The sequence below is a fragment of the Lissotriton vulgaris genome, chromosome 3_1 (assembly GCF_964263255.1).
Source record: "Lissotriton vulgaris chromosome 3_1, aLisVul1.2, whole genome shotgun sequence".
Taxonomy (NCBI): Eukaryota; Metazoa; Chordata; class Amphibia; order Caudata; family Salamandridae; genus Lissotriton; species Lissotriton vulgaris.
In genome coordinates this window covers 1,082,921,140-1,082,993,228 of record NC_141689.1, presented here as the reverse complement: position 1 = coordinate 1,082,993,228, position 72,089 = coordinate 1,082,921,140, and the positions used below count along the sequence as shown (strand labels likewise).

Here is a 72,089-nt window from a genome sequence, read left to right as displayed (position 1 = left end):
CTGAGGAAGCCGTTTCACGGCGAAACGCGTTTGTCTTTGATGGGGTAACGGGGGTCTGTCAATAAACCACAAAATCATCAGCTTGGAGTGCCGTCTGCTTTCTTTGGACATAAGCGAGCGTGCAGTAATATATATATATATATATATATATATATATATATATATATATATATATATATATATATATATATATATATATATATATATATATATATATATATATATATATATACGCAGAGTTCCTTCTACAAACAGACACAGAATATATATATACATTTTTAAAGAACATAGATGTGGAGTTAAGAATAGTAAATCCCTACCTCCCTCCGTGCACTTCCTGTTCAGTACTTTGTCCCTCAATATTTTCGTTACAATACTGTGACCCGTCGATATTTGGAATTCAATATTCCCTACTCCAATCATTATGGCAGGGAATTGCGATTCTCATATTAACATGAATAGAGAATCTGGATTTCATTAAAGACTCGGAAGCTGACATTATGCATTTACCTTTAATGCAGACCCCAAGCAGCCGCATACATCACAATATAAACGTTCCAAATAGAACAAAGGCAACAGCTAAAGGCCATGAGGCAACAACACACAGCCTCTTTTAAATGAACAAGGATAAGTTCATAGTAAGCTTGAGACGTCAAAATCCAAAAAACAATCTTGATAACTTGAATGGATCTTCATAACTTGAATGGAAAGAGCAGGAAGACAAAGAGATTCATGCGGGGAAATCCAATGAAGGAGAAGTCGCAATCAGGACCACAATCAGGCATTATCTGAAAAGATAATGAAATTAGTCCAAGAATCAACATATATAAAAAATTCAAACATGTCATAATAATATCAAATATTTAAATACAAAGAGTCATAAAACATGACATAAAAATCGTAAGGCATTACAATAAAACTGTGTAAGGTAACAATATTAATTGGAATGCCACCAGAGGTGGGAGGGAGGGATAATGTCAGCCTCCGAGTCTTTAATGAAATCCAGATTCTCTAGTCATGTTAATATGAGAATCTCAATTTCATTACAAGACCGGAGGCTACATTATGCATGTTGGAAGCTCCTTAAGACAGTATCAGACATGTGTTGGATAGGTTTACAATAGTGACGAGCAAAGGTACTGGCATTAGACCAGTCAGCAGCTTTCAGAATGTCATCCAACTTACCTCCAAACCAAAGGGATTTGCTGGCCATAGCACCTCTAAGGGAGTGAGCTTGAAATGTACTCAAGTCAACACCAGCTAAGCTCATAGTGGACTTAATCCATCTAGCGATAGAAGAGGAACTAATTCCTTTATGTGTTTTAACAAAGGAGATAAGCAATTGATTAACACCTAGAGGACAGAGTTCAGACATTCTAAGGTGATATTCTTTCATGCATTCGGCAACGCAAAGTTTGGGATAAAGGTCAAAACGAGGATAAAATATGGAATGAGACATAGTTTTAGTTCTTTTATGGATGTCGAATTTAACACCAAGCATATTGTAGGAACAATAGGTAATTTGCAGAGCCCTAATATCCGAAGATCTTCTGCAAGAAACCCGGCATAAGAGAGTAGCTAGCTTAATAGAAAGATCCTTCCAGTTAATGAGGGAGTTGGACGGCCAATTAATAAAAAGATCAAGAATCAGATTAACATCCCAAAGCGTTTCATGTATTGCTTTGGGAGGTCTTTTAAGACAAATACTTTTCATAACCCTACAGATGATGACATTTTTACTGATAGTCTTGCCATTGACAAGAACATGACCTGTAGAAATCTCAGATCTAAAACAGTTGATGGATCTATAACTAAGACCTCTTTCAAATTTTTCAACCAGGAAATTGGTTACGTCAACAATAGGGGCCTCCAAGGGATCCAGGTCCCTTTCCAGGCACCAACATACCCAGAGTTTCCAGATTCTGTTGTATCTGTAATGTGTGCCTGGTGCCCAATACTCCCGGAGGAGAGTTGAAGCCGTCTCCGAAAGGCCTGAGATTTCATTGGATCTCCTGACACTCTCCAGGCAAGAAGGGATAAACTCCAGTCGAGAATTAGGGCATGTATTCGGTCATCTATATCTGTGAGAAGATTGTTCATGGAAAGAATCAAGAAGGGGATACTGCAAGTCAGTTCCAGAATGGTAGGGAACCAAACCTGGGAAGGCCAGAAGGGGGTTATCAAGAGGAGGAGAAAACGATCTAGTCTCACTTTCTGAAGGACCCTCTGAATCATTGCGAAGGGGGGGAAAGCATAACCTCGGATATCTTTCCAGGATTGAAGGAAGGCGTTGAACGCCAGAGCACCCGGGTCGGGCATCCAGCTGAAATCATTTTGGAGCTGGCAGGTGAGTCTGCTCGCAAAGAGGTCCACCTTCAGAGGACCCCAAATTTCGTTCAGGGTTTTGAAAATGGAAGGGTCCAGCTTCCAATCGCTGAAATCTATGAAGAATCTCGAGTTCCAGTCGGCAGAGGTGTTCACTGCACCCGATATTCCGCTTTGAGAGCAATCTTGTGCTCCAGACAAAACATCCAGAGTTTCCTTGCTAGATCCGAGAGGTCCGCAGATTTGGTGCCTCCTAGGCGATTGATATAGGCTACCGCTGACATGTTGTCCATCTTCAAAAGGACAGACCTCCCTTGAAGGGATTGTCTGAAGCTCATGAGAGCATAGAGCCCGCCGGTCAATTCTAGATAATTTATGTGGTGGAGAGATTCTTCCAGAGACCAAAGTCCTCAAGTGTTCTGACCCAGAAGATAAGCACCCCAGCCATGTAGGCTGGTATCCAATTCTAAGACGAATTCTGGGTTTGAGGCAAAAATGGCTTTCCCATTTCATGCCTCCAGGTTTTTTAGCCACTAACTCAATTCTGAACAAGAGACTTCGTCTAGAGAGATATGATCCCCGTACCAAAGACCGGATCTCAGATCTCTTCCTTAGTTCCTCTGAAGAGCTTGATAATTGAGGGGGCCTGGAAAAATGGCTTGTATGGAAGATGAGAGGAGACCTAGGAGCCTTATAGAAAGAAAGAACACCCTGCCAGAATGGATGATTAACGGTCCTATAGAGGATCCACAATTGCTAAACGGGGAGCAATGTTAACAAAACATCAGAGCCAGAAACTAGAAACATGTGTGGGTCAGTCCATATTTTTTATAGAAAATATATATTTATTTCTTTCCATAAAGTCAGACATTTCTAAAAAACATTCAATATATACATGGATTAGTGAATAAGATCAGTGCAGTTTATCGTGCCACAAAAGGGAGAAAATTACAATAAATTCATACTGTTCAGTGTTCCACTCACTCCAGGGCAAATCAAGGGACTCAAAAAACATTCATACCTTCAGGGGGTCAATCAAACTCACATACATTCAAACACATCATTTGGATGAATCTGGCATGGCCTGCAACTAAGAAATAAAGTTATGGTTGCATGGACGGGGGTGCAGAGATAAGGAGACAGATTGGAAGAGAGACTGTTGTCCGCATGGACTCCAATACTGCCGTTCTTAAAAGTAGCGCTGACGCACGTTACGGCGTAAGGCACCTTTGTCAGGGCGAGCAGATACAGCCAAGGAGGTCCAGGGGCATTCGTTTGATCGTTTATCTGGATGATATCCTCATTATGGCGCAAGATTACTCTCATCTTATCCAAGATTTGAATTTTACGATGAATCTCCTAGAGATTCTAGGATTCATCATAAACAAGGAAAAATCATGCCTGGTTCTCTCAAGATCTCTAGAATTCCTGGGCTTCACGGTCGGCACAGTCCGTTGTCCCCTCCTTCTTCCTTCAAAGAAAATTTCAAAGATAAAAAAGCAAATAAAACACGCTCTCAATCGTCAAAGCCTCTCCCTCAGGACTTGGCAGGCTCCTAGGTCTCTACATAATAGAAGGGGGTTCCCCAGTACGATAAATGATGTAGGCAGGAAAAGAGGGGATTAGAACAATATAGAAAGAAAGAACACCCTGCCAGAATGGATGATTAACGGTCCTATAGAGGATCCACAATTGCTAAACGGAGAGCAATGTCAACAAAACATCAGAGCCAGAAACGTGAAACATGTGTGGGTCAGTCCATATTTTTTATAGTAAATATATATTTATTTATTTTCATAAAGTCAGACATTTCGAAAAAACATTCAATATATACATGGATTAGTGAATAAGATCAGTGCAGTTTATCGTGCCACAAAAGGGAGAAAATTATAATAAATTCATACTGTTCAGTGTTCCACTCTCTCCAGGGCAAATCAAGGGACTCAAAAAACATTCATACCTTCAGGGGGTCAAACCCACATACATTCAAACACATCATTTGGATGAATCTTGCATGGCCTGCAACTAAGAAATAAAGTTATGGTTGCATGGACGGGGGTGCAGAGATAAGGAGGCAAATTGGAAGAGAGACTGTTGTCCGCATGGACTCCAATACTGCAGTTCTTAAAAGTAGCATCGACGCGCGTTTCGGTGTAAGGCAACTTCGTCAGGGCGAGCAGATACAGCCAAGGAGGGGAACAAACATGCTGAAAATTGAGCACATTTCCTAATATTAGAAGACTAAAAATTTTCATACGGATAAGGTATGCCCCTCTAATACATACACTCGCTTGAGCAGTGTTTAAATATATGTATGCTCGCTTTAACTAGGGTGAGACACTCAAGACTTCCTAAGGATAATTGATGGTATACATTGGGACAACGACATGTTATTCATCACTCTAGATGTCGCTAATTTGTACACTTCCATAGGGCATCAAGATGGACTCCAAGCGATTGATTGGTTCTTGAAAAAGAAAAACATGCAATTTCACCAACATAATCGCATGTTATTGAAAATGACTGAATTCTGTCTTTATAACAATATCTTTTTATTCTCAGGCACATTGTATCGTCAAATCAGGGGGACCGCCATGGGCACGTGCTTCGCCCCCAGCTACGCAAACCTTTTCGTGGGTTGGTGGGAGAAGCACGTGGCCTGGGGGGGGACCAACGAACATTGCCTAGACCATATTATGGTCTGGACTAGATACATTGATGACCTGTTTGTCATGTGGTGGGGCGACAGGCCCTCGGCTGAGAGGTTTGTGGCAACACTAGACGACAACAGTCTCAACCTGAGATTCACCAGTGAAATAAGTGAGAAGTCAGTCCACTATCTAGATCTTGAGGTGTTTGCGGCAGGAGGTATTATCCAAACCAAACTCTACCGCAAACCGACGGCAGGAAATGCCGTCTTACACTTTGCCAGTCACCATCCCAGATCAATGGTAAAAAACATCCCTTATGGTGAACTGTTGCGCATAAAACGGAATTGCTCTGAACATAGCGATTTCCTACAGGCGCAAGAAGCAGCGGTATCCAGATTTCAAGAACGGGGCTATTCTAAAGCATCTCTATTAGAAGCCTCCAAAAAAGTGGAACTGAAAAACAGAAAAGATCTCCTGGTGAACAAAAACCAAAGCAAAGCAGTAGAGACAGAATCTGTAACAAGAATGATAACGACCTATAAAATGAGGTCAAAAGAGTTGGTTCAAATCTTCAATAACAATTGGCATATTCTGACCACAGACAACATCTTAAAGAACAGAATATCGCCCAGACCATTGATCACGTATAGGCGTTGTCAATCAATAGATGACCATCTGTACCGACCGGATTTTCCGCTTAGATGGGATCAGCCCCTAGGGGCCCCTCTGACCCAGCCGGAACGTAATCACCTCCCTCCTTAGAACGTATTTACAATGGGTATGGATATATGTATGTACATTTCGTACCTAAGGATGGGGAAATAGCAATAAACATGCATAGGTTTTCTACCATATCCTATTCATATCAGCTAGTCTCGCGGCCACTCAGACCCAGACTAATCTACCCTGGGGCAGATATGACACACAATCCGGCGTGTCTACACACATGGGTCTGCAGCCCCAGTGCTCTCATTTACACACGGTTCACAATCTGGCGAACCTCCACGCTGGTCTCCTCCCCAGCGCTCTCATTTACACACGGTTCACAATCTGGCGAACCTCCACGCTGGTCTCCTCCCCAGCGCTCTCATTAACGCCACTTACCAATGACGACCACTTTCCTATGAATACCTTCAGTTTTCTCTCTATATGTTGGGAAGTCTCTCTCCCTATTCACTAAGGGTTCGCTACTACAATAATAGAAATTGGTATAAACCTTTATCCCTTAGTTGCAGGTCTCCTATCTCCCTAATTATTCACTATTACTTACCTGATCAGGGGTAACATCTGTTCAAACAGTAACACCTGACTAGGAAATGAGATTACCTTCACTGTATGGGGACAAAAGTTATACACCACACTATTTCACTAAGAACGGGGGTATCTTTTATTATACAATATAGACACATACACAGATCTGTATTATAATGGACACATCCACATGTAACTGACAAAGACTATAGATAGAACACACCGCTGCAAGGAAAAGGATTAGCAATACAATAGCCTAGGGAATAAAGACAAGATTAAGATGTAAGTGTAAAGTAAACTAATATGACAGGACCGATATCACCTGATTAGTGTGAAGTCTTGTTCTAGCTGTCATCTGGGCTCCTCTCTCGTCTGTGTCTTGGCTCATCTCAGACTCTCTCTCTCCTGCCCTCTTGGATACACATCTGCGCTGATCACTTTGCACTGGATTTCTCTCCCCCACGGACTCTCTCCACCTTCCAACTTTAATCTAATAGTTTCTGCCGTTCTGATACTGTTCATTCCACTAGCTTGTTCATTCTGAGTACGGACTCTGTGCCAATGTCCAATTAACTCCAGCTGCTCCCACAGGTTAATCCACAATATACTTCAGTCTCTTCTAAAAGGCATTACTTCAGACTCCAGCTATTCACAACTCCTCCTGATAAGTAACTGCTTCTGACTGCTTCCTTCAGTTCCAGCTCACTGACTGTCTGTTTGTCTTCTCTCTGTTCCAAGCATTTTCTGTCTCTTCTCCTCTTGCAATTCCACTCCTCCAACTCTACCAACACTCTCTGCTCCTCCAATTCAACTAACTGCAACTTCAGCTCAGCTCTCTCTCTCTGCTCTTCCAACAACTCCTCTCTCTTCTACCACTCCAGCTCAACTCACTGACTCCGCCTCTGCACTTCACTGATATAGAATGCTGTTTCCTCATGAAAAGTTCCAGCCATCAGCCTGCCGCCCATCAGATCCCTGCACCACTCCACGTCAAGGACACACACCCAGCCGGCCGGCCTTTTGTTGTGTCTTCCACACAGAGAATAATACAGCCTACCGATAAGGGCTGGCCCAGACCGGTTCTCTCCAAGTGAACAACAGCTTTAACTATAAACTTTACCTTTACTCTGCAAGCCTCTCAGCTCCATCAAGATGGAGTCCCTCTAGTTCTGGGCCTGTACGCCTGAGAAGGATGAAATACCCCTTAGCTCTGTCAGAGTACCTACATAAACCATACCAATGTGTAATATAAAGTCAGGACCACAGGATCCAACCTCTACTATAAGCAAGAATAACAGGCCAAAGCCAATAGGCAATAGATGGCCTCTTCTAGGTCTGGAAGAAAGGGCTTAAAAGGGCCAACACAAGCTAAGAATACCTATCCTAGATGTGAGCAAGATTAAAGTCTATATCACTGCTAAATAGAGCCAAAAACCCTGTCAATACACCATCTCACTAGGAGTCACTACAGGGACCCCCCGAAACCACCCAGATCCAAACCCATACATGGTTTTTACCCCTGCATGCATTGCAAGGCATGCAAATATAGTCAGAAGAAGACCAAATATGAGGGTAGGCCAAATGATCCTCGACCAACAAGAACCATCACCAAGTTCCTGAATTGTAATTCGGAACTTGTTATCTATTGTCTTGTCTGCCCGTGCTCCAAGAGGTATGTTGATAGTACAATCAATCCAGCAAAGAAGCGCATCCTGGAGCACATGCGTGCCATCACCAACAGGGATAGAAACTACCCGGTGGCACGCCATTTCGAAACCCACCACAACAGTAACAGAGATCTACTGTCCTTTTATCTGATAGATCAATTGGAAAGGCAGGAAAGAGGTGGAGATAAGATCAGAACCCTCAGGGCAATGGAGTCAAGATATATTATCGACCTCCAAACCATGAAGCCGATAGGTCTTAACAATGACGAAGAACTCTGGGTACACCTGGATTGGGGCTAACTGTAAAAGAATAGATATGTAACATCTGAAACTAAAATAAGGTACCATCATCTGCCACACTCTCCCCCAGACGCAATATTCATAGTATTATGAAATCTGTACATCTACAATAGGGAGTCTCATGCCCATACAGGGCTAGACGTACGAAAACAAAACAAAAAATGCCCATCCAGGGCGTTATTAAATAAGTTGACTTACACAACACATATGCAAATATGATGAGAGAGGGACCAAATGTACACGGTGCATATTAATAGAATGTTGTTAACATGAAGGGTAGAATACACATCTAACTGTCGATAGTCGAATATGTAGTGCTTCATGTAAATTTTTGCAGAAGACTCGCAATGATACCAACTTGTGATATTTCAACATTTCTGTGTATTCATAGTAACATTTGCACTGCGTGTATATGTGTATATGTATGAATTCATTACGATCACATGTTTAAACTCTCTTGTCCCCGAGTAAGTCACAAAATATTCAAATAAATTGCATAGGGATTTCTTCCCTTGTTGTTTTTAACTGCACGAGCACTTTATCAATTGCCACTTTTTCCGTGTTTCATGGTGAACTAATACGCATTTGCACTTTACAATATGTCTGCCGCTATTCTACCTTATTGTTGGCTTAGTCCTCTTTTTATAACCATTAAGAGGTGGAGATAAAAGGGCAAGTTATGTTATGCACATTGACACTGAGGAAGTCGTTTCACGGCGAAACGCATTTGTCTTTGATGGGGTAACGGGGGTCTGTCAATAAACCACAAAATCATCAGCTTGGAGTGCCGTCTGCTTTCTTTGGACATAAGCGAGCGTGCAGTAATATATATATATATATATATATATATATATATATATATATATATATATATATATACACAGAGTTCCTTCTACAAACAGACACAGGATATATATATACATTTTTAAAGAACATAGATGTGAAGTTAAGAATAGTAAATCCCTACCTCCCTCCGTGCACTTCCTGTTCAGTACTTTGTCCCTCAATATTTTCGTTACAATACTGTGACCCGTCGATATTTGGAATTCAATATTCCCTACTCCAATCATTATGGCAGGGAATTGCGATTCTCATATTAACATGAATAGAGAATCTGGATTTCATTAAAGACTCGGAAGCTGACATTATGCATTTACCTTTAATGCAGACCCCAAGCAGCCGCATACATCACAATATAAACGTTCCAAATAGAACAAAGGCAACAGCTAAAGGCCATGAGGCAACAACACACAGCCTCTTTTAAATGAACAAGGATAAGTTCATAGTAAGCTTGAGACGTCAAAATCCAAAAAACAATCTTGATAACTTGAATGGATCTTCATAACTTGAATGGAAAGAGCAGGAAGACAAAGAGATTCATGCGGGGAAATCCAATGAAGGAGAAGTCGCAATCAGGACCACAATCAGGCATTATCTGAAAAGATAATGAAATTAGTCCAAGAATCAACATATATAAAAAATTCAAACATGTCATAATAATATCAAATATTTAAATACAAAGAGTCATAAAACATGACATAAAAATCGTAAGGCATTACAATAAAACTGTGTAAGGTAACAATATTAATTGGAATGCCACCAGAGGTGGGAGGGAGGGATAATGTCAGCCTCCGAGTCTTTAATGAAATCCAGATTCTCTAGTCATGTTAATATGAGAATCTCAATTTCATTACAAGACCGGAGGCTACATTATGCATGTTGGAAGCTCCCTAAGACAGTATCAGACATGTGTTGGATAGGTTTACAATAGTGACGAGCAAAGGTACTGGCATTAGACCAGTCAGCAGCTTTCAGAATGTCATCCAACTTACCTCCAAACCAAAGGGATTTGCTGGCCATAGCACCTCTAAGGGAGTGAGCTTGAAATGTACTCAAGTCAACACCAGCTAAGCTCATAGTGGACTTAATCCATCTAGCGATAGAAGAGGAACTAATTCCTTTATGTGTTTTAACAAAGGAGATAAGCAATTGATTAACACCTAGAGGACAGAGTTCAGACATTCTAAGGTGATATTCTTTCATGCATTCGGCAACGCAAAGTTTGGGATAAAGGTCAAAACGAGGATAAAATATGGAATGAGACATAGTTTTAGTTCTTTTATGGATGTCGAATTTAACACCAAGCATATTGTAGGAACAATAGGTAATTTGCAGAGCCCTAATATCCGAAGATCTTCTGCAAGAAACCCGGCATAAGAGAGTAGCTAGCTTAATAGAAAGATCCTTCCAGTTAAGGAGGGAGTTGGACGGCCAATTAATAAAAAGATCAAGAATCAGATTAACATCCCAAAGCGTTTCATGTATTGCTTTGGGAGGTCTTTTAAGACGAATACTTTTCATAACCCTACAGATGATGACATTTTTACTGATAGTCTTGCCATTGACAAGAACATGACCTGTAGAAATCTCAGATCTAAAACAGTTGATGGATCTATAACTAAGACCTCTTTCAAATTTTTCAACCAGGAAATTGGTTACATCAACAATAGGGGCCTCCAAGGGATCCAGGTCCCTTTCCAGGCACCAACATACCCAGAGTTTCCAGATTCTGTTGTATCTGTAATGTGTGCCTGGTGCCCAATACTCCCGGAGGAGAGTTGAAGCCGTCTCCGAAAGGCCTGAGATTTCATTGGATCTCCTGACACTCTCCAGGCAAGAAGGGATAAACTCCAGTCGAGAATTCGGGCATGTATTCGGTCATCTATATCTGTGAGAAGATTGTTCATGGAAAGAATCAAGAAGGGGATACTGCAAGTCAGTTCCAGAATGGTAGGGAACCAAACCTGGGAAGGCCAGAAGGGGGTTATCAAGAGGAGGAGAAAACGATCTAGTCTCACTTTCTGAAGGACCCTCTGAATCATTGCGAAGGGGGGGAAAGCATAACCTCGGATATCTTTCCAGGATTGAAGGAAGGCGTTGAACGCCAGAGCACCCGGGTCGGGCATCCAGCTGAAATCATTTTGGAGCTGGCAGGTGAGTCTGCTCGCAAAGAGGTCCACCTTCAGAGGACCCCAAATTTCGTTCAGGGTTTTGAAAATGGAAGGGTCCAGCTTCCAATCGCTGAAATCTATGAAGAATCTCGAGTTCCAGTCGGCAGAGGTGTTCACTGCACCCGATATTCCGCTTTGAGAGCAATCTTGTGCTCCAGACAAAACATCCAGAGTTTCCTTGCTAGATCCGAGAGGTCCGCAGATTTGGTGCCTCCTAGGCGATTGATATAGGCTACCGCTGACATGTTGTCCATCTTCAAAAGGACAGACCTCCCTTGAAGGGATTGTCTGAAGCTCATGAGAGCATAGAGCCCGCCGGTCAATTCTAGATAATTTATGTGGTGGAGAGATTCTTCCAGAGACCAAAGTCCTCAAGTGTTCTGACCCAGAATATAAGCACCCCAGCCATGTAGGCTGGTATCCAATTCTAAGACGAATTCTGGGTTTGAGGCAAAAATGGCTTTCCCATTTCATGCCTCCAGGTTTTTTAGCCACTAACTCAATTCTGAACAAGAGACTTCGTCTAGAGAGATATGATCCCCGTACCAAAGACCGGATCTCAGATCTCTTGCTTAGTTCCTCTGAAGAGCTTGATAATTGAGGGGGCCTGGAAAAATGGCTTGTATGGAAGATGAGAGGAGACCTAGGAGCCTTATAGAAAGAAAGAACACCCTGCCAGAATGGATGATTAACGGTCCTATAGAGGATCCACAATTGCTAAACGGGGAGCAATGTTAACAAAACATCAGAGCCAGAAACGTGAAACATGTGTGGGTCAGTCCATATTTTTTATAGAAAATATATATTTATTTCTTTTCATGAAGTCAGACATTTCAAAAAAACATTCAATATATACATGGATTAGTGAATAAGATCAGTGCAGTTTATCGTGTCACAAAAGGGAGAAAATTATAATAAATTCATACTGTTCAGTGTTCCACTCACTCCAGGGCAAATCAAGGGACTCAAAAAACATTCATACCTTCAGGGGGTCAATCAAACTCACATACATTCAAACACATCATTTGGATGAATCTGGCATGGCCTGCAACTAAGAAATAAAGTTATGGTTGCATGGACGGGGGTGCAGAGATAAGGAGACAGATTGGAAGAGAGACTGTTGTTCGCATGGACTCCAATACTGCCGTTCTTAAAAGTAGCGCTGACGCACGTTACGGCGTAAGGCACCTTTGTCAGGGCGAGCAGATACAGCCAAGGAGGTCCAGGGGCATTCGTTTGATCGTTTTTCTGGATGATATCCTCATTATGGCGCAAGATTACTCTCATCTTATCCAAGATTTGAATTTTACGATGAATCTCCTAGAGAGTCTAGGATTCATCATAAACAAGGAAAAATCATGCCTGGTTCTCTCAAGATCTCTAGAATTCCTGGGCTTCACGGTCGGCACAGTCCGTTGTCCCCTCCTTCTTCCTTTAAAGAAAATTTCAAAGATAAAAAAGCAAATAAAACACGCTCTCAATCGTCAAAGCCTCTCCCTCAGGACTTGGCAGGCTCCTAGGTCTCTACATAATAGAAGGGGGTTCCCCAGTACGATAAATGATGTAGGCAGGAAAAGAGGGGATTAGAACAATATAGAAAGAAAGAACACCCTGCCAGAATGGATGATTAACGGTCCTATAGAGGATCCACAATTGCTAAACGGAGAGCAATGTCAACAAAACATCAGAGCCAGAAACGTGAAACATGTGTGGGTCAGTCCATATTTTTTTTTTTTTTTTTTTTTTTTTTTTTTGATTTCAAGAAGATTTTATTAAGAGAGATAATGATATCAATAATAAAACCAAATACAATATAAGTGATACATTTTGACACAAGAGAAAAATACAAACATGTACTCGACCATTAGCATTCGCTAAACAAATGTATCACCTTCTGATTTAAGGATGGGGACAAGGGAGGTAGCAGAAGAAAAGAAAGAAAGGAGGAAAGAAGAGAAAGAAGCAAAAGAAAGACGAAAGGGAAGAGAGGACAGGAAAGAGGAAATAAGAAGAAGAAGAATGATTCCCACAGGACTGGCCCAGTGTAGAACAAGAAAAAATAGACAACAATTAGACAGACAAATCAAAAGGGAACTGAGGGACCAACCCTTTCGAGGACAACTCCATATAATCGTCCAAGGCTGTCCAGACCCCTTTAGAAATGGAAGGCGAAAGGTGTGCTTGATCAACCGAGGTGTGAGCACTGCGTAAAAAGGAAACCCACGCCCACCACGTATGATAAGAGACAGACGCAAAGGATTTCCATTCCATAAGAATGATTTTTACCGCTACAGTCAAGAGAAGATCTAGTAACTGTAATTCCAACGGGTCTAAAGGGAGAGGAATAGGAGCAGCCAAGGGACCTAGTAAAATTAAAGGAAAGGAAAGTTGGAGGTCAATGTTAAAAATAAGAGATAAGTGTTTCTGAATGAGGTCCCAAAAAGATTTAAGTAAGGAGCAATGATAAAACATATGAGGAAAATCACCCGCCACCAAACCGCAGCTCCAACAGAGATCATCATCTTTAAGGTTGAGCGAATGAAGACGCACAGGCGTCCAATGGAGGAGATTGATCGAGAAAAACTTAGATTGCATTAAGGAAGGAGCTATTTTATTACGGAGAGCTAATTTACCAATAGATTGCCAAGCTTCGGACGAAATTTGGTCCGTGATGTTGTGATCAAAATGGCGTGACCATTTTTGTTGCGCAACCGTCTGTGCGGGAATCGAGGCAGATGACAGAAATTTATATATTTTGGAGGCAACATGACCAGATTTGAGCCAAATGCGGAAAAGAGAGATGGTGGAGGAGGAGGGGTGAAGACGGACTTTAGAAACAGCTACTTTGATTTTAAGAAAGGTATAAAAGTCAAGATTTGTTAAAGAGTGTTTGAGAGCCAAGGAAGAGAAAGGTAATGGATCACCGGAGTCACTGTACAGATGCTGAACAAGAGAGATTCCCTTTTCCGCCCAGTATGACATGAGAGTGGGAGAAATATTAAGCTTAATTTTGGAGTTTCTCCAAATAGATGACCACCTAGTTTTATGTAGGGGAATAGCCACCTTCCTATCTAATTTCTTGATCGCAGTAATGGTATCAATAATGATAGAACGGGAAAACAGAATATGTAACGTAGATGTAGTACAGAAAGAGGCAATAGGTAGAGGAGAAGCCAATTCCTGTTCAATGAGTAGCCAAGAGGGAACATGACGAGTTGGAGGAGAAAACCAAAAAGCTCCCTGAGAGGCCAAGAAGGCAATTTGGTATTTCTCCCAATCAGGAAAGTTACACCCTCCCATATCAGGAGGTCGACGCAAGAATTTATACGCTAATCGAGCTCGTTTGTTATTCCACAGGAATTTAGAAGTCAGACCATCAATTTCTCGAAAAAAGGAATCAGATAATTTAAGCGGAAGCATGGAGGAAACAAAGTTAATAATCGGCGTGATCATCATTTTTAGAGTTTGTAAGCGACCCCACCAAGAAATATGTTTTGGAGACCACGAATCCAAAAGACGACGCACTTTGAGGAGAGTCTGAGATTCATTATAAGTGACGGTGGCATGAAGAGTAGAACAGAAATAAATTCCAAGGTACTTCAGATGATTAGACTGCCACTTAAAGCCAGCCGAGCCCATATGAGCAGGAAAACAATAGGCATTCAGAGGAAACATCTCCGTCTTATCTTTATTTAGGGTATAGCCCGAGACCGTTGAAAACAAGGAAATGGTGTCGGAAATAGCAGGGATGGCCAAGGCGATATCATCCGAGAAAATAAGAACATCGTCCGCGTATGCGGCAGTTTTGAGACAGTGAGAACCAAAAGAAAAACCTTTAATATTAGGGTGTAGGTCAATCAAACGAAGAAGAGGATCAATAGATAATAGAAATAAGAGTGGGGATAAGGGACAGCCCTGTCTCGTGCCTTGGCGAAGATCAAAAAACGAAGACGTAGCACCATTGACTCTAATGTTAGCTTTAGGTTGGGAATATAAAGACATAACCATATTAATGAAGGAGTCTCCGAGGTTATGCGCGTATAAGACAGCGCGAAGGAAAGGCCAAGAGACCTTGTCGAAGGCCTTTTCCGCATCAAGGGCCAAGGCCGCTGCAGGAAGCTGAGACCTTTTGGCAGCACCAATAATATGGCAGAATGTGCGTATATTGTCCCTTGCAAGACGTCCTTTTACAAAACCTGTTTGGGAGGGATGTACAAGATGGGGAATAAAGGATTCTAATCTTTTAGCCAGGATTTTAGCAAAAATCTTTGCTTCCATGTTAAGGAGAGAAATAGGTCGGAAGTTTTTAGGGTCCGAATGGTCTTTTCCCTCTTTCGGGAGTACAACTATGGTGGCTTCAGCAGCCGTGCCAGAGACAGATCCATCTTTAACAAAAGAATCAAAGACCGATTGTAACTTAGGGACTAGCGAAGGGAGAAAAGTTTTATAAAATAATATTGGATAGCCATCAGGGCCCGGAGCCTTCCCAGAACGAGTAGCCTTAATCGCAGACACTATTTCTTCGGGGAAAATAGGTTTATTTAGAAAGGAACGATCCTCCTCAGAGACCGATTGAATCGGAACCGATTTTAAAAAATCACGACAGTGGTCAAAAGAGGATTGGTTAGAAGGGGTATATAATTTATTATAAAAGTCACGAAACACTTCAAGTATTTCCCCTGTTTGGAATCGTTTAGAGCCGGTGTGGTCCGTAATAGAAGAGATCTGCGAAGACTTAAACGAGAAATCTTGAAATTTTAATGTAGCCGCTAGAAGTTTGCCAGCCCGATTCTTTAATAGCAACTTCTTGGACTTTTGTGCTTGGATACCAATATGAGCCCTCTTGGTGACAATGGTATTGTATTTGTATTTTAGTAGTTTAATGTGTTGTAAGCAGATCGGATCCTTAGAATGCCTGAAGGAAGCTTCCAGAGTTTTGATTTCAGTTGACAGATCTGTGAGCTCCTTCTTAATAGCTGAATTACGTCTAGACATACATTTAATGACCTGACCCCGGAAAGTACATTTAAAGGAGTCCCACAAGACGATTGGGGAAGAGACAGATCCCTCGTTTTCACGGAAAAAAGTATCTATAGCCTTAGAAAATTCAGCAACCTGAGGAGGGTCATACAAGACTTCAGTGTTCAACCTCCATGAACGCGCGCGTGATTTAGGGGCAAAGGATGAAAGCGTAAAAGTGACCGCAGCATGATCAGAGACCAAAATAGGGTGAATAAGCGGAGAGGTAGACGATGAAACAAGAGAAGAATGAACGAGGAGATAATCAATACGAGAAAAGGAGGAGTGAGGCGAAGAGAAGAAAGAAAAATCACAGCCAGTGGGATTATGGAGACGCCAGATATCGTGAAGATGAGAGATGGAACACATGTTAAGCATTTGTTTGTGGGATTTAGGAGGGCGAAACTGAAACGAGGAATTTTTGTCTAAGAGAGGGTCCATTGGTAAATTAAAATCGCCACCAACAATAAGATTACCAGCGTGTGGAGTGTCATGTAATTTTTTGGTAACGGATTTCCAAAAAGCCGGATCATCTACATTCGGGGCATAGATATTCATAACATATAAATCGTGCTGACCATCCGATAATTTAGATAACAACCACCGACCATCAGAATCATGATCGGAAGAGAGTATTGATAAGCCAGATTTTCTCGAAACTAAAGTGACAACCCCATTCCGTTTGCCAGAGGCATCAGAACAGGAAACATCCGAAACCCAATCTTTCTTCAAAAACAACGCTTCTCTATTAGCGACCTTGGACTCTTGAAAAAGAACCAAATCTGCAGAGAGAGACTTACAGTAATCCAAAATCTTCGACCTCTTCACCGGGTGATTCAAGCCCTTAACATTAAGGGATAGCACATTTAAACCCGACATGTATAAGAAGAGGGGTAAAGAGAAGACGAGACTGATAGTAGAAAAAGAACCAACGTCAGAAATACAAGGGAACAACCATTAAGGAAAAGAAACACTGGGGGAGCATCCATGTGGGAGGACCAAGAGAAAGGAAGAGAAAGAAGAGATGAAAAGAGAGGAGAAAGAGGAGAGAAAGAGAGCAGGAGGGGAGGCCTAAAAAAGACCAACATCATGCAAGGGAGAACGTGGAAGAGGCGAGCAAAGGACCCGTACTAGGAGCATAAGTGGGTAAAAACAGTAGCCCATCACTAAAATACCTTGGCCGATAGCAGGAATATCGGAACTGTTAACAAGGAACAGATAATATCGCAGAACATCATTATACTGGAAATAATAAAAACTGATAATGAAAAGAATACTACACTGTAGCATAGAATAAAACAATCTAGCGAGAGAAATATCTAAAATAAGCAACATTAGTAGAAAAAATAAGAAACCGCGTGAGTATGAGAGATAAAGTCTAAACAGTAGATAACTGCGAAGCGAATACAATACAGATTTAAAAAGCTAACAACATAATAAGGAACAAGCAATAACTGTAAATGACTATACTCTGAGGATGAATGACAGAAGCAAGAAAAGAAAAAAAAAAGTGATGTATGAGAAAAGAACTGATAGAAAATAGCAAGTTATATAGATAGAGAAAAAGAAAAGTAGAAAAGATATCATATATATCAAATATGAAAAGCAATAATGACGAGATTAGTGCACCCAAATGAACATATCAAAACCTTAGCGAGAGATATATGTATAATAAACACTATTAAGAAAATATTACTAATACACTAATTATATGAGGTAAATCCGAAACAGGAGATAAATGTAAGGTAGAAATGCATACCTAAAAAAGAATGACATACTTAAGGAACAAGCTATAACTGTATATGGCTAAAGTATGAAGCTGAGACACAAAAGAAAGAAAGTAGAGAAGGAAGGGAGAAGAATTATAGTAAAACAGGAGAGTAGGAATATAAAGAAAGAGAGAAAATGACTAGTAATATAAAGAGGAGTACAAATGTTGAAGAAATACATAGATGAACAAAGAAGGACAATAGATAAGAAAATAGATTAACGAGAATGCGGGTAAGAAACTTCAGAGAAGATGAGAGACAGGGACCCAAACAAAAAGGCATGATAAATAAAAGAAGAGAGCAAAACAAGGAAAAAAACAGGGACCGGAATAAAAAAAAGGAGAGTGAGAAGAAACTATGAAAAGAGAAAAGAAAAACAAATGTGTTTGGAAATACCTGTAGGAGGAGAACTATAGAAAGAACGAACAAGTAAAAATAGAAATGCAAGAAAGACGACTAGAACAGAGATGAATATGAAGAATAGAAAAATACCATTAACAGACTTGAAAGAGAAGAACAACCGATAAGCAGAACAAGAGAGAACAAAGCACCAGGCATACGGAAAAATATATCAATAAAGGAAAGGAGACAGTTCAAGTGCCCGAAGCACCGGTGGGCTGCGAGGTCGCTTTCTGAATCTCCATCTCTATCTCCAGTTGGTTGTCCAGGAACGTAGCTAGGTCAGCCGGCTCATCGAAAATTCTGGAACGTCCTTTATAAGTAATGCGGAACTTCGATGGACCAGAAAATGAAAAAGGAATACCCATCTCAGAAAGACGTTTCCGAAGATTTAAGAAGCCTTTCCTCCTTATAACCGTGTCTCTGGCAAAGTCCTGAGAAATTGAGATCCGGTGTCCATCCCAGATGACTTGTTTAATTTTCCGCATATGAGAGAGAATCAGTTCAGTATGTTGATGCCGCAATGGCTTAAAAATGATTGCTCTTGGCTGGGTTGCCGTCTTGGATCGAAACGTTGGAACACGGTGTGCTCTTTCTATCTCAAAGTCTCTGGTGAATGAGATTTGTAAGGTATCTGGAATCCAATGGGAAAGGAACTCTATCATAGAGGAAGATGATTTCTCTGAATCTTCCGGCAGGCCAAAAATACGTAGGTTAGATCTACGATTACGGTCCTCCTGCTCAGTGAGGTCTCTGCGCAAAGCCGCCATTGAACGCTCTAAGTGGTTGAGGGATCTGGATTGTTTTTGTATACCATCTTCAGCACCACTGATTCGTGATTCAGTAGCAGAAACACGCAGAGAGAGGGCTTTAAAGTCACTCCTGATAGCAGACATCTCCACTTGTAATAAATCCGTGTTAGTTTTCGTTGACTGCGCAATATCATGCACTTCATTGAGGCGCGCCAGAATTGTGTCCAATGTGGAAGTGGTGTCTGACTGAGAAGACTCAGGTGTAGGAGACCCTGACTTAGGTCTTTTTAGCGACGTTCCAGTATCTTTGGAGTCTTTGTTGGTCAAGGTGCGACCCATATTTGCAGCCATGAAGGAACAGTCTCCAAAAGAAAGTATATAACCACTTAAGAGGAGGGAAAGCTGCGCAGCCTGTATCAAAAAAGATATAGTAGACTGAGCTCAATGGGCGCTACTTTATTAATATCGGCGGACTAATATGCAGGGCAGGCATGTAGCAAAATATCAAATAGCTACAATAGAGCAGGGGAGCACTGTAATGAGATCGTAGAAAAAAAAAAAAGACCTACACCTACATGAGAGAACTGCACTGAAAGAAACAGCGCGTGGACAGCTTAATTCCAGCCAAGCAGCAAGAAAATAACAAAAAAAAAGTAATAACTGTTACCACTTGCAGGCATCATAGACGAAACGACCTGGAAATCCACTTCAAACTGTAAGAATGTAGCCACAGCTGCGCTTCTGAGGAGAAACTGTGACAGTGTCAAGAGCGGTAAAATGGCGGCCGTCCGTGAGGAGAGAAGGTCGTCTCAGGAGGTCGAAATATAAATGAAGCAGCCGGTGCCCAAAATAGCAGGAAACCTCCGTCAAGCAGTTCCCTGCATGTTCCGCCGCTGTGGTCTGCCTTTTCCGCCACTAGGGGCAGCTAGGAAACGGAGAAAATAGCTCACCGGGCTAAACTCGCCTCGGAGCTCAAGCGCGACCCGCCATACTGAAGCGGCGCGCAAGCCACGCCCCCGTCAGTCCATATTTTTTATAGTAAATATATATTTATTTATTTTCATAAAGTCAGACATTTCGAAAAAACATTCAATATATACATGGATTAGTGAATAAGATCAGTGCAGTTTATCGTGTCAAAAAAGGGAGAAAATTATAATAAATTCATACTGTTCAGTGTTCCACTCTCTCCAGGGCAAATCAAGGGACTCAAAAAACATTCATACCTTCAGGGGGTCAAACCCACACACATTCAAACACATCATTTGGATGAATCTTGCATGGCCTGCAACTAAGAAATAAAGTTATGGTTGCATGGACGGGGGTGCAGAGATAAGGAGGCAAATTGGAAGAGAGACTGTTGTCCGCATGGACTCCAATACTGCCGTTCTTAAAAGTAGCATCGACGCGCGTTTCGGTGTAAGGCAACTTCGTCAGGGCGAGCAGATACAGCCAAGGAGGGGAACAAACATGCTGAAAATTGAGCACATTTCCTAATATTAGAAGACTAAAAATTCTCATACGGATAAGGTATGCCCCTCTAATACATACACTCACTTGAGCAGTGTTTAAATATATGTATGCTCGCTTTAACTAGGGTGAGTAAGCCCTTTCAATACAAGAACACGCTTTGAATATTCTGAATATTTAACGCCAAAGTCAAAATTTAGTGAACGGATTGAAACCCGACTCAACTGCCACAGCGCTAAGCTCGAGCACAGCGTCGCTATGGCAACCTTCTTCCACTCTCTGTTTGCTATAGCGAGAGCCAGAGGAGGAGAGAAATGTCCCTAGCAACAGTACGAAGCGGCATCGCTGTTGCTAATGTAATTTTCTCTAACGCTTCCCCAGCCGAGAGCGCAAGGAGGAAAAGGAGCTTGAAGGGAAGGGTTTAAATCCCGAAGGTAAAAATAACGATGATTATCGACGAAAGCTACCTCGCAAAAGCGAGTACACAACGAGCCAGCTAGGGACATTATAAGTGTACAGCGCGATAAATATAAATCGGCGGGATGAGAACAAAAGTGACAGAAAAGCACTACGTGGCATCAAAACACAGTGTGAGGCACAAGAAACCAAATTCATTAGAAACATGCGTACCAGAGGGAAAATAGGGAGATAGAAAGGTAAATCTCCATAAATTGTAGATCAGTAGTGGGAGGGGGTGTGAAGGGATCAGGGTGGTAAAGCCACAGCATAAGCACACCTTAAATACAAATATAAAAATTAACTAAATACATAGTAAAACAGTCAGATAAAGGAAAGTTAAGGTTGAACTTATCTGCTTGGGAGCCACATTTAAAAGTGGCGGCTGCTTGGGGTCTGTATTAAAGGTAAATGCATAATGTAGCCTCCGGTCTTGTAATGAATCAGCACTGAATGCTTACTCCTTACTAGAGAAAAAGGTCAGGGTGGCTTGGTTGCTGCTGCTGGATTTATTGGCCCGAAAGATCGAGTGTGGTATTTCTGCAACAGAGAAAAAGCATTTGCAAAGCTCATAGGTCTCGCCTATACAAGAGCTATTGGCTTTTGCAATGTGGCTTTGCCATGTAGTACACCAGTGTGGCTGCTATTCAGCATGGTTAAACTTTAGTGGCGTGGAGTGTCCTAGAGTGGAATGGGGGGAGTAAAGTACAGTAGACTGGATTTGTTAGAGCAGAGTTGCTACCTCTTGTATTTTGTTTGCTCACGATTGTCACTTTTGCCTCATGTAATGTAACGTTTGCTTTTGTAATTTGTTCACTTGTAATGTTCTCATGTGTCAGTTCTGTTCCTATTGTGACGCGCTCTGAAACTTTTGGGTAAAGTCTGCGCTATATAAAAACACAAGTGAACCATACACAAGCTAGTTTAATGTAACTTTACTACGCACACAAACTAATGTCCTCAACGTTTATCATAGCCACACTTAAGAATACAATTGTCTTGCTGCAGACCTTTCATATTGCACTTCTGTGTTAATCTTTGAAAGCCCCATACTAAGTTTTAAGGGTATGTTTGCACCCATGCTTCTGTAGATGTAGCCCATGAACAAGGGACAGTGACAGTCATCACCAGAGTACATGACACATTTGAGGGGATGAACCAATAAAACAGCAGGTCCATTGATCAGGGAGCTGCCAGTTCATTCGTGCTGATAGTGCAGCAAGTTACAGTCGAAGACCGAACCAATCGCAGAAGCTCTGAGATGTTTCAGGTTCCCATGTGCTATGTGCAGGCTCATGGTGATAAGGCCAGTCCATGGGTTGTTTTCAACTTCGGGTGCAAGTAATTCGATCGACAAGAGAACAAAATGAGATGGTGAACTATCACATGGCCTCTGTACAATGCTTAGTTTGAGCCTGGGGTTGCAGGTGGGGCCCATCTCCACTCATTTTTGGGGAACACCATGTATTCTTCTCATTAGGTTTTCATCCAGAGCAAGAGAGTGGGAAAAACAAAAAAGGGGGAAAGAAAGATAAAGAGGAAGATGGAAAAACTGTGAAAAGGGGAAAAGCAGAGATTGAAAAGAACCTGGAAAAAGAACCTGGAACCTGGAAAAAGAACCTGGAAAAATGAGATAAGGCTGGTGGTGGCTTAAAGACTCATGAGGTGGAATCAAGACTCTCCGCCTTGGTATTTGGCAACCCAACCTTCAAAAGCGCCAGCCAGAGTCTTTGGAGCAACACTGGGGGCACTAACCCATCCCTTTTTCTATCACAAATTAAGCACTACCTCTGTCGATTGCTAATATGGCAGAATAAAGTGAATCCGTGAAGAATGTTTCTCATTGGTGGAAGGAGTATCAGAAACAAGTGGATGAATAGCGTGGTTGTTGTCATGGAGACAATACTGAGCAATGCGAAAACACCCTACTTAATTCAACACCACCTGCTCGCTGCATCTAAGAGCTTCCTGAAAGCGGTGTATGATGGTTTGAAGATCCTGTTAGTGAAAAAGTCTCACAGTAGACACATACACTAGTAAATGGTAAAATTACTTCTCAGTACCTTTATAGCGTGCCTCCACTTACGGAGACTACTCTGCAGTCATCTCGTTGGTGCAGTCGAGAGGTGACTTCTCTTATCCAGTGTCCTATAGCACCAGGGGTTTAGCCTCAGCTATAAGATGCTTTCTTTGGGTGAACATTGCACCTTTTAATCTCCAACATGTCATAACCAGCACAAAAGTCTGGGATTTATGACACAAGGAAGGGTTTGTTAGGATCCAATTTTCCTTTCCTCCCCGCATGTATTATTACTCAGCATTTATTCACAGAGCATGCTATTAATACTGAGGAAAAGTATTTTTCGATCGACAATCATTTTAACAGGACTCCATTGGTTTTTGCATTGCCATCTCGTGGTAAACACTTTCACAGGACCAACCTGGTCGTTTTTCCTGATGTACGAGGAAAATTCTATCAGCACGACAAAAATCAATTTTTGCAGGCCTGTATTTCTGCCCAGGAACTGTCACCCGCCCAACCCCCTGTTATCTGCAGTTCATCAGAAAGCCACATGGCCCTCACCCCGAGTGAATGATTCATTTTTCCTCTCCTGCTCCCAGCCTGATAAAACATCCTTCACACCATGATCAGGTTATCTGGACAATGGTCTGACTGCTGAACTTTCATCCAGACAATCGGAGAATGGCTCGTAAAGCCGGGGCTTTTGATCAAGGCAACTGGGCAAAGAAACCTGAGGAAACCAAGGCCGATCAAAGCAGAACTAACATTTGACTGTGTAATTTGCCTTGACCAGGTCACTAACTGCAAACACCACCTGGATCCGGTTAATCAACAACAAACACTGCCCTGATTGAACAATGGTCTGGCAGCCAAAAGGCTGGAATAAGAAATGTATAAAAGACTGGTTAGCTACAGATTTAAGTAGCAGCCTCCTCTGTCTTGTCTTTGACTAGCTTGGGACTCTGTTCCACAGCCCGGGCTGTTGAAATAAATCTGGGTTCCTCCTGCAGATGAAGGCTCCTGTGTCTCCTTTTACTACGTATGAAGGGTATGGAAGATTTGGGCGGTTCCCCCGCCGCCGAGACCCTGTAAGTGGGTTATTCCGGTTCTTCAATACTAACAACTTGTAAATGGGCAGAAAAGCGGTATATATGAATACATTAGTATCTATGAAATGAAGAAAACGCCATTCTTTTTCTGCATGTAGCTGTAGAATAACGAGAGTAAGCCCAGATTTGGTGCTGATTTTCGGTGATTTATTCAGTAATTCCACCAGCCATCCGCCATAACGCGTTTCACCTCCAAACGAGGCTTGATCACATGACGTTGATAGAAATCAACAAGGGTCTTAAATACACAAAAACATGGGAGCGGCTATGCGCTTAAAGTGGTATGTGCATGATAAAGTTTATCTACTACCGCTGAAAGGGTAACACGGCGGCATTTTGTACAGAATTGAGGGCAAGTGCCCAACATTTACATATTCAATTCATTCCTATGGAACGGCATAGTACAAGTTTATCAGTATTAAAGTAATACATGAAGGGAACACAATTCATTTAGAGAATAAAAATAATAAATTATCCACTTTTATCAAAAATATATCTATATACAATTGGCAATATTACACTGTATATATACAAACTATTTATACGATGGTGCTCCTAAGAAATGTAACAAAATATATATGTTTTTATCTCTTAATTCATCTATTTACACCAATTCAGTATTTACATATTTACACATTGAACAGATTTCCCCATGCGTGCAGGATCTATTGAAGCATGTGCATTTATATGTTGCTTTCAAAAATATAAATCCATAATGTTACAAATAATGCTGGATGGGAGTTGCTTCATCAATCAGAAAATAAATGCCGTTCCAATTTACAAACAAGTTTATGTCCAGAGGCATAAGCAGCTGTGAACTCAACAATATATAAGAAAGTCTATAAAAGTGCTCGTGTTGCCTAAAAATTAAAATAAAATATGGGAAAACAATAATGAGAGTAAATGTTTCACAGAAAAGAACGGAGGGATTTACAGAATACCAAGAGGGAAAGTTCAACATAATGTGAAAGGTAATACAATGTATCTGAGTGCCAATCATACAGTTACATCTAATTTAGTGTATGAAAGCCTACTGCGAATGCATAACGGGGCTACCATATGTTGTAAAAGTAGGATCAGGTCCAAAGTACATCAGATTTACATGTCAGATCACACGTAAGTGTTGAATCTCAGGGGTGAGGTAAGGGCCTTTATAAATCTTTGAGACAGGTGTAAAGATCCTCTCGATCATTCAGTCCATTAGGGCTCTTGGTGTTCATTTCGAGGATGTATCTTGTCTCAAGCAAGCGCAATCTGCCCTCCCTGTCGCCTCCTCGTTTTAGTGGCATAACAGTGTCCACTAGATAATATTGCAGATTACTAGGGTCACTGTTGTGCACAGCCTCAAAGTGGCGTGCCACCGGGTATGCCTGATCCTTACTTCCTATGGCCCTGATATGTTGGAGGATCCGCTTATGTGCTGCTGGGCGGGTACTGCCCACATAACATAAGCCGCAAGGGCATTGCAGCACATAGACGACAAACTCCATCTTGCATGTTAATCTTTTCGTAATTGGGATTGGATTTTCCCTGAAAGGACTGGTGTAATGGGTTTTGTTTATACCGATTTTGCACGCTTTGCAGAAGGCGCATTTTCTAAAACCTGTACTCAATGCTTCCCATGTTCCTGAGATTACGGGCTCTAGAGTGCTGCTGGTTAGTGCATTCTCCATTGAGGTCGATTTTCGGAAGGTGATCTCGGGTCTAAGTGAGACATCACTTCCAATTATGGGATCCCCCCTTATCAAGTTCCAATTTTTTGTAAAAATCTTTTTGATAGCAGAGTGCTGCTGGCAGTATGGAACTATGACTCTGAATTCACATGAGTATTATTTGAATTCTCAATGGGGTCTTTGCTCCTAGGTGTTAGTGCCTCCTCTCTGGATATGGAGTTAGTTTTTCTGATGGCTATTTCAAGAGTTGCCTCACTATAGCCCCTTTCAAGAAAACTCTTCCTGCACTCCTGTTGCGCTACTTTAAAGTCAGATTCCGTACTGCAAATTCTTCTCATTCTTAGCATCTCCCCGTAGGGGATGCTATTGATTAGGTGACGGGGATGCTGACTAGTGGCGTGAAGCACTGTGTTACCAGCTGTGTCCTTTCTGTGTAGCCTGGTTTGTATTTTATGGTTATCTACATAGACCTGGACATCAAGAAAATTAACCGTTGTTTCATCTGCATGGGAAGTAAAATGTAAGTTGTATGAATTAACATTCAATTGTTCTACAAATCGCTCAGCATCTGATTTGTCACCCTTCCAAACAACAAAGAGGTCGTCAATGTAACGCAAATATAATGGTACATGTGATGTCATAATGTCTCCATATGTGCCCATTAGGACCCGCTCCTCCCAGAGCCCCATATGGAGGCATGCAAAACTAGGGGAGAAGCAGGCCCCCATTGCGACCCCTCTCATCTGCTGGTATGCCTGCCCATTGAAAAGAAAATAATTATGTTCTAAACAGAGTTTCAGCATGTCCAAAAGCATGCGGTTGTGGTTGGAACAAAGATCTGAGCGTTTGGATAGATAATACTCCGCTGCCTTGATACCATCCCGGTGTTTAATGGAGGTATATAGGGCGGTGACATCCAAAGTCATTAGGATGTAGTTGTCTTCCCAAACCAGGTTATTAAGCTTGCAGATGAAGTCAGTGGTATCTTTAACATAAGATGGTAAAGTTAAAACCCATTCCTTAAGAAAGAAATCGATGTATTTGGAAATGTTCTCAGTCGCGCTGTTTATTGCCGAAAGTATTGGTCTGCCTGGTGGTGCCCATAAATTCTTATGAACTTTCGGCAATAAATACAGAGTGGGTATGACCGGACAGTCTTTTTGGAGGAATTTAAATTCATCATTGGAGATTAATCCTGCGCTTTTCCAGGCTACAAGTTTGGCATTTAGGTCAGACCAGGCCGCTTTAATTACAATGAGGTTACTTTTTCTATAGCAGTTCAGGTCATTTAGCTGTGTTTCTGCTTCTTTTATATAGTCGTCCCGATGCCATTGGACGATATTCCCCCCTTTGTCCGCCTGCTTTACAATGATGTTCTTGTCTGCCTTTAATTTCTTTACAAGGCTATTGTAACGTTGGTTTTGTCGACTCAAAATGACATGTTTTTTATTTGTAGCTGTGTATAGTTGTTTCAGGTCTTTGATGATAAGGTCTTGGTAGAGGTCAATGTTATCATGGGTCATGATAGGGAAAAAGGTTGATTTTTTCCTGAAAGGCGTAGATATTAGAGTTTCAATACCTTCCCTTCCAGTTTGCTGGGATTGTATGTTCGATACCCCCTCTTGCTGCAAATTCCATATCTCATTGAAAGATGTGTCCGCTTCAATCGAGAAGAGTGTAGGGCTGGCTGCCACCGAAATATTACGTTGTTTGTACGGATGTGTACGGTGGTATTTGCTTAGTTTAAGCTTTCTGATAAAGCGGAAAGTGTCCATTCTGGTATTTGCATAGTTCATGTTGCTAGGGGGGCAATAGGACAGCCCCAAGCTTAGAATTTGTTTTTCTTTATCGCTCAGAGTGATAGCTGTCAAATTTATGATTGTTGTGTTGACGTTGAGGGTTGGGTTTGGAACCTGTTCCAACTTCCCCCTTTTCCCCGATTGCCCCTCTTTCCTCCCGCCGAGTTTCCTCTCGTTGCATTTCCGGCGTTGGAGGCGTTTGAAGTTTGCCCTCTGGCGTTTTGTTGGGGGTTTACTTTCGATTTTGATCTGAGAGTGTCTCGACGGCTCTCGCAGAGGCAATTCACCTCTTGTGCCGGCGATAGTTTTGTAAACCCCTCTTGCAAGTTTTTTCTCCTCCTTTGCTCGTTGTCGGAGTCGCTCTCTGCCGCTGAACTCAAATCAGTGGATGAGGCAGATGCTGTTGTCTCTTGCCTTGCCTTGGGGTTGTTTTTGCCCACTTGTGCTTTTATATTATTGAAGCGGCGTGCAAAGGTGAAAATTTGGCCGTGTAGGTAGTCCAGCCTGTCCCTCTCAAATTTGAAGGCTTTCCTTTTTTTGATTACTTCCTCTTCCTTGGCCAGCCTTATCATCATTTCCTCACGTAGTTTTTTGGTTTGCTCCGTTACTCCAATTGTTAACAAATCAGCCTCCACTGTTTCAATTTCCATTTGTAGTTTTCTTCTGTCGCTGTCAGCGTATTTCGCCAATATTGCCATCAGACGTGCGGAATATTCTAAGTTTGTATCCGCCCACTCAGCCAGCATTGCTGGGTCCGGATTTTCATAGCTTGGGGCTAGGGTGCTTCTCAACCCCGATGGGACACGCTTGACATCTAAGTATTTTGTGAGGGAAGTATGCTCCCACCACTTCGACTGTTCCTTTTTCATCAGTCGCTCCAATTTACGAAAAGTTTCCTTAATGTTCGAGTTGTCGGTGCCTCCCGCGGCACCCCCAGTTGCAGTTAAAGGCGTTGTTGTGCCCTCAGGGTTCTCCACAAACATGTGGCCTGCATCCTCCTCTCTGCGTTTCAGAACGTCGGCGGGCATATTGGCTAGTTGTGGTGGGCTATTTTGTTGAGCGCCGAAAGAAACAAACGGAAAGGCGCGCTTTTAGACAGTTCTTGGCGCTCCCGTTTGGCACACTCCCCACTGCAAATTTGGACAGCTGTCCTACCTGGGCTCGGCTGCCGACGGCTCCTCCTGCGCTTCGCCAGGTGCGCCGCGACTCCTTCAGCCCGGGTACATACGTTTGCTTTCTTGCAGGGGCTCGGGCAGCTTCCTCCTACCGGAGTAGAGATTCAATTCCGGGTTACGGAATTCCAGCTTCCTGCTGCAACACGCCCAGAGAACTCGAAGAGCTCGGGGAGGGGCTTTCACTCGTACCACGAACGCTCCTTGGTACAATTAAATGAAGAAAACGCCATTCTTTTTCTGCATGTAGATGTAGAATAACGAGAGTGAGCCCAGATTTGGTGCTGATTTTCGGTGATTTATTCAGTAATTCCACCAGCCATCCGCCATAACGCGTTTCACCTCCAAACGAGGCTTGATCACATGACGTTGATAGAAATCAACAAGGGTCTTAAATACACAAAAACATGGGAGCGGCTATGACCTTAAAGTGGTATGTGCATGATAAAGTTTATCTTCTACCGCTGAAAGGGTAACACGGCGGCACTCTGTTCCATAGCCCGGGCTGTTGAAATAAATCTGGGTTCCTCCTGCAGATGAAGGCTCCTGTGTCTCCTTTTACTACGTATGAAGGGTATGGAAGATTTGGGCGGTTCCCCCGCCGCCGAGACCCTGTAAGTGGGTTAATCCGGTTCTTCAATACTAACAACTAGTAAATGGGCAGAAAAGCGCTATATATGAATAAATTAGTATCTATGCACACTTTTAAAGCATTGATTTCATGAATATGTTTCGCCAAAGGGTCAGTTCTCACTTCAATCCTTAGGAGCTCAAACTCCTTTTATGGACTGACTTTGGAAGATTTATTGTTTGTTCTGCTTTAAATACAGGTATGATTGAATGTCAACAGAAGCCATTCATATGGGGGAGACATTGTTTAGTTTGCATGTGGTACATCGCATGCCATTACAACGAGATCGTTACAGCGACTGCGTTGTTACATCTTATACAATTAAATCGCAAGTCGTTACAACACCTTCTCTGCTGTTGCACAAACTGGGGTAGGAATAGTAAATTATACAATTCCTAAGACCAGTGCACCCCCTACAGCAAGTCGTAATGACTTGCGATGTAATTTTATGCGATGTAACAACGCAGTTGTTGTAACGACCGTGTTGTAATGGCATGCGATGTATCTCATGCAAACTAATGTCACATATTCTTCATATGGTTTGACACATCAACACCCCCGCACTTCTATAATAGCTAATGCTCACAGAAGTAGTCCTTTCTCACTGTCGACAAAGCAGCAGACAAGCTTTACTTTATCTAGAGCTTTCATATGCTGCCTACTAACGTTTAATGGACGAAAATATTACAAACAAGCATTTACAATGCAACGGTTTCGCCTTTGGAAAAGTTAGAGCTATTGGCATTGTTAAATGACAAAATTTGTATTTATGAGTTGGTTTTGAAAACAGATAAATAAATGGCATTGTCATTTACATTACCAATAGCTTAATCTCTCGCAAATGTGAGACCTATTGTACCCTACGGACGAGCTCAGCAGACAGCAATTACTACCACACACACACACTCAGAGCCACACACGCACACCCAGAGCCAGCCACACACACACACCCAGAGCCAGCCACACACACACACCCAGAGCCACACACATACACACACCCAGAGCCACACACACACACACACCCAGAGCCACACACACACACACCCAGAGCCACACACCCAGAGCCACACACACACACAGAGCCACACACACACACACACACCCAGAGCCACGCACACACTCCCACCCAGAGCCACACACACACACACACACCCACCCAGAGCCACACACACCCACCCAGAGCCACACACACACACTCAGGAGAGCAAGCACAGCGAGGGGGCAGGGAAGCAAGCACAGTGAGGGGGCAGGGAAGCAAGCACAGCAAGGGGGCAGGGAAGCAAGCACAGCGAGGGGGCAGGGAAGCAAGCACAGCGAGGGGGCAGGGAAGCAAGCACAGCCAGGTGGCAGGGAAGCAAGCACAGCCAGGTGGCAGGGAAGCAAGCACAGCCAGGTGGCAGGGAAGCAAGCACAGCCAGGTTGCAGGGGAGCAAGCACAGCCAGGGGAAGGGGAACCAGGGGGCGGGGGAGCAAGCACAGCCAGAGGGCGGGGAAGCAAGCACAGCCAGGGGGCAGGGAAGCAAGCACAGGCAGGGAAGCAAGCACAGCCAGGGGGCAGGGAAGCAAGCACAGCCAGGTGGCAGGGCAGCAAGCACAGCCAAGGCGCAGGGAAGCAAGCACAGCCAGGGGGCAGGGAAGCAAGCACAGCCAGGGGGCAGGGGGCAGGGAAGCAAGCACAGCCATGTTTCCAGTGCTTGGCTATTCTGAACAAACCATTGGTGTCCGGCTTGCCACTCAAATGAAAACAACTCCCAAACGGCTGGGCCCAAGTAACAGTAACTAGCCTAGACTTAAACATTAGTGTGAGGTACCTAGAGCTCCTGAGCATGAGCATCTGATTTCAGATAAAGCTGCCAGTTTGCCATGATGTCCTGTCTCAGCAATGGGGAAGGGTCCTCCACTCAAACTTCCGCACACTACGCCTACAAGAGTGGAGATTGAGAAATGGCAATTAACTCCATTTGACTTGCATATCTGAAGTGGTGGGTGTCATACTTGGAGCCAAACTCCCTTCCACGAAATTAATCAACGTCCCGGACATTGACCCTTTTCAAGTGAAGCTGTCAGACGTCCTTTTGTTTGCTTTGATTTTAGCCCAGCAAGGCTTTGCAGTATTGACTGGAAAAGGTTATGTGTCAGTCATTTTGGCCTTTCTACGTTTGCCAGGCCAACTGTTTTTGTACAAATCATTAGTTGTGATGTGTTTTATTAAAAGGTTTGACACACATATTCCCCACCACACTGTTTGTGATACCCCAGTGGGACCTTCACTTGGTGTTGACATTCCTCAAACCCATTCATATTTGCTTGCTATGCTTTTTTGACTCTGAAAACTGTTTTCCTCATTATGTTTATGCCAGCTCCTTCCATGAATGAACTGTCGGTGCTTTCAGTGCAGCCACTAACTTCCTTGAAACGCTTGTCTACAGTTATCAGTGACTACCAGGTTTTTTGCTAATTTAGACTTTAACAAACATTGCTAAAAACCCAAAACAGGTAGCTGATGGGGGGCTGTCATTGCACCTAAGGTCTAGTCTGCAGCATCCCTTATGTCTCGAGGCCCCACAGAGATCTGTCAGTATACCTACTTGATGCCTGATGCAGCCGCTGGTGTCCCAGTATTGGCCATCTACAGCTCTATCAATGCACCTCAGTCCTGACCTGGAGCATCCTAGGGTGTCCCCTCAGAGCTCCTTCAATGTACCTCACGTCTAATCTGCAGCATCCTCTGGTGTCCAATATTAGGCTCCTTAGAGATCTGCAAATGTAACTCACAGCTGACGTATAACATACCCAGATATCGCAATTACCACAGACTTATATCAATGCACCTCACTCCCAACAGGCAAAATCCCTGAACTTACGAACTACTTCAACACACATCATACTTGAACGACAGCATACTAGTCAGTGAGCCTCACACTTGTTCCTCCAACATCTTCCCAAAGCACTATTACAAAGACAACACGGACTACTTCAGTGTCACTCTTGGTTTGAAGCATCTCTTGAAGTCTTACTACTGCCCCACTGAGCTCCTACAATGTACCTCCCTCTTGGACTGTACCATGCCCTGATATGCCAGTAAATGACCCAGACAGCTCTGTCAATGTATCTCACGGGGGTACACAAATCTCCGATGTTACAGAACCGAGGCACCTACAAAACTCTGTCAGCGTGCAACACCCCCCCTCCCTCCATTCATTTGTGTGAGTTCGTATATTGTGTTTTCTCTGCCATGTTGTTACTTGCGGCTGGTATTCCACTGCCCTGTGCCAATGTCTGCTCCTGAGTGTCGTCAGCGAAAAGGGCAAGTCTGGCTTTTTCTGAGCCTGGGTATGGCTTTCCTGGGTCCCTCCCGCAGTCCGAAATCTTTCCTGTTATAGTCAAAACCGCATTTTCTCCTTCCCAGGGATAAACACTGTGATCTGGCAAACAGGCTCGCACCCGGGAGCTGGCACGGCCGGCTGCGGAAATAGGGAACAGATGTTTCCCCTGCTGGCAGGAGTGAGTGCACAGAAGAGGGGCGGGAGCGGCAGAGTCACTCACTGAGTGCGGATCCGAGGAGGGCGTGTGAGTAAACAGGGAATCAGTACAATCACTACGACTGCCTAAACCTAGTCTGCTCATTAAACCGTGCTGAGGACAAACTTCGTCCGGAACGATTTTTTAAAAACGAAATATCACCCACTGGTTATCCCACTCAACTAGGGAGAAGATGTGGTTTGTCGGCTAAATTGCCGACTTTGGTGCTAGAAACCAGGGTTCCAGCCACGGGGTTGCGTCTACATCCTTTGAATCTGGGCAAATCCCCGTGCCTGAAGGTGTAATGTAAAGCGCTCCAATACCTTCAGGTCGAGTTTGCGCTATATAAATAGGCACAAAAACAAGCATTTACAAGTGGCGCGGGAACGGGCACACGGACAGCGAGAGGGGAGGAGAGGGGAGCACTCACCTGGACTTCTTCCGGCGGCGGTCGGCCTGGAGGAATGACCCCCAAAAAGTCTGGAAAAAATAAAATAAACCACCGCCCACAGCCGCATGACGTTTTAAAAGGGGCAGAGAGGGAAAAAAATTACGGAACGCCCACGAATCACCTCGGACAATGACGGACGCCTCTCTCTTCGAATGGCTAGCCTCCATTTATGGAGCTAGCCAATGGAACAGAGAGGCGGGACAAAGCCCCATATTGGTAAACAAAAGTTTTCGCCTGCACGAACGCTGCTGCGCAGCGGATCGCCAGGTGAAACCTAAAAATAAAAAAGCAGCTCATTCCTCTGCAGCTACAGCAGGGCAGTCTGAAACAGTATGGCAAAATGTTAATATTTACTTATTACTTAGAAACAAATATGTTCCAAAAATACTTCATCGTTTATCTAACAATTACATTTCTACACACACAGCCAATTCACGCAACTATCTCAACCTATCTGGAAATATTCCTTTCTCAATAGGAAATTAAAGGTAGTGGACTATATCTTATAAGCATCGGATTTCCTACCTTTGCAAAATCTTCTTGAGAATCTTTTTCACCCATATGGCGTTGGGATCAACACATACTTCCTTCCCCCCTTTTAGGACGAGTCTGTGAATACAAAAGTATGGATGAGGCATAGGGCCCTTTACTGTAACCCTTCACAAGTTCCATAGTGTCACTCTGCTTGCATTTAATTCAAACACATGAATGTCCTCGTTGGCCATTCTTCACAGTTTTGGGGTACAGCACAATCATTTATTGAGCAATTCTCTACGATTTAAGAGCCCCTTGAAATCTCACAGCAAACCCCGAAACTGTCTTTATTTTGTATTTGAAGTACAACATTGAATATATGAGTAAAATCAGGCTACAATAATTACAACTGTAGAATGATTCATGGGTTTGGTATTTTAGTCATGCTGGCACATCCTATGTTACTCTTTTCTTTGACTAGCAGGGAGCATGACTCATTTTTTTGGAATCGCAATTGATTTCCTCACTGTAACTTTCAAAACCTTTTCTGAAGACTTGTGGTAAATCACGCACTGCATATTGCAAATTAGTTGAAACAATATCACTCTATCCTAACTTTAACATTTTTGGGATTCATTTTTAAAAATTGTTTTATGTGTGTTAGAATAAATAAAAACTACAACTCCATTGAATTGTTAAGCAAAATTCAGACAGTGGACACAAATGGGATACATTTACTAAAATATGACTGCTTCCAACGGTGTTGTGCTGTGCTGTGTTGCGTGAAAAGGAGAGTGAAAAATAGCACCATATCTATTGAGATATGGTGTTTTCTTTATCTCGCCCAGATAACGTGCCCTTTAAGCTGCCTTGCACCAACATACACACCCTTGCTCCATAGTGCTAGGGTGTGTGTGTTTTCTCCGGCACAGGTTTTATACTGGAGAGGTTCTCTTCCAGCACACAAATTATGATTTATTGTCTTTCCCTCTTTGTTTGTGTGCTGTACAGTGCAGCAGACAAGCTAAGTACAAAAAGTAAGGAGAAATGGAAATATTTATCCTCTGTTACTCCTGTCTCGAGGAGGTATAAGCTTTTTGTGCAAATCCCTCTCTACAAGAGGTAGTAGATAGCGATTGGCGGCAAAACCCATTGATGGCTGCATGGGAAAGCCCATTGATCACGCATGGAACATCCCCTTGGCACAAAGTAGCGCAATGGTTCACTTTGGCCAACTTTCCAATGCAACTCGTGGTTTGCATTGAAAAGCACATACCACCAAAGCACTTTGCACTGGTTTGCATGGCAAAAGCAATGGAAACCTGGCACAAAGGGTTGGTTATTTGGTCCTGGTGACCATACAGCTGCACCTGGAGCAGAGCGCGGGTGAACGGATGCTGTATTTAAATCCTTCTGTGTCCAGAAGTTTTCAAGCAACAATAAAAATGGCAAGATAACTCTGGTGAGTAATGTTCCTGGAATTTTGTCTAGTGGCCCCGTGTGTTACTGTTTTTTTTCATATAGATCCTTTTGTTACTTGCATTTCATAAGTTACAATTGTTATATATCAATAAAGTAAACTATGAAGTGTCCTCAAAAAGCTACATGCAAACTGTATGGTTTAGGTTAGAACGCTATGTTTTTTTCCCAATCTTTCATTATCCTAAAGTTGCTTAAATGGCTTAGTTTGGGTAGAAATAAATTTTTATTAGTAAAGCCATCCCCAAACATTGCGGTACATTTTAAATCCTGAGTTTGTGCTTCTCCAGAAAAAACACTCTTAAAATATATTTCCTACGAAAGTGGATGAGGTAATTCTACACTTTGTAATCCTCATTGTCCTGTGTGACATTTTGGATAGACTGATTTACACACGCATGATTCATTGTCTCTGTATAATGTGTGTGTGATGTAAAGTGCTCTGACAGTATGGTATGAGTTGCGCTATAAAACAAATTAAATGCCTGTGAGAGAGGGGCTTTGGAGCTATGAGCAGCACTGTTGGAGGTGGTAGTGAGGGACTCTGTAGAGAAGGTCACTGTGGGAAGACGCCAAAAAAGACTGTTGCACCGGGTGACACCAGTGCTGAAGCCGGCCCTGACCTGGGCCAACGTACCTGGTAGCACGGAGCAATCATTTAGCCCTTAAACATAGGACAATGGGTAGAACAGAGTCAGGATCTTTGTGGGTACCAACCTGATGTTGGCTAATGATCATAGAACACTAAAAAATTTCCATCTGCTCTGAGAAGTTCCTTTACTTACTCATGGTGAGAGCATATTCTGGCTATGCTCTCTGGAACTACCAGGGCAGAGAACTCCACTTTTCATCCAGCTTCCGCCATCTCTTCCTGCCTAGGTGCGTCTGCCTATCTCCTAGTTCCTTTCTTTACATTACATCATATATGCTAACTGACAATCTACGTGCGATAGGTACTGGCAGTTAAGTACCTAAAACAGTTGATATGTATATTTGCTGACTTTAAAAAAATGCAAAAACATAATTTCTTTTGCAATGTATTCACTTTAAATAATTCCTTGATTGTGAAAGATTAATTTGGTCACTTAAGAAGCATATTACATGAACGTTTCTGTATGTGGCAATAGAGGCTTTAGAGGTATTTGCTCTTTTCCAGATATAGGGGAGAATAAGTGTGGTGTAATTTGTATTGGGAGCAGTGGTATACATTTTACTTTTGCAATGAAGACTCTGCGGTGATTTGACAGTATTCATTCTAATGCTATGCTCTCTCTGTGTCTGTGGGTCTGATTCACAGAACTAACTTAAGACAAAATCCTAAACTTACTACTTTTGGTATTCACAGAAGGCATTTAGTAGTAGTAAAGTTAGGATTTTGTCTTAAGTTTGACTTAAGACAAACTTAAGACAGACTTAAGGCAGACTTAAGTCAGACTTAAGACAGACTTAAGACAAACTTAAGACAGACTTAAGACAGACTTAAGACAAGCTTAAGACAAACTGAAGACAGACTTAAGGCAGACTTAAGGCAGACTTAAGACAGACTTAAGTTAGGATGTTGTCTTACGTTTGTCTTAAGTCTGTCTTAAGTCTGTCTTAAGTTTGTCTTAAGTCTGTCTTAAGTCTGTCTTAAGTTTGTCTTAAGTCAAACTTAAGACAAAATCCTAACTTTACTACTACTAAATGCCTTCTGTGAAAACCAAAAGTAGTAAGTTCAGGATTTTGTCTTAAGTTAGTTCTGTGAATCGGCCCCTTAGCCTGTAGCTTGTGATTACTTTCTGTGAAAACATACAGCGATCACTGTTTAAATACCAGTCCCAATATTGTGAGCTATCACTGTCATCTTCTTTTTAGACAGTTTTATTTTAGCAGTCATTGCTGTCCTAACGTTTGTGCTACTATGGCACAATGCAAGATTTGCAATGATAGTTAGTTACATAATGTTTATAAAGCAGTTTGTGTTAAACATACTTTAAATTTCATTATGTGTCATTTCAAATTGCAATTTGACTGTTTAGCGTTAGATTTCCATTTTTCAACCGGTCTACTTTTGAAATTAGTCTTCCTTTCAAAATGTAACCACTTGAGACACTGATCAATTTACCTCACACCCAAAAATGTTGAGTTTTACATTATGTTAAATGACATATTCATTGTGTGAAACGTTGTTGAAAGTACAAAACTTCTGCATTTCCGGAGAATCTTGCTGTGTTTTTGATAACTTTTACATGGTAACTTGTGAAACTTTTTTTGTTGTTTTCATTTTTGTCTCTTGTTAGCTTTCATATGGCAGATTTTTGTGTTTGCTTCATCAAAACTGGTGTGTTCTGGTAAACACTGTCCATTTTTCCCCTGATTAATATTGACCGGTAAGACCTGCTGAGAATTATCAGAAAACTATTTTTAAGAGCAACATTAAGTGAAAACCCTGGCATTCAAATTGAAAACAAAACCCTTTACTGGTCTAGTAGACAGTTGCGGCCAGTGCAGATAAGAGATGTAGGGCGGGGGTGCGGCGAGGAGGGAGTCGACAGAAGAGGGAAAAAAAGAAAAAAAAAGAAAACCAGTTACCTTGCTCTCGTCGCATCAAGGTAAGCAGATTTTATTTTTTTATATTTTATTTTCCCTCATCATCGTCTGTCGACTCCCCCCCACGCTCCACTATTCTTACCTGCACCAGCCGCGACTGGTAATAGAAGCATTTAGATATATCCTCACTCCAACAGCTAGTGGGCAAAAACAAGATTTTCACTCCATTTATGATTTTACACACAAGAAACCGTTCTGCCTCTAGATGAAAAGGCAATTTGCAATGTAAACCGCAACTCCCTCTTTCATTGAGGCACTCTACTCAGATGTGAAATGCCAGAATTTTTGCCTGTTCTGGGTAACCAGACACACTGTTCCTGTCTGTGAGTAATACAGTCCTCATGTGCTAGAAATGTCCCACTAAGTGTATTTTTGCATTTTCTGCAGGAGGTGATTTGCAGGTTTGTTTGCAAAGTCTCCAAATGTCCAAAATGGTCTGTTATGAAATCATTTAATTCCATGCCCTCCATCGGCAAACAGCATAACATTAAGTTTGCAGGTAAAAGTAGACTGTTTGTTGCATCTGCCCAGATATAAATACATTTTTTATTTACATAATACTCAGATTGTTCTGAAAAGATTACGCCTGTTTTGCAAAAGTACATAAAATAAACTGTCCACGTGTTAAATACACTGGATTTCTTAACAGCAGTAGCTTTTGGTACTTTTTGAAAAATCCTTTACAAGCCTTGGCCTATATAAACAATGTGCATAAAACTGCAGTAAATCAAACAAAAGCAAAATACATTGTTTGTGATGTTTTGGCAGCAACGTTAAATGGTGCAAAAGTTATTTGTGCCTAAAGGTAAGCGTTTCGCCTTTCTGTGCATCTTGAGTCTTGTGCATATTGTTGACTTGAGACTCCTTGTGTAGAATTCCACAAATCCAGAGCACAGTCATTTTTAGGCCGAACATGGTTTGCAAAGACATCTTGTGGACAATTTGAAATCTTCTCTGGGAATGCATTCTACCCATTGCTTTTCATTGGCTTTGTGGCTTGTAACTCACATTTGCTTGCTTACTATTTACTGGCATTATTTTGATTGGACTGTCCAGGATGTTTTTGTCCCTCCTGTGGCTCATAGCCTGTTCACCATTGCTCCTTGTATTCTTACCCACGTGTTTGCTTTTTGTAAACTCGCCTTTATATTTTCTTCTTATCTTGTCATATTTGCTGAGCTTTCAAAGACAGAGGTCAAATGTCAGACTCTGTCTTCTAAGAGAGCATGGTGTTTACTTTCCTTTCTACGAATTCAAAGTGAGAGGATTTATGTGACAATCTTGCTGGGCACCCATGTGAGTTGAGAGGATGTTATTTTGTGTAGCACACAGCAACATTTTAATGTCTGTAAATAAACTGTGTAAATATGTCACACTATATTAGAATCAGGAAAGCACAAATGAAGCAATTTTTGTGTAATTCAGAGGTGTGGAAGAAACAAATATTTTTATACGATCGAAACAAACCAGTACACTTGATAACATTTTCACACGTTATTATTTGTGTGGTGTAAAGTTTTGTCAGTAAAACTGTATGTCTGAGTGAATGTAATGGTCATTTGAATTGAAATTGTATTTTCTGTAATGGCAGTGCGCTACCACGCCATGCATACTTCACTCTGCGCTAGTCAACTCTAGGCAAGTTCACTCTATGAAACTCAACTCCACTCTACTCCACTTTACGACAGTCCACTCTACAATACTTTGCTTCACAATACACTTTGACATTCTATAGACCTTTACGCTATGCCACTCCACTACATTCTACGAAACTTCATAGCACCCTATGCTACTCCACTCTACGACACTCTACTCACTCTCTACTATAGTCTACACCACTCTACTCTACTCTACACCAAACTACTCCACTCTACACATCTCCTCTCCTCTCTACACTACTCTGCTCCACTCCACTCTACGCCACTTCACTCTATACCTCTTCACTCTATGATACTGCCACATACAACACTCTACTCCACTTCAATCTACAACACTCTACAACACACTTCTCCACTCTAAGCCACTCCACTCTACTCCATTCCACTCTACTCCACTTTGTGGCACTGTTGGCCACTCTACTAAACTCTAAGCCACTCCGCTCTACGACACTCCACTTCACTCCATTCAAGATACTCCACTCTATGACACTCTGCTCCACTCTATGCCACTCTGTGCTGCTCCACTCTACAACACTGTATGCAACTTCACTCTAGGCCAATTCACTCTAGGCTACTCCCCTCTAGGACACTCCAATCTACAACACTCCATTCTGTTAGACTCTATGGCACTCTACACCACTCCACGACACTCCACTCTATGACACGTTATGCCATTCTATGCTACTCCACTCTAAAGGTTTCTCTACACCACTTTACTCCAATATACGCCACTTGACTCTATTTTAATGTACTCCACTCTTCGCTACTCCACTCCACTCTCCTCCACTCTACAGCATTCTACTCTACTCAATGGCACTCCACTCTACTCCACTTACTCCACTCTATGCTATGTCACTTTACACCCCTTCACTCTACATCACTCCACTCTATGACACGCTGCTCCATGCTATGACACTCCTCTTTATGACACTTTACTCCACTCTGCACTATGCCACTCCATTCTACAGCACTCCACTCCACTCTATCGCACACCACTCTACACCACCCTATGACACTTTAGTCCACTCTACGCTATGCCACTTTATGCCCCTTCGCTCTACATCACAACTCTTTGACACTCTACTCCACTTGATGCCACTCCACTCAACGCCACTCTACCCCACTCTGTGACACTCTACACCATTCCACTCCTCTGCATCACTCAACTGCACTCTACTCCATTCTACTCCACACCACCCTCTCTGCGACCTTCCACTCTACACCCTCCACTCTACACCCCTCTACTCTACTCTACTACACTACGACATTACACTCCACTCCACTCTAAGCCATTTCAATCTATGCCACTCTACTCCACACTACACCCCTCCATGCCACTCCACTCTAGGGCCACTCTATGACACTCAAGGCCCCTCTATACCACTTGACTCAATGCCACTATACTCCATTCTATGACACTCTACTCTCCGGCACTCCACTCCACATTACTCCACACTATGATATTCTATGACACTCTATGCCACTTTACGCCACTCCAATCTATGACACTCTACGCCACTTTACTCCACTCTATTCTACTTCGGCCTATGACACTTATTTCCACTCCACTCTGTGCCATTCCAGTCCACTCTACGGCACTCCACTGTGCTGCACTCTGCAACACTTTCTTCCACTCCATGGCACTTTAATCCACTCTATGCTATGCCACTCTAGACTCTTCCATTCTACATCACTCCACTCTATAACACCTCTACGCCATGGTACACCACTCTATGCTACTCCACTCTACGCCACGCCACTCTACACCACTTCACACCTATCAGTGACACTCTACTCAACTCTATGTCACTCCACTTCACTATACCCCACTCCACTTGATGCCCCTCTACTTCACTCTACACCACTTCACTCTATGCCACTCTATGCAACTCCACTCTTCTCCACTCTATTCAACTCCACTCTTCTCCAGTGTACTCCACTCTGCAACACTTTACTCCACTCTATGACACTTCAGTCATCTCTATTGTAAGCAATCCACACCCCTCCACTCTACACCCCTCTACTCCACAACAGTTTTCTCCAATCTACCACACTCTACTCCACTCCACCTCTTCCCCACTCTTTGTCATGCCACTACACTCTAAAACATGTATGCCACTCTACACCACTCCACCTCACCTCACTCCACTCTACTCCAATCCATGGCACCACATTTTATTCCACTCAATGACTCTCCACTTTATGACACTCCACTCTACGAAACACCTAAACATGCCAGTCTATGTCACTCCACTCTATGACACTCCACTCTAAGACACACTACTCTATCACACTCCACTGTACAACACTCTATGCCACTCTACTGCACACCACTCCACTCCATTACACTCCATTCTATGTCACTGTACACCACTTCACTCCACAGTACTCTCCTCTATGCCACAAACCTTCAGCCATTATGAACAGCAGCTACACTAGTGTACAACCCGGCTAAAACACATTGGCAAAGCCAATAACTCTTGCATAGGCGAGACTGATTGACTTTGTCAATGTTTGTCTGTTCTAAGCACATGTTCATCAGGTGTGGCCCATGCAAAGAGTGACGATGGCCGTTATTGTGTCATATTACTTGACAAAAAAGTGCTTTCCCCAGAGCAGGTGCAAACTCATGAGTTTGAATAAGGCCATGCCATAATGCAACTAAGAGCACACCGCCATGGAATTGCATGGATGCAGAACTTGCACCAGTGCATTCCATACTATAGAAGGGGCGGACAAGCGTGTGCAGCCCTTTCTGTTATACCAAAGTCAAATATTGTAAGCACATCTGCGCCCTAGTGGCACTTTGTGTAATACAGCCACCAGTGTATGGTAGGCTCAGTGTGTTTTAAAAAAGCAAGCCATATGTAAATATCTAGGTGCAGATAGTACTAACGTTTGTCAATTGTGCTTATCTTGTGAATGGTGGAGTTTTACCATTTCCTGAATCAGATTCACACATCGGTTTGTAAAAGCATGACGCTCGAGCTGCTGCTTACATCACTTCCTGTTGTGCGCAGTGCGTCCCACTTGGGATGACCTCCAGTGCTCTTATTTGTCGAGGATGAATGAAGGTGGACTCTGTCTTGATACACTGGCAGCGCAGCTTCTCATCCCCCAGGGACTCAAGAAAGGATACCTTCTCTTCCGGCTCTAAAATGAACCATACAAAGTTACAGCAACACTGCTCATGAGCACATTGTTTCTTCTTCATAACGTAGACAAAATGCCTCTCAACAAGGAAGACTGGAAATTAGCCTAAAGAAAATAAATGCCCCCTTAATGTTACTAGAACATGCCTTCTGGGTTTTAAAAAAACAGTCCTGCTCAGATTTTAGTTCTAAAAAGCTTACATGAATTCTCTGCTTTTCTGTACTTTATATACTAAGCAATGTTTGTTTGTAGGGTTGTGTTGTCATGGCATAACGAGTATCTTGGGAAGAGCTAAACAGCAGGACAAGCTAAACCTTAAATTGTTACATTTCCTGATTCTGCCCTTGAGAATAGGCCTTTGTTGCCTGTTAATGCCCTTATTTGAAGTGAGCTGATTGTCCAGCGCCACCCGAACATTCCTTTACATGTTCTGCTACCACTGTTGCTTTTATTGGCAGTCTGGTTAATCGATCATTAATCAATGTGTATTTTGAATCTTTTTCTGTGAAGAGCCAGTCAGTGCCTTTTCACCTTGATCTGCCAGAATTCGCCATGTGGCACTCACCAAAGTCTGTTTTAAGTGCTCAGCATTTAAAGCTGAAGCATACTCTACGTTATCACTAACCTCTAGAAATTAACCAATACGGAGAAACGGAAAACACTATAGTCAGGGTCCCTGAAATTATGAGGCAAGGGAGAGCCACATTATGCTGCACATTGTGTAATTGCATGACTTCATTATTTTTTCATTTTCACACTTGTTAGCACTATCTGGGCATTATTTCCACCTCATTAGTACCATTGAACACCCACATAGCAATACGCTAAAGAAAGCGGACCTTTCCAAAGGGCCTTCCACTGTGCAGCAACATATGTTGCTGCATTTTTACTATCTTTTGAACCGTTTGAATTATAAAGAACTTTGTTTTGTTAAAAGCGGCAGATTATGCGGCAGCTGTTGGATTATGCGGCAAGTCTTTAACTAAGTGAACATTGCCGCACCCTCACCATCGCTTTATTCCAGTGACCCAGCTTAATGTTCTTAATAACCTTGGGCATTAAACAGACGAAGAAACCTAGTAAATATTCGGTGGCATGTTATATAAAACTCCTATCCCTTATTCCCTACGCATAGTAGCATTGACACAAAGCAAGCACAGAGCACAATTTGGTCCTCCCACACGGCATCTACATCACCCACATAGGTCGGGCATCAAACACGTTCTTCCAGCCATTATGCTCCCAAAGCAGTGTACACAGAAACGATTGAGCGCCTTATCAGCTATATAAATGCAGATGCTATACAATAGGCATCCACTGTGGACTGAAAAATAATTTAGGAGAAATGCATCTTACCTGCATACTTATCGTGACCTTCAATCAACACAACCGCCAGAAGCCCAATGATCAGCTTGGCCAGCATGCCTGCCTGAGCGCCCCCTCTCTGCTCCTGCACCGGTGGAGATTGGAAAGTCTGCCTGGTGTGTTTGCCTGACTGGCAAGATGCGTCTATTTATACTGAAACCAGCTCACGTTTTGTTGGCACGGATGATTAACCAACAGACTTGTCCCTGTTACCTGGCTGCATGAAATTGCGCTGCCTCGGGTAGTGCGTCAGCTGAAAACCTGGGGCCTTATTTATAAAGGTCTTGCCCCGCTGGTGCGTCACTTTTCAAATGGGAAACATGACGTACCAGTGGCGCAAGGCTTTTATAAATGAGGCCCCTAGTAACTGACAGGATGGGCGTGGCCCAGCTGACAATAGCGCGCATCCGTGGAGGAAGCAAATAGCGTGCTGCATGAGTCAACAGTTTTGATTGGTTGTTAGAAGCAGTTGGATGTGATTTAGCAAATGTGATGTCTTCTAGCAGGACCAGGAAGTTAACCTGTTTGCTTCTCTTACGGGTGGAGTATCTGTAAGGGCTACCCTGTGCGTGCTTCAATGCCTCGCCAGGGGTCATAAGCACTATATGGATAGACAGGGCCGGGGTCATAAGCACTATATGGATAGACAGGGCCGGCGCTAGGCATGGGCAGCGTGGGCAGCTGTCCAGGGCCTCGCATGAAGCCCAGAACGTGATCGTGTGCCCTGTTGTTCCCTGTCCCCTTGCAATTAGGGTCCAGGGGAGGGGTCCCCTCCCTGGGCCTCTCAGGGATGGTGTCTGGAGGCCTAGGGGAGGGAGACTCTTCCCCTTGTCCCAATTGCAAGGAAACCATTCAGACACACTGCGGGAGGCCCATTGTACAAAATGTTAGCGCCCCCACTGTGTTAACTCTCAGCCCACAATTCTTACACCTATCAGGATGGAGGTGAGAGAATTGCTTGTGGGCTGAGAGTTCACTGTGGGGGCGCCAAAATGCTGGACAATGGGCCTCCCACAGTGTCTCTGAATGGTTTCCTTGGAATTGGTCACTTAACTACATTAAAAGGGCCTCCCACAGTCCCTTTCGGCCCAGGGCCTCGCAAATCATCAACTCGGCCCTGTGGATAGATACAAATCTAACGCCTGAGAATAGTGACCATTCCGTGTTGTGGGAAGCTAAAACGATGTACTGCAATGTAGGTGGTATATATCACCATCTCACTGTCACCGCCCTGTTTGCACTGCGTGCTCTCCAACCTTGCACCCTTTGTCAATAATTATGTTTATTAACTGCGGTCTTGAGACCAAGTGCGGGGATTGCGGTTCTGCACTGAGCAGAAATACTATATGTTCTCCAAAAACTGTCAGTGTTTCAATCTCCTCTGACCAAACTTCGGATTAGAAGTGGTGTTCCGCCATTTTAGCCTGCAGCAGTATCTTTGTAAAGATTTGTCACAGAAATCTCCTTCTGAGGTCGTCTCTCTCCACCCATTAAAGCTTATTTACTTCTTCTCTTTTGCCTGCAGGTTTCCATAGCACGCGCTGCTTTTAGTTTAGTCAAAGATCTTTTCTTAATTTACAGTTCAAATGAACAAGATGGCGCTGTTACGTTCTTTGGCATTGACAGGGATGTGGTGTGTCGCTGTATTTCTAGAACCTACACCATTACAAATACAGCCGTTTAATGACTATTTGTTTTCTTATTTATTTATTTAGTTGTATATCACGAAATACGTTGCATTTCAGCCTCCTCAAAGCGCTTAGTGATCTCTTGGGCACTAAACCTAGCACCTCACGCTTACATCCCTTCTTTGATCTTTATTTCGCATTACTCTTGGGATTTGGAAGCCACTGAGATGCTTATCACAGACACATAGAGCGTAAGTCAGAGCAGGGCGCGGCGTGCAGCAGCAGCAGCGAGCTGGACTGCTTGTATGCGAACCGGGGAGCTGGGCATCGCTGGGGCTGTGTCACAGGCCACACATCTGCCAGCTGCTCCTGCTACCCTCTCGAGGGAGAGAGCCCTGATCTGCTTGCCCTCTCCCAGCCCCGTATCCCGGAGAGCTGTCGGCAGGAGGAAATTGTTTTAAGTTGTCGGGCCACCCATGAAAACATCAAGACTACTAGAGTATACCAAGCGCCATCTCATAACCGCCAAGCACCAAGTGGCCATAGCAGCACCGCTGCGGACTTGTGCCCTTCCACATTTAGGAGAGTATTCAATTTACAACCAGGGCCGGACTTGGAACCAAAACTGGCCCTGGCAAAGTGCTTGGCCGGCCCCCCAGTGGGTTGGGGGTGCGGCCAAGCTATTTGCCGGGGCCGGTTTTGGCCGATTTTGCAGCTATGCTGCAAAAGCGGCCCTGTAACCAAATTGGTCCACAATGGGGCATGGACATAATTTTAACATCATCCATCCTCTGCGCCACGCGATCTCAATACATAGCTGCCAAGTTTTGAGATTGGTTATGTGTGACATTTCATATTTGCCATCATTTTATGTGTGACACTTCAATGACTTTGAGTGGCACTTTATTGTATGTGGAGTTGTATCATGGAGTGAAAAGAGATTATTTGTAACAAGAACGCCCTTTTCATTCACCGTAATGGTACATTAGACGCACATGATGCTCACATTGGCATGTCATAACTTCAGGATGCCGCAATGACTTGAATCCTATAGGCCATTGACAGGCAGAGCAAAGCTGCAGCAGGGAGCCTGTCACCAGTACTATAGCAACCCCTGTGCTCTTTACTCCTGCATCTGAGTCTGCTAAAAGTCAAACAGAGGTAGGGAGTACAGTGACAGTTTGGAGCAGCGATGCTCAACAGCTGGGTTACTGGCGGTGCAGACCGAGAAAAAACACAGCATACAATGAAGATTCCACTTGTGATTATTTTCTCCACCATGCTTTCTTTCTGGTGAAAGTAATTCCATCTGTGAATTCTTTCCTAGATTGACCACTTTTCTCATGGGTCAGGAAGGTCTTCATTTTCATCTATTCCTAAAACAATCCCTGAACTAGTCAATCAGAAAACAAAGCCCCAGAGGCTCGGGCCATACTTTTGTTTTACAGACTAGAACATTCTTAGCACACTCCTCTCTCTTTCCCACTTGCTTCCCCATCCTTCTCGTCCATTCATTCACATTCTCTTCCTGTTTCAATTGCTAGTCCTTTTCCGTTTCTCTTTATGTATGTTTTTTCTCTTGCCTTCATCTTGTCCCTCTCTCCTTTTACCTTTTCCCCTTATCTTCATCCCACTCTTGCTTTAATATCTCAACTTCACTATCCTGTCCTTCCCAACTCCTCAAGCTTTCCTGTGTTCTCTTGTTCATTCATATTGCTTCTCGCTCTTCCGTTAGTCCCTATACCCTTCCATAGCACCCTTTCCTCTATCTTTACTATGCACTATTCATTCCCACATATATTTGGTGCGGTTGTTTCACATACTGTGAAAAGCTTTCTGTTATACACTGTGTAGATGCCAACTGTCCCCTTACCGTGTGTGACATTATCAGCTAGTTCTAGCTTTTTAACCAATTGTACATTGCACTCTGGGATTAGTAGTTTTTCTTATTTTTCTAATTAATAATTTGAGATTAAATTCCCAGTGTGCAAAATGATTTAAAACTGGGAGTGAAACATGGTCATAGGACATGGCAGCAACTTGATATTACGAGTGTTCTGCTGAGCTTCTTACCCTGTCTTGTCGTAACTGTGTTTCTGCCGTCGGGGTGATTGTCTCTCAGATACTGACAGTTACAACTCAACTCTCACCTCTGATGACATAACCATAGATACTTGGCAGCATGGTGATCTTGGCATTGGTTTGTTGTTAACCTTACGAGGTCTCCCATTTAGTTTCCCTAATCGTCGACCTCACTTCTCGGGTCTATGGTCTGGACTGACTTTGTGTTCTTGAAAGCACCTCTCCTCACATCACTGAGTGACGGTCATGAGATGCTGCTGTACGCACAGAGAGCAGCTGGACTTGTCAGCTCACCGAGCACCAGTGGTCGACGGTTCTGCTGCCCAATCCCAGACGTGATTGAGCCTTTTCCTGCCAATCCTGGCAATCTCTCCACTGCTAAGCCTAGCATCACACACATGTGGTCTGACATCACTGCAGCATCCCCCAACCAGCGCAAGGGAAGGAAGCGATATTAGATTATGTTACCAATCATGAGAGCTGTATTTATAATTTGTATTTGTAAAGCGCGAACACACCACCCCTTAAGGTTTCAAGGCACTAGGAGACGTCGGGGAGAATTAAGTGTGCTATTGCCCAGAGTCACATGATGATGAGCTAAGCTGCCACAGGTGTCAGGGATCGAACCGTGAGCTAATTATCATTATTAAAAATAGGAATTATTCTCATGAGAGTCAGTCCTGCTGTTTAGGCCCCCCTTTGTCCCACCTTGCGGACACCCATGAGGGCAGCCAGTAGATTCACTTTCAGACAAATCCTGTCCTTTGTATGTCACAGAAATCTCAGAGCTCCCAAAACCCCCTTAGAGAGCCCAAGCCCCACAGAAGCTGTGGTACATATTAACTGAAGCTACCGCTTCAAAGATAACCCTCCAGACCAGACCGCCTGTCAATATCATTTCAATTTCAATTTCAAAAGACTTTTTTCGGTTTTAAGAAAAAAACATAAAAGTTGTACAGCACCATTAAAAATATAAAAACAAACAGTTCATGATAAGAAAAATGTAATGGACACTCCAGTAAAATACAGAAAGATATATACAGCAGGCTCAATAATAAAATAGGGGGAGATAACGGGCTGCCAGTAGTTGGATGTACTAATTTAAAGCTAAAGGGTGCTGGGCTACCTACTGAAATTGGGGATTTATTCATTTTCCATACAGTTTCTGGATCTCAGTGAGGATTTCAAAAAGCCTACTACGAGTGGAATGCATTCTGGTTTCAACATTTGTAGGTAAAAGAGAGCTGGGCGTACCTGTGTAAAATTCAGCTTTTTTAAAAGGGGGTTAAAAAAAACCTGCAAGGTACTTCGTAAAATCTATAGAAAAACATAAAGTGCAGCAAGTCCTGTGGAGACACACCGTCGCAGCCACAGGATGCTAGCACTTGGCCTCTGCACCTCCCTTTTGGAACAACAAGTAAAACGTAAAAATAATCCAGTCGAAGCCTAGTTAGTAAAAAACGCTCATGGGATGACAAAGGCCACAATAGATATGGTTCAATGGATGAAGTTGTTTTTAGCATCACAAATTTACGGACGCTCGGTTTACACAGTTCTAGCCCATCTCTATCGAGCCTTTTAAAAGAAGAGAAAGACTTCCTTACAAATTCCTCATCCGAAGTGGTAACAAAATCAGGCTTTAAAAAAAGGTCTGGATGTCCCAGCTCTTCGAAATATCCCTTTAAATACTTTAACCATGGAATGCGTAACATGTGCTCAAGGTTCAGAACCTCTCTCAAAAACTGGTGATTAAGAACCAGGTCTTTGTTTAGTCAAGTTTTTAGCCAAAACAACAAAGGGCGCAAGGCCAGAATATCGGAAATATATGGTAACCCTGTTTCTTCATGTACCACCAAATTTGAACATCCTCTAGGCACCCCTAAAAGTTGTTTTAAAAAAGTATTCTTTACCACCTGGAGAGCGTCAGTTACAGCATAGCCCCATAGCTCGCTCCCATAACTGGCAATAGCAACACTTTTGGCCTGGTATAATTTCAACATATATAATTGGGCGCTTACCCATTTTTGCAGCAAAGTTAAAGATAGCTGCATTTGCCCTTATGACCTCCCCTTTTATCTCTGGATAAGGCCCCCCCAATTCAAGTGGTCATCTATTAAAACACCCAGATATGAGAATGTCGGGGTCAGAGGCACTTTCTCGTCAGCCACTTTAAAGGGGTACTGCTTCTTAGGGCGAATCCCGACCTGCATGATGTAGGATTTGGAGTTGTTAAAGGCCAAGTCACGATCGACCATGAAGTTCCTAAAAGTGTCAAGAAGCGTCTGAAGACCCTTTGCCGTCCTTGCGATGAGGACCGCGTCATCCGCATAAAGCAGGACGAGCAGTCCTCTTCGCCCAACATAAGGAAAGTCGGCCCCTGTTTATACCAAAGCCTTTTCCAGGTCATTAATGTATACATTAAACAGAAATGGGGACAGGATTCATCTCTGCTGTATTCCCCTTTCAATTTTAAAATCCTTGGAGACCGGAAGATCCAGGGCAAATCTAATATTGGCCATAGTATCCCTATGCAGGTCCCCCAAGAAGTCTACCAGGCCATCCTCAAGCCCCAAGGCCCTCATGGATTGCCACAGTTTCCCCCGGTTGACACAGTCGAAAGCGGAGGAAAGATTCTTGAAGGCCATGTAGATCATACCTTGGCGAGCGACCGTGTACATCCCCAGGATCATGCATAGGTTAAGGCATTGGGCTAGGATAGAATTCCCTGGGCGAAACCCATATTGTATATCTGCGACAATCTTGTTCTCTTTCGCCCAGGAAGCTAGTCTATTCAATAAAACCCCACCACAACCTTTACCACAGAATCAATAAGAGAGATTGGTCTATAGCACTTTGTGCTATTACGATCGCCCTTCTTGAAAACCGGCACAATGGTTGAGGTGCCCCAAGACTCCGGACATCTGGCCCTAACCGCCGCGTTTAACACAGCGACCAGAACCGGGGCCCAAAATAGAGGGCTAGATTTAAAAAGATCCGGCGAAATGCCATCCAGGCCAGGGGCCTTGTTGCATGACAGCCCAAAGATGTCTTTCTCCACCTCTTTTTGTGTGAATGATACAGGGGTTTTGTTAAGGCCGCTAGGTTTTGATTGTTGAAAATCTGTAGCACTTTTAAAAATGGACTTAAAATGAGACACCCATTCATCCTCTGTTATGTTGGTGCCTAGTTCCCCGGGCCAATCCTTCTCAAATAGGGGACAATTAATAATGCCCCAAAACTTAGAGCTACTACCTAAAGTATCTGGCTCCTACAGTTCTCGCCATGTTGCTTCCTTTAGTTTCCCCTTGCGAGTGGCCAGTGCCTTTTTATATTTAGTGTGATAGGCACGAATCAGAGTTTGATCTCTCGGGGTCGCTTTTAAGGCTTACTTTAGATCTCTCGCAGCCCTGGAACAGCAAGAGTCAAACCATCTAGGATCACACAACACCGTCCTATGGGTGGGTGCACTTAACATAGGCCCAACCTTGCTGATGATGCCATCAAAGTCCTCAAGAACACTCCCCGGGAGGGAGTAAGGGGACACACAGGATGCCATTTCAGATGCACAAGCCGCTTGTACCTTGCCTTAAAATAAATCCGGCGAGACCTGGGACCACTTTAGATGGCACCTTCCATCCGTAGGTCTCAGCATACCAGGCGCTGTCACCCTATTTTGACTAGACAGCAACGGACCTCCAAGATTCACACAAATGGGGTTATGATTGCTGAATACACTATCCACTATTCTAAACCCCGAAGGATGGACTGGAGCCCTGCTGAGATCAGGATATGGTCTATAAAAGAGCCGTCCCCACGTCTTTTTAAGTGACAGGATGAACTGTTTGTTAAGGGGAGCAGAAAGGGACATAGATGATATCAGGTCAAACTCGTTAAGCACGTTACTAAGCACTTCCCCCTGGGCAGAATGCTCAAAGTGGAGGCCCCGCATTCTAGCACACCCCAGCTCACTCATACGGGTCATTTTAGGGTCACCACAGGGGGGCACTTTAAAATCCCCTGCCACCATAAATTTGTGGGCCACAGGAACACAGGACTGCCTTAAGAGGCAGCATAACTGAGCAATCGTACATTCCCTCTGTCTGCTTACCGCATTATAAAAATGTATAATGCCCATGCTGTCATTACCTCTCCTTAAAATAATAGCTTGAGAGTCTCTGTAGGCGGTAGGCAAGTTCTGGATCCTACAATTCACAGCTAGTGCTATAAAAATGCCCAGACCATCCCTAGCTCTGCCAAAAATTGACGGGCACGCAGGAAGAAAAAAAGCCTTATATCCCTCAAGAAATAGGTCACAGTTCACCAGCCATGTCTCCTGCAAGCAAATAACAGAGAATTGCCTGATCAACTGCACCCACAAGGGGTCCTGGAATTTCCTCGCCAAGCCTGCTATGTTCTAAGACAAAACGTTATAGGCTACTGAAAAGGTAATCGCCACTTGAGGTTCTACTGGGGATGGCACCATCTGCTGGGGGTTGAATGTCTCCATCATCTCCGTCCTACAGGGCACGGCGCTACAAGTAGTAGGGCAAGGGGACTGCAAATGGTTGCTTAAATCTCTGGTGGGCTCAGTGCTCCTATGTAGTCAATCACACTCATCCAACCTTGAAAGAGCAGAACATCTGTTTGATAACTCTAGCCGGGGCGCAGCGAGGTGCCCAGCCTGGCTAGACATCCCCCTCAAAGGCTTGGAATTGGCTACCCCCAGTAGGTTCAAAGGGTCTCTGATTCCACCTGTTACAAGCATACCAAGATTGTTGCCCCTTGTACGGTCAGCCTTGTAAAAAAAAAAAATCAAAGGAAGAATCTGGATACCAGGGTCCCTGAGAGTCTGTTCATAAAAAACACCCCTTAAGATTTTTCCCGCAAGGAGAGAGCTGTTGAAATTCACAATGATGCAGTCACCCCACCAAGTTTTCTTGAACTGCCAATCCAACCCACATGGCGTACCATGATGATATTGTGTTCCATCAGTGGCCCCACAAGGGTGTTACGCGATAACCAATGTATAACCTCGTTCTTAAGTTGAGTGAAATCCTCCCGGGTGCCTTGTGCAAGCGGAGGGACATTCCCCAAAATTACTACCAGTGGTGTAGATTGGATTGGAAGATCAATGACCATTGTCTTCGAGGGGACATTGGTTGAATATCCCTGTCGCTCAGTCGAGGTGTGTCCTGGTTTATTAATAGACTGGCCCTGGTAATTTGTGGGAAAAACCTTGTCAGAAACCTGCCTTGAGCTTCAGCCAACAGCCAACCCCCCTAGATCTCTAAGAGCCCCATTTTCACCACAGACGTGGGGACTGTCAGAAGAGTGAAAAACGGCGGCTGCCTCAGGAATTGGCAAGGTGTCTGTGATTACATTAACCTTGGACGGGTCCGGGACCACCGGCTGAGAGGAATTAGTGGGTTCTGAAGGCTTGTATTGAGCAGCTAACGTTTGCTCAATACGATATAACTTAGCCACGATAGGGCACAACTTGGCATCCAACAGGCCACAAATGGTAGATTTTAGGGTCTCCAGCATGGCCATATTGACTAAATTCGGGGCAAGAAATGCAGGAGCCTTGTTTTTAATGACAGGTTTAGTGGGATCATTAGGGATGGTCTTTTTAGCTTGGCTCCCCATTGGTGTACATTTTCTTTTCACGCTCACATTGGGCCTTGGAGGTTGCGGGATGTCATCAACACTGAGGGCTTTCGCTGTTATGAAGTTAAAGCTACCACCCGTCCCTTCATTCCCCAGTATAAGAGGGGGGGGTGTCGATCTTCCTATTCCCCACGATCACAACGGGCGACATTGGGCTGGGTGGCACCTCCCGGGGAGTTTCTAGTAGAGGGGATAAGGCCTCGAAAACCTGAGACATTACCCAACCCCGGTGATGAAAACGTTCTCACTATGTCGCTGGCAGTATCCCGTGACGATTTATTTGGCACACCCCGGGAAGTGAAAAGACCGTTAGAGGGAGATCTAGAGAGACGTCGGTTCACTAATTCGATATCCTTGTCAATAACTAATGCGGCTCTTGACAAGAAGGCGTCCATAGTTGTAACAGTAGACCTAGTTGTGGCTTTTGTCCCTTCTTGACAGACCAGAGTCTTCTGCCTCCCCATGGTTTCAGACCTGGGTGAGCCTCCAGGGCCTGCAATAGATTAACAACAGGGAGACAAATAACCACAAACAGTTTTACCGCAGCAGAGATATAAATAGCCACAGTAAAAACCCAAGTAAAGTCTACCTCTCCCACATAAAAAAGCAATACCACAACACTTCAAGTTATACACCTGCTTGGTGGAAGCAAGGTCACTAACCAGAGTATGAGCAAAATGTCATGCACTAAATGTAAGAGCCAAGAGGGATGCCCCAGCCCAGCTCTTCAGGCCAACGGACGGGCCGACCCTTGGCCCGGGCTTGGCCCGGGCGCCGGGCGCCACGTCCCGTGCTGCGTGGGTTGTGGGTGCTGAAATACTGCCTCCCGCCTCCTGGCGCGATGTTCGGCGTCAGAGGCAGGCGCCAGGCAATGGATGATGGGACCTATAGTCCCTGTCTCTGTGCGCCATTCCCCTCATGGATGTGGAGACCGGGAGACTGACTAGGTGGCCGTTGCCCTCACGGCTGGAAAACAGAGGCGTTGAGCTGGTAGATGCCCCTTGCAGAGTGTCACCAAGTGAGTTCAGTTTGAGCGCGCGTCCCGCGTTGCGCGGGCTGTGGGCGCTTAAATACTGCCTCCGGCCTCCTGGCGCGATGTACGGCATCAGAGGCAGGCGCCAGGCAAAGGATGGTGGGACCTATAGTCCCTGTCTCTGTGCGCCATTCCCCTCACGGCCGTGGAGACCGGGAGACTGACTAGGTGGCCGTTGCCCTCACGGCTGGAAAACAGAGGCGTTGAGCTGGTTAATGCCCCCTGCAGAGTGTCACCAAGTGAGTTCAGTTTGAGCGCGCATCCCATGCTGCGTGGGCTGTGGGCGCTGAAAAACTGTCTCCCGCCTCCTTGCACGATGTACGGCATCATAGGCAGGTGCCAGGCAAAGGATGATGGGACCTGTAGTCCCCGTCGCTGTGTGCCGTTCCCTTCACGGCTGTGGAGACTGACTAGGTGGCCGTTGCCATCATGGCTGGAAAACAGAGGCGTTGAGCTGGTAGATGCCCCCTGCAGAGTGTCACCAAGTGAGTTCAGTTTGAGCGCGCATCCCTGCCACTCACTAAGGATTCTTCTCACTGAGAGCCGGTCATTGAGGGTGCATTCCCGGGGACCCTAATTCTTCCCTTCTGCCATCTCTTACAATTCACGCCGGTTAGAAACATGCCTCACTTTTCTCCTTACTCCTCACGGTCACTGAACAACATCACAACTACTTTGGGGTCAAAGGACAGCTTGTACTGAAGAATGAAAACTCCCGGGGGCGTGGCTTCGCCGAGCTGCGGAATGGCCGGACTCTAGAGCGGCTCCACCGGCTGAGGCTGTAATTCCGGCATTTATCCGCATATGACCTGACATACCTGGGGCCAGTGACCAGAAAGTATGAACGGGTGGTGTCTCCATCGGGCGATCCCACAATTGCTGGCAAAGTAGCGGTGGAACTGTGCTGAGAGGTACCGCACAGTAGAGGCCTGGCTTCCCGACCGCCGGATGGCGCTGGGAGCTCAAGTTTGGCATGGCCTGAGGTGAGGAGCTGCGGCACAGAAGGAGTACCTGCGTTTGTGCCGGCCGCCTAGGGCTATGAAGATTGGCTGACGTCCGGGCCCCTACATCTGCGTGTGATCACATCATTGGGGCTGGAGGCGCAAACGGCCGCAGGAAAGGAGTAGCGGTGCTGCGGTGGAGGATTGCGTGGACGAGGCAAGCCCCAGTCGAGAGGACCCGTATGCAGGGAGCAGCGGGGGTCGGCCGTAAGTAATCCAGTGGAAGAAGGAGTGAGAGCTTGTGTCTGAGAATTTTTCAGCTCCTGGTCTTCGGGAATGGGGATGCCTAGTCACTGAAGGTGGTAGTTTCTGACTGCAGGAAGGACATTGCAACAATTGGAGTTATACTGTACAGCATATAGGTGGAGAGGCGCTGCCTTTTCTTCTAAATTATTTGGGTTGAGGCATATGGAGCACGCTCACTTGTGAGCCAACTAGGAGCACGGAGGACGACTACCACTGGTGATTGTGTCCGGGCAGTAACGCCTTTGCGAAAGGGAGGAGGAACCGACAGCAGGAGAGCGGAATTACCGGCGCAGGGGACAGAACACACAGCGCTTGTGACTGGACTTTTGATCACCTATACTATAACTGACAGTCATTAGAGACCAAAAATAGGTAAGCCAGACACACGCCAGCCGAAAATAACCTTCGATAAGAAAGCAAACAAGTCTGGAGAAAGCAATGCTGGCCAACAGGACCAGCCCGGAGATAGTGCCATGGCCCCCCTGCCTGAGGACGACATACGAGAAATGTTTAAGGACCTGAAATCCAGTCTCCAGGGCATAGACTCGAAAATGGACTCGCTGGCTAAAAGAATGGACAGAATAACACAACGCGTAGAGAAACAGGAAGGCCACCTGAGCGTCTTGGAGACAAGGGTGATGGAGACGGAGGTAGGTCAAACAGATATGGACAAGAAATTGCGTGGAATGGATGGGGTTCTACAGTTAATAAAACCGAAGAACGAGGATTTGAAAGCCAGATCACAAAGGAATAATGTACGCATTACAGGAGTAGCTGAGACAACGGGCATTCAAAACATGGAGAAATACAACGAAACCATGTTGAAAGACCTTTTTGGGCCAGACTTGTCCGCCATGTTCCTCATTGAACGGGCACATCATACGTTGGGTCCAAGGCCAAGACCAGGCGCGCTGGCAAGAGCAATCCTGGCTAGAATACTTAATTACAGGGATAGAGACATGATTCTTCGACTCGCAAGAGAAAAGGGAGATATCCAATACAAGGGCAATCACATAGCCCTCTATCCAGACTTTACGTTGCAGGTACAGGCGGCCCGACAGGAATTTATCCCTACAAAGAAAATATTTCAGCAGAGTGGGACCAAATACGCATTGATCTACCCAGCCAAGCTAAGGGTCCAGGGCCAAGGGAAACCCACTTTTTTCACTGACGCTAAGGCGGCGCTGGCATACGCTAAACAGATGGCTAAAGATCAGAAACTGCGTGCGCCGACAGCTGAGTCACAAACTGAGAGGTCTATGAGTGACAATGATTGACAACATGGGACGATTACCCTGGACGGTCAGATAAGTGTCAGATACTGATATAATATGGATGGGTTTGCTGTGGGCCCTATATAATGTAGATTACGCAGCTTGATTGCAAATATATGTTACAACAGGCGAAAACTGGCCAGGAAGCTTACCTGGTCGACGGAGATCTTTGTACCAGGACAATTTTCATTGTCTAGGGTACAGTGTCACTACCTCGGCCACCCTACCAAAAGTGCAGGGGTGTATTGCCGGTGACCTCACGTACCCCCACGGGATGATTCTCTTATGCTCACAATTGTGGTTCATTAACTCATCATTGAGGGTGGAGAGGGAGGGTAATTCACAACCTAATTGGGGGGTTGGTGTGGGAGGTGGGGGGGAGGAGACTGTTTTTTGTTTAACTTGCTTGCCATGTCAGTATATGGGTCTTAGAAGTTTGTTGCTCGCAAGCTGTGATTGTTCTTGTCTGCCACTGGGCGGCCTATGTTTCCTTATTACACTACACGCTATTAGCGCTGTGCACTTGGATGGGCACCCTCACATTACCATGATGGAAAGAGCTGCTAGACAATACACACTTCACATGCACCACTGATGTCGGCCATCACATGTCTTTCCTGGAATGCCCGGGGTCTTAATGACAGGAGGAAAACTAGGTTGATCTACTTGTACCTAGTAAGGCATGGGGTGGATGTGTGTTTTTTTACAAGAAACTCATCTGGCACCCACAGCCACCAGTGCGCTCAGACATAACTGATGGGGGGAGGTGGTGGAAGCTAACTACTCCAACTATTTCAGGGACATGGCGATATTGTTACGTAAAGGTCTACATTGGAAGACGCATCACTCAATCATAGACAGTGAAGGCAGATATATCCTTTTACAGGGTACACTATACAATACCCCAACAGTAATAGTTAACATATATGGTCCCAATACAAACAGTCCGGCCTTTTTCCGACACATCTGGTAGAAAATTCAGGCACTGGTAGATGTGGCGATATTGTGGGGGGGGGACTTCAATGTAGTTTTGTCACCTACAGCTGATAATAAGGGGCGACACGCGAACACCATCCTAAAGCAGCAGAGATCTTGTTGGGGACAGTGGATGACCTACAACTGAAAGACACATGGAGGGCTCTCCACCTGACAACTAGAGTGGGCACCTATGTGACACAACATCGGAATGCCTGGTCTAGATTGGACTATTGGCTGGTCTCTAGGGATATACACTCATGGGTAACGGAGGCGACACACCACCCGCGCACATTCTCTGATAACGCGCCCACTCAGATAAAGTTGCAGGTACCCCCACCATACATAACACCGTTTAGCTGGCGCTTCCCATCCAAAGCACTGTTGGATCAGGTTTTCAGGTTTTCATGAAGAACTGAGGGAAAAATTGGTTGAGTATTTCACATTGAATGAGGGCACAGTAGACTTCTCCGGGATACTTTGGTAGGCATTCAAGGTGGTTGCAAGGGGGCACTGTATGGCGCTGAAGGCAGGCATGCTTAGTGATATACGCAACACACTACAGCGGCTGGAACGTGACATTCAGCAATTAGAAAGAGAAATTTGAGATGCCCCATCCATGGAGGCTACTGTACAACTCCGATCCAAATTGACGGAATTTCAGGAAGAGGCTGAGAGGGAAACTGCATACCTACATAAATACGCACAGGCCAGGTGATATGGGAAGAGGGAACGGGCTGGAAAAATGCTAGCGGGCCTGCTCAGATCTCCTAGGGGCTCTGAATTCATTACTGAGCTACACACGGATACTGAGGTGATTGCAAGAACTCCTCAGGACATACTCCACACAATGTCCAATTTCTACAAATCACTGTACACCTCTAAAACTAGCCCTACGCAATCCGACATCGCCGAGTACCTGGACACCGAAACATTAGCATGGTTCAACAATGGTGCCAGGGAATATATGGAACTTCCTATAACTGTGAATGACGTTAGACAGGTAATTAGTGGCATGCCAGCTGAAAAAGCTCCTGGCTCAAATGGGCTCACGGCGGCATACTACAAAGAATACGCGGATATTGTTGCCCCGCGGCTGTTACAGTTGTTCATGGAGGCATTGAAAACGGGTGTACTCCCCCTACTCTTAGAGAAGCCACGATAATAACCCTATTGAAACCTGGTAAAGATCCCAACTCACCGGACTCTTATCGACCAATGTCCTATTCGGACTGCTACACTACTTGGCTCCTGATGTTCAGGCGACTGCAGCACTATTGGATGCTACAAAAGTATTCAACTCTTTGGAGTGGAAATTCTTATATGCCCTGCTAACCCGTTTGGGTTTTAGCCCCATTTTCATTAAGCAAATCCAAGTAATATACACCAAACCAATGGCCAGAGTGAGAATGAACAGGCAGATTTTGGAGCCATTTGACATCACAAGGGGGACGAGACAAGGCTGCCCGCTATTGCCATTGTTATTTGCGATTGCTACCGAACCCCTGGCGGCAAGACTTCAGCAACACCATACGCAACAAAGCATTGGCTTTACATCCAGGGGGCTGCTAATATCGATGTATGCTGACGACATGACGATTTACTTAGTGAACCCTAAAGATATTTTTGACATACTCATGAGAGAACTGATACGATACGGTGGTTTAACAGGGGTGCAGATGAACTGGGCAAAATCCGTACTTCTACCCCTCACTGACAATACCACTCAATGTGAGACGGAGTTTCCTATCCAGTGGGCAGCCGGTGAGATATGATATCTAGGTGTATGGATCAGTAGATCCACACAGGAAATATAGCTGGCCAACTACGGGAAAGTAGTGAATTGGATTGAAAGTAAAATACAAAAGTGGAAAAGACTACCGCTATCACTCAATACACATTTCTTCAAACGTCTTCACACAAACTTTCTTGAATTGATCTGGGCCGGTAAACAGCCAAGGGTGTCCTGGAAGCTTCTAACCCTATCGTTTTCCCAAAGGGGACTGGGGGCTCCTGATTTTGAGCTTTATGCCTATAGTGCACAAGCGGGGGAAGGTGAATTCGAAGAAGGGCTCCTTGCGAAGGGAGGCCGTCAAGCCAGAGCCAAATCGAGCCTGCCGCTACTGCTACCAAGCAAGAGATACACCTAAAGGTGAGGTGGCCACAAGGGGAAGAGCGAGTGCGGAGCAAAGGCAGCACAATAAACAGGCAGCAGACAGTGCGCAAAGGGGGACAAGGCAGCGACGGTACCCGCGGCCATCAGCAAGTGCGCTGTAAGGCGGGGAGGCCCACCCGACCACACTCGATCACATAAGTGCACAGGCTGGTGGAGCAGAAACGAGTAGAGCAGAAGTGACTGGCCAGTAGTGAGAACTATTAAAACTTGACCACCAAAGGAGGGGAAGCGGCAACAAGTAATGGCGCAACATTTGGCTAACTTCGATGACCCCGAGCCCAGGTAAACAGAGACAAGGGCAAGTGAGAGGGGAACTCATCAGCAGTAAAAGGGCCCGCTCAGCGAGCACCAACAACACGGCGACCTAAAGTTGCAAGGCGGTCGGCGCCAGGCCGAGACCGCGAACGCGCCAAAGCACACGCTGGCAGGACTCAAGGCCAAGACCAGAACGAGGTACATCAGAGAACCGAGCAGATATAGAACACAAGGACTCTACGCCTCTACACCAAAAGCAACCACTGCGGGCACGCAAGCAGTGACTCAGAAAGGGGGGCGACTAGGGAACTTTCTGTCATGGAGAGGCATCAGAACGATGGCAAACAACGAAGGGAAAACAGTCGGGGACCAAAAGAAGCCCAAAATAGACTCCATGGGTTCCCCCATGAAAACAAAAGGCGAAGCAGTCACCCTGGAGACCATCCTAAAGAGAATTAACGAGGGGAACGAGGTGGCAAAGGAAACAAAGCTAAAGGTGGAGAACATGCAACTGGAACTGGCTGTGATACGAGCAGACCTCCACAGAACCAACTTAAGAATAGAAGCCGCAGAAGGAAGAATCAGCTCAGTGGAGGACGCTACCAAAGATAACACCAAAGCCATAACGGAATGCCAGAAGGCCACGAAGGTCATACAGAGGCAGTTAGCCGAACAAGACGACAGGGCCAGAAGAGGCAATATAAGGATCCTGGAAGTGCCGGAGGGGACGGAGGACAAAGCGGGCTCGTGTGCGGCAATGCTCGAGGAGATGACCCCCAAACTCACAGGCATTAGCTTTGGAAGATAGTTCGAGGTGCAGAAGGCATATAGGGTGCCGGCAGGGAAGCCAATGACATGGTCAGGCTCCAAGATCGTGCTTACCCAGGACTATTCAAAGCCAACGGTCGAGATCAGGAAAGGGTTTTTGGCTCTCAGAGAGACTCTGCGGAAAAGAGGCGCCAGTTTCAGCTTTGTAGGTCCAGCCCGGTTCAAAGTCACAGACAAGTGAAAAACAATGGTGTTTGAGAGTCCGGGAGACCTAAGACGATACCTGCAGGGACCACCAGCCAAAGACATGGAAGAAACAAAAAACCCTGGGGGGGCAAAAAGAAGTGCCTCCCCGGACCTGTCGGGACAATCGGAGTAAGTCCCCCCACACGCGACACGCAACAGGACAACGTATCTACCTCAATAACCAAGCACATTCGGAACGGGAAGCAACTCAACCAGTTGTAAGGACCAGCATCTCAGGCCAAATAAAATGAACCGCGAACGGACAAGTACGGCAAGCTGATGAAGCAAGGTACGAGAAATCGGTTGGAGATACCTAGCTTGCCGACACGCGGCACCATATCTTGGGACTGGAATGGACTACGATAGGGAAGAGAGACACCGGAACAATGGGCCATGTGTGTTCTACCAAGACAGACTTTGCACACTGCCAAATTTGAAGGCCCAGCCAAACGATGAACAAACTCTACCTCAGGGACGTTGTGGCGCAAAGGAACTTTGTCGTCGCACACTCACTCAGCAAGTAAGGGGGGGAGGGAGCCAATGTATGGCGCTAGCCTCTATCTCTATCTGAGAATAGCGTTTCTCAGTCTCTCTGAGTGACCTGCTTGCAAATGCCATGGGAGCCCAGTCTTCCTCCTGACTCTGTTTCTGTAAGAGCACCGCTCCGAGGCCAAGCGGGCCAGCTTCAACAGCAATTTGGGTCAGTCGCTTAGGATCAAAGAACGCCAGTGTGGTCACCTCTGAAAGGGCGTCTTTGATGTCCTTAAAGGCTTTGTCTTGAGGCGGCCCCCACTTCCAAGGAGTGGAATCCTTGGTCAGCTCACGTAGCGGCAATGTGAGGGTGGTCATGTCTTTGATAAATCTTCCGCAATAGTTAATCATGCCCAGGAAACTGCACACTTCTGTCACGCTGGTAAGGGCACTTGCATTTTTAATGTCCCGCACTTTCTCGGGATCTGGATTAACTCCTGCAATTGAGAAAGTGTAGCCGAAAAACTGGAGTTTCTGCTTCAGGAATTCGCATTTCTCCCTATGCAACCTGAGTCCAGCATCTCGCAGCCGTCGCAGTACCTGGGTGAGACGAGCATTATGTTCCTGCAATGATTTGGCATGAATGATGATGTCGTCACTTACATTAATCAACCCGGGGATATCAGTGATCAGTTCTTGGATGACGTTCTGGAATACTTCCGTGGCACTGGACACTCCGAAACTCATGCGCGTGTAGCGCCGCAACCCCACATGAGTTGAAAATTTGGTTATGTTTCACGACGCCTCGCCGAGGACCAGCTGGTGGTAACCTGACCGTAGATCGAGTTTGGAGAACCAGCATGCTCCAGCCATTTCTCTGATCAGATTGTCAATTTTGGGGGTTATATGGCATTCGCGCTTGATCGTGGCATTTGGTAAGCGCATGTCAACACATATACTTACGGCACCAGGTTGCTTCGGTTTCTGCGTGACTACGATGGGTGATACCCATGACGTGGGACCAGTGATCTTTTCTATGATCCCGGCGGCCTCCAGTTTCATCAGTTCCTGCTCAACCTTGGGTCTCAGGTGGAAAGCTATTCGACAATGTCGTAGAGCAACGGGTTCCACAGTAGGATCAATTTGTAGACAAATCTCTTTTCCTTTGAACTTTCCTATGCCTTCAAATACTTCCGAGAATTCTTCGAGTAGGTGCTGTATTGACTTATGATGTTCGCTGAAGGCAAATGTTACGACCGCCAGGTCTTCGGCAGCACAACATCCAAAGCATACATTGGCCAACTTCAATGACGTATATATTGGTGTTGACCATGTGACCTTCATGACTTACTGGCGTTTTGAAACATCCTAGAATTTTCAGAGGGGAATCCTGGCTGTACGCAAATACTGTGTGGGCTGACAGTTGTAGCGGAGGTACAGGACACATTGTCCGGTGGAGGGCAGCAGCCATGATGTTGATGGTGGCCCCGGTGTCGACTACTGCCATGACCACTTGCGCCCCTACCCGAATTTTACACTGGGGCAGGCGTCGCACTATGCGGGATGCCGTGCCAATCCTGTGCACCTTATGCACTACCCGCTCTCCCTCCTCATCGTCATCCATGTCGCTCAGTGATTTATCTCCCTCTGGTACTACGTTGACCACATGTCGTGGTTTGCGGTACTTCTTAGCTTGGCACACCTTCTCGAAGTGATTGAAACGTCCACACCCGGAGCATCTTTTCCTTTTTTCTGGACATGCAGCTGGCTGGTGTGGCGGCCCTCCACAGTATCCGCACATTTTGGCCATCGCTGTCGTGGCGGGATTGGCTCCCTTCTTGTTCCATCGCGTCGCAGGTTTGGTGGTTACCACATTGACCGGTTCCGTCTTCACAGGGGCTTGGAGTGCCGCCTCCATGTGAGCTGCGTGGGCCTTGGACAACTCTTTGGTGCGTCCCAGCGTGAGGATTTCGGTGAGAGGTTTCCCAGATTCCTGCAAAATGCGTTCTCGAAGTTTTGCGGATGCCCACCCCTGTATTGCCTGACCTAATATTTCTTCCGTCACGTCCTGGAAACCGCACGTTGAGCCTAGGTTCTTCAGCCGGGCGTGATACATGTCCAACGATTCATCCGGGAGTTGCCGGGCCTGTCTGAAGATGACCCTCTCATAGTCCTGGTAAGCCACGGGCTCAAAATGCCTGTTGAGTGCATGGATTACAGTATGATGATTCTTTGGAGTAACCTCCACGAGTGTCTTTGTGATATTGTGTATGTCTTTACCTCCTAGGTGCAATATCATTGCTCTTTTCTGATCTTTGTGCGCTTTGGTAGCTTCAAAGAATATTTGTACTCGATCTACCCAATCTTTCCACTTGGGCGCTAGAGAGGATGGCGATCCCTCTACTGTGAACGGCTTAATGGGCGGTATCTGCGCCATGCTGTGTGTTCAGGGCTCCTAGACGCCGTGCCGTCTTTGTGACTTGCACTCCGGTGGGGGGCTGCAGTGTAGTAAAGGGCGTTCCTCCCAGGGACTGCGTGCCCAGATGAAGACAATGGGGTTATTTTCTTCCAGAGGTATCCCAAAACTCTTTAATCTGAACCGACTCACTGGTTACAGGTTAATACTCCATGCTATGGGTGCATTGAGCTTACACGCCTTGCAGAGGGGCCTGATTTGACTCCACCTTTTTTTTCTTCTTTATTTTGGGGTGTTTTACCATGTTGGGCGACTTCTGGTGTGCCCGGGAAGTGTGTGGTTCTGGCAGCGCTGTGTGGGGAGCCCTGGTTTTATTGTTTTAGCCTTTGGTTAGTCTCTCTTTCCCTGGGCAGTGTTGTAGAGATTCGAGAGTATAGGGTCACACTTGCAGCTTATCCCGCTGCCAAACATCCGTGCTATATTGTACCCAAGCCACCTTAAGGGCCAGACCTCCCTCAAAGCCCTATTGCAACAGGCAGGGACTCTCAGTGCGCACGTCTCACGTCACGCCACACCCTGGCAGCAGTGCTGATGACTGCGGGAGCGCACTTCCCCCAGGCTGATGTACGGCGCCGCGCACACCAGCCACGCCGCACCGCGCTATACTCTAGCGGGCAGGTGGGGCTTCACGATCAGCTGGGGCAGGCTTTATGAGGCTCTCCACACCGACAGCAGTCGGAGCTTCCCCGTCAGACGGCCTCACCTGGACAGACCACGGGAGCTCTATACTGTCGACGCTCCACTCGATGGTAGCAGTTGCAGTCACCGGGCGTCAGGGGCCAGCCAACCTGGGTTCTCGGGGCACGAGCACCACGAGCGATGTGGCGAGCTCACGGCCGCCACTCCAAGGTGTGAGGGCACGCCCACCCTTGTCGCCAGTTGTTGTGTCGGGCGGTTGTTCAGCCCGACACTGGTGATGCAGGATACCCTATGGGGGGATGTGCTATGCACCTATATTTAAATGACCACAGGAACCAGTGTACGGTTTCAACTCTCAGGTTTGCGCCTCCGTCGCCAACTGGCCGACGTGAGCATGCCCCTGACTTTTATTAATTGAGGGTCACATGACCCTTACATCACGACGTGACGATCATCGTCAACAGTCACAACACTACAGGTATCAGAGCACTTTACATGAGCCCCAGTTGCGTTACAGATGGATACAATCATTTTTGTTAGGCACGGGGAGATTAAGTGATTTGAACAGAATCACAGGATGTGAGCGTCCCTGCCCAGACTCAAACCCAGTTCCCCAGCTTCGAGGTCGACCACCCTAGCCGTTAGGCCACATCCTCTCCCCGTTAAGTTCTTCTAATGTCAGATGTTTAAGTTGACAGTGCATTGAATGACCATGCCCTCAAATGTAGTGTACATGGCTACGTGGATCTCAGTGCATCTGATTTATTTAGCACACATCACAGCCACTCTGCCTCCTCTCACATGTTTTCTGTTTCATATGATTTTTACCTTGGAAGGAGTAACTGGCCACAAATAGTTAATACCTGTGAAGGAAGTTCTTGTCAAACTTATGATATAGCATACTAAGGGTATGATTTAAAGTTTGATGCGCAGGATACTAAGTTGAAAATGCTACAGATTAACCTGCCCACTAAACCCTTGGTCCTCCTGCCACATTTAGACACAGGCAAACCATAAGTATTCCATGGATGAAGCCTCCATTGCATCCATTGACTGAGTACTTTCTCCGATGGCCCAATGGAGATCAGGCCGTTGGAGGTGGGACATTACACATGCTTTTTTTATGTCCCTCATCATCAAGAAAATGCTGCAGTGAGGAACAAGAACAAACAATAATGGCCTCCAGGATGTGGGGAGTCATTTTTTTTATTTTTCATGACCAAACTCCCACTTTCAGAGTTTGTTTTTGAAAAACAAGAAATTTACAAAAGTGTAGTGGATGGTCATCAAAACCGGTGTTTCGCTTAATGTACTTCGTGCCGATATTATCAAATCCTCCTCAGCAACATTGTTACATGTCTACTTAGCATACTGGGAATTAAATAAATCAGACAACGCATGGTTTGGTGGAAAACCATGATGCAGGTTTATTTAATAAATTATATATGCCAATGTGGTGGGTTAACTCACGGGTGATCCAAGGACGGGCAACGATGAGTAACCTAAGCTGCCCACCTGCCTGATGACCCAAACGGCACCGTGGGCCAACCCATTCAGAGCTACCATTTTATTTGGGGAGTTTTTCTCCCTTAAGTACCATGGACCACAAGTCCAGGATTATTACTATCAATATTTTGGGAGCGGAGAGTCAACCAGGCCTGGTTGCTCAGGCTTGCAACCACTCGAAGGACTAAATGGGGTCTGGCACTTATATCCCAAGGTCCTGCTGTAAAGACTCCTGGGGTTTGGCATTGAGCATCCTTACTGTGCTCCCTCCAATGGTATCCCTATTTACCAAACTGCCTCTGGATCACCCTGTAACTCTGCCTACAACACCTATAAACAATTAACAAGCTAAGCACAGGAAGCAAGACTCTGCCGCCGGCACTCTGGGTATGACATAGTGTGGGTGATAGCGTTTCCAGCGGGAAATAAAGAGACCCCCCACCTGGATGGGGCAGGTATAAATACCTGGCCTCAGTCCCCCCAAGCAGCAGAAATGACATGGAGGAGTGCAGGAAAAAGGGGGCTCCAACGGGAGGGGGTCCCAACAAGTAGAGCGAAGGTGCAGGTGACAGAATACAGCACTAAGGGGGCTACCTTCTTAAGAGGGCACACTGCATAAGCCACGTGCTGCTGCAGAGATCACCACTGGGGCAAGTTGATGGACAGCATATCATCAAAATGATGGAAGTAAAGTCCTCCGTCATCCCGATGGACACTACACAATCCACAAAACACTAAATCAAGCCCTTTGTCATGAAACATACAATTCTGTATTACGGAAATTCGAGTTTTTGTTTCTGCTAAAAATTATTATGAAGAATGATTAATGTTCGTTGACCACATACACTAATGTAATCTGATGCTGTGCATTGCTTTAAAGGTAAAGGGATTCTAAAAAAGAGTCTGAAAAGTATCAACTTGTGGTTTTAAGAATTCTAAATTACAGCAAGTAGCAGTACTACAAAAACTAGCAATAAGCTCAGTTTTAATTTAAAATGCTTCATGTCTATGAACAGGTTCAATAACTGCTATTCACAATGCTTGTCACCCCAAATAACCCTAGATACCACAACACAGATGGTGAAATTTATACGACCCTATGGTAAGAAAACCTGTTAAGTTAGAGGAAGTCCAGTATTTACATGCTGCCACTATAACTAAAGTCACAAGGGACTTAAACGTGAGATTAGGCGGTGTCCTTAACAGTAAGGTGGCTGGTTTTAGCGAAGGAGGAAGTATTAGAAGCACCTGTTGTGGCAATAATAGATCAAAGAAAGAAAATAATCCGCAAACTCATATTACATATTAACTGCAACTGAAAAACATTAGATGTAAGGGCGTGCAATACTGAATAGCCAGCTGTTTTACACATTTTGTTCTGGGTCACACTGTGTGGTTGCCAGCTAGATGGTGCACTCAAAGTGTACCTCAAATCATCGACAAAGAGGATAGCCCTTCTTTACCAAGCCATAGATGGACTGATGGTTGGTGTCAGTAGTTTGTATTCTGGTATACTACATGCCTCTTTTACAGTAGTTGTGTTGTGAGCAGAGACAACGCACTATCTCTGTGAAAAACCTGTTTAGGTCCACAAAACATGAGTTCATGCCTTTTTTACAGTAGTTGTGCTGTGAGCAGAGACTATGCACTATCTCTGTAAAAAACCTGTTTAGGTCCACAAAACACATTCACTATTATTTATGCCAGGCATGTTCCATTCTCGCCACTCCTTGCCCTCACCCCTTCCCCTTTCTCATTTTCTCCTTTACACTCACTCCCATCTTATCTTTCCCATTTTTTCCTATTTCACATTCACACCGGCATCCTCTTCCTCTATTTTTCACTCTTTCCGTCTCTCTTCTCTCTCCAACTCTTTGCTCTCACTTCCTTTCCACTTTCTCACTCTCTCCTCAGCTCTCACTCCCCTCCTAAATTTATTTCTCTCAGCAGCAGACCTCTATTAAGTTGGTATGAGGGAGCCTGATTGTTGTGTCTTTGTTCATGCACAATGCAAAAGAGATATGTCCCTCTCTTCTGCCTCGCTCCCAGCACATCTTCCTCGCCCTCTCCTCTACTTTCCACTAACTCCTCTCTTCAACTCTCCAACTCCCTGTTCTTTCTTCTCCTCTTCCATCTTTTTCTCTTTCACCTCTTCTCACATTCAATCCTTCCTCCCTTCCACCCTCTCTCTTCAACCTATCTCACAGTGCTCCATCCTTGCCCACTCACTCTTCCTCTGCTCCCTCTTCAATTGTTACGCTTTCTCCGTTTCTTCCTCTCTTTTGCCCTATCTTTACCATCCTCCCTATACTGGTCACTCACTTTTATTCTGTTCACTCACCTCCTTCACCCTCCCCCTCTACTACCCGCTCACTTGTATCTATTTCTTCAACTCTCTAGTCCTCTTTTGCATTACCTTCTTTCCCATTTTTTCCACTCTAACTCCTCCTTCTTCGCCAGACTGCGCAAGAGATTCATTTTGCCAGCCCATCTGTTCCTTCAATTGATTGATACACACCATACATACTCTTGGAAGTGCAACCAGCTTGCAAGTTTCCCAGAGCATCAGGAGACTGCCAGGGCTTCACATAATCCGCTCATTGGATACATCAAGCCTACTGAGACTGACCAGTTCATTTAGCAGTTTCTTACAAGAGGACTGACTGAAAATATCAAGTCCACAGCTGGGCCTGTAGCCCCTGGGATCAGTTCACTGCTCAAAGGACTCACCTCAAGCCACCAATGACTCTGCTTGCTGTTAAAGCTGGGATTCCCAGATACTGAGGAAAAGGGACTAGAGGAAGGGTCCACGGGGAAGGAGACCTGTAACAATAAAGATAGTGAGCTAGCTCACCCCTTAAACCTAGGACTTACTTCCCACCTCCTATTGGTATAAAGTTGTGGTTTCCAAACAGTATACCTTGAGCTACTGTAGCTCTCCAGCTACCTCTGAGGAGCTCACCAGTGTGCAGCCCAGATTATTACATTAGAAAGCTTTTGCATGGTTGAACTAATATAGATAGAAAAAAATTGAGATTATACAACACTAATAATATTAGTGGCTCTCAATGCGTTTCAGTGAACATAAGTAGCTCTCAGTAAAGAAAAGTTTGGAGACCCCTGGTCTATTTATTAGCTTGAACTATGACTTATTACAACACCCCCACTCTCTGAGTTACAATATCTTGTGTATTACATAGTACAACGACAAATAAAGCCATGGGTACAGACTATGTTCGACCAGTGTACTTAGACTGAATGCTTGATTACTGATACAGTAATGCAAGTGTAAATATCAGTCAGATAAACAAGCCAAGTGTGTGAAAAGGAGTCATCAGCAATATGGCATTTTTGTATTTGAAGAATAGACTGTAAGCCTTTACGATTTACTTCACTCAGCATCGTTACATCATTTTAGCAGCCATTGTTTCTTGAAACCAGTGATACGAATAATTCATTGACACCAGCATTATGGTTTTCAGTTCATCACAACGTAAACATTCAGAAAGTTTTACACTCTATAATTTCCAGTGTATCATCAACTTTATGCCAAAGATGTTGGTTGTCTAAGATTGTTGTGCCATATTTGCCGACTGCAGATGCACACTTCCTACAACTGAACTATTAAGTTACAGCTTTGGCAACACAGACCTTACTACCAGTACCTCAGTGAGCGCACACAGATCCTGGCTGCTCTCCTTGACAAATGAGAGCTGTTTCAGCAACATGAGGCAAAGAAAACTCATTCCAGTACTTCTTCTGGGATACCTGAAAATACTGAGAAACATGCTCATGTCTATTTCTTCACTCTTTCCTTTTAATTTACAAAAGAGAAGAACATACAAAACATTCTTTACAATGTAACAAGGGCAATATAGCAAAACATTTTCCTTCCACTTTCAATTCAAAGCAATTAACACAGTAAATTTAATAGAGACAATTACAGATCAAATAAAACTTTCTAAGATGCCGAGACGGTACCCCCGCGTGAATCCCTTAGGTGAGTCCAAGATGGGTTAGACCTCCGTCGTAAGCTACTAGCCTAGCATTGCCCCTAGGATCAAACTCAACTTCCCCAGATATTATAGGTCTACAAATTGTTGCCCGTCCCCTTAACTGCCTAGATCTAACCAGTTCTCCCCTCCTAGAGAGCCAGTCAACCAATTAACCATTGGCTTCCGTATTTTTTTATCACGCTTCTTAGATCCACTAACCTTACAATTGTACAAGGACCTTTCCATGCTATAAATACCCATTAATCACCACAACCATGCCAGGAATGTAGGGGGTTGTGTATTTTTCCACACTGTTGCTATTAACAATCGAACAACTGCCATAGATATTAAAAAAAAATAAGTCTGAGTCAGACTGTTTTCACTCCTCTTGTCATATCCAAGAAGGATCATTAGTGGGCTAATACATATCTCTCCCAAACATATTTTTCAAGTATGCTTTAATGTTTTAAAGGCATCAGCTTCTCACACCCATAAAAGATATGTATCGAGTCCGCGGGGCCCTCACCTGTAGCACTTATCATCTACCCTTTGACCACCATCCAAACAACTTTGCCGGGGTATAGCATAGGTTAAAAAGCATTTTGTACTACTGAGCTCTCAGATTAGGTTTGAGAAGAACCTTTATTCTGAGCCCAATGGACAAATACAGAGCCAAGTCCCCTTCTTCTAGTTTGCTCACCCAGCTAGATTCAGTCTTCTCTAAATCATCCAGGGCTGTATCACTGATAAGGTTATGCATCTGTCCTATCCTCCAGTCTGGCTGACTTATTATCTCTAAAAGAGGTGCCCTTTCCAGGGAGATCTCAGTAGAGCTAACTTGTCTCAGAAATTCCCTCGCCTTCACGTACTTGAAAAAAGACCCTACACCCTCTTTAAAATCGAAATGCTGCTCGTCGAATGTACGCAGCTGGTCTGCAGAAAATAGATCCTTTATTTTAATAAGGCCTAATTGTTCCCATTGTCTGCCCATTGTATCATAGAACTCAGTGGGAAATAGAGGGGAATACCACAGAGGGAGGAGTCTGTGAGAAGTTGGCCTGGTATACAGCCACGGCCCGTGTACGGCGTGCCACCAGGCGGTGACGTAGGGCGGGGGAGGGGCAGGGTGGGGGTTGTAAAATGCGGGAAACGGACCATTTCAGGTAAGTACCAAAAATGAAAGAAAACAAATGTTGTTGCGCGCGCTGCATCACATTTGGCGATGCAGTGTGAGCAACGAAATTTGTTTGGTGTCGGAATCCTCAGTCGTACTCAATGGAGGGCTGTGAAGAAGTAATACTGCCGTGAAGGTGAAAAAGGTCCGGGGAACTCCAAGCCTAGATTCTGGAAGGAACCTGAAAGCAGAAGGGGCAGAGTTTGACTCACTTCAGTGTGACCAGGGGCCCGGTAGATGAATGCCCACCGGTGTCGGGTGCTTCAGGTGCGAAGAAGGGATGCTTGACTCTGCAGTCACGAGTACCAG

The 72,089-nt window shown here is 44.6% G+C and overlaps 1 protein-coding gene across 1 annotated transcript; it reads right to left on the bottom strand.

The window, feature by feature from the left end:
- Window positions 1-31,317: 31,317 nt before the first annotated feature.
- On the bottom strand, window positions 31,318-44,273 carry LOC147727448 (alveolar macrophage chemotactic factor-like). Its single transcript, XM_086963632.1, has 4 exons — window positions 44,160-44,273; window positions 42,650-42,803; window positions 33,976-34,059; window positions 31,318-31,348 (listed from the first exon to the last, which is right to left on the bottom strand). The coding sequence occupies exons 1-4, from the start codon at window positions 44,224-44,226 to the stop codon at window positions 31,318-31,320; spliced, it is 336 nt and encodes a 111-aa protein (XP_086819758.1). The 5' UTR covers window positions 44,227-44,273.
- Window positions 44,274-72,089: the final 27,816 nt, after the last annotated feature.

Coding starts and splice junctions, on each gene's coding strand:
- LOC147727448 (XM_086963632.1), bottom strand. CDS start 44,226: ATGCTGGCCAAGCTGATCATTGGGCTTCTGGCGGTTGTGTTGATTGAA. Junction 34,060..42,649: donor TGCGCACAACAGGAAGTGAT/GTAAGCAGCAGC, acceptor TTGTATTCACAG/ACTCGTCCTAAAAGGGGGGA. Junction 31,349..33,975: donor CTCAAGAAGATTTTGCAAAG/GTAGGAAATCCG, acceptor TTGCTGAGACAG/GACATCATGGCAAACTGGCA.